Consider the following 72,089-nt stretch of genomic DNA (forward strand, 5'->3'; position numbering starts at 1 on the left):
TGTTAGCGTTGTCGGTGAGACCGACTATACCATCTCGGTGGGACCGAAGTGCAACAGCAAAGGTAGAGTCGTGTTTTGGTAATTTTGACCAGTTTCACTCGGTGATTCTGATATGAAGTGATTTCATCACAGAAACTTGGCAAGGACATCTTGGTGGGACCAAGAGCCATTTCGGGCAGACCAAAATGTTAGGGTTTTGGCTGTGGCAATAGAAGGGTCATCTTGGTGGGTCCAAAATGGATTGTATAGGTGGGACCGAAATGATGATTTAGGGTTTTGGATAGATGTGTTTTGGGAAAGTGACTGACGGTTTTTGGAGCAACATCACTGAGCACTTTGAGCAACAACCTCATCAACAATACCTCACCCCCTTTTAATAGTATTGGCTTTCCTAAGGGACTCAATGAGATCTTGGATCACTAAACCAAAAATCTAGAGTCTAGGGGTAGCCAATTCTTGTTCTCCACATTTTGAGGGGTCCACATCCATTAGTCCATGCCATGCCAATCATTGATCTTTTCTGAAATCTATCATTAATGTGCATTAGATCAATGACATATATGTTGTTATTAATTACCAAAACCACCTGGGGAATAGTTGCACTTTCAGATGTTCTACTTTTAATTTGTTTAGAATGTTTGGGTGTTTTATTATAACTTTTACGAACCACAGTTGTAACCTTAGAGTGATCCTTAATTCTAACACAGAAATGAGGCTTTTCAATATAATCAGTGGTATAACAGGATTAGCAGAATAAGCTTGTATTTCAGTTTTAGAAATAATAGGTTCTTCACAAATATCTTTAATGGGTTCATGATATTTAAACCAGTTCTCTTTAGGAAGATCAATATGAGCATCAAAAGATTACAGGAATTAACTACTATCTTAGAATCAAGTCACTATTTTGCGTTAAGCTCATGAAAAACATATGTTTCTACAAAAGACTTAAAACGATTGTATTCAAGCTTTATACTGAATCTTTACCTTTGCCGACTGAGGGAGTCCTGGAATAGGGGGTCCTCGGACAGCGGGACTATATACTTTGGCCGGACTGTTGGACTATGAAGATACAAGACTGAAGACTTCGTCCCGTGTCTGGGTGGGACTCTCCTTTGCGTGGAAGGCAAGCTTGGCAATCCGGATATGTAGATCTCCTTCTCTGTAACCGACTCTGTGTAACCCTAGCCGCCTCTGGTGTCTATATAAACCGGAGGGTTTAGTCCGCAGGACGACAACAATCATAATCATAGGCTAGCTTCTAGGGTTTAGCCTCTACGATCTCGTGGTAGATCAAGATCAATCAAGCAGGAAGTAGGGTATTACCTCCATCGAGAGGGCCCGAACCTGGGTAAAAATTGTGTCCCCCACCTCCTGTTACCATTAGCCTTAGACGCACAGTTTGGGACCCCCTACCCGAGATCCGCCAGTTTTGACACCGACATTGGTGCTTTCATTGAGAGTTCCACTGTGCCATCACGATAAGGCTTGATGGCTCCTTCAATCATCTGCAACGATGCGATCCAGGGTGAAGTTTTTCTCCCTGGACAGATCTTCGTATTTGGCGGCTTCGTATTGCGGGCCAACTCGCTTGGCCATCTGGAGCAGATCGATAGCTACGCCCCTGGCCATCAGGTTAGGTTTGGAAACTTGAACTATACTGCAGACATCCGCAGAGACTTGATCTTCGACGGATGCCCATGTCAGGTGCGCCGAACAGCCGCGATGAGCATGACTTAGATCTTCCATCGGACGGTGTTCGATAGATCACACCTATGGCTGCCCCGGCCCTTAATCTGGAGCAGATCGTGCCATCCAAGGATGGGTGGATGGACCCCGCCCCAGAGGCCGCACACTCATCGACGATAGAGCCAAACACAGACTTCGCCACCAAAGAGGTCTGTGTTATTGGACCCTCGAACTCGTCTTCGATCATAGGTTTCGAACCACACGCATCCGTGCCTATCGACTCTGATTGGGCACCGATCATGGAGTTTACCTCCGCTGATATCTTTCAGCACTCACCCTTGGGCGACATGCTAAATTCATTGAAATCTCTCTCTGTCAGGATACTCTTGGCCGAACTATGTCCGGCTCGAGTGGGAAGCAGACGACGAAGGAATTCATTCCCCACCCACCACCCACTTAATAGCCACTGTCGATGACTTAACCGACATGCTTGACTTCGACTCTGAAGACATCGACGATATGGACAACGATGTTGGAGATGAACAGGAACCACCGCGCACAGGGCGCTGGACAGCCACCTCATCATACGATATATACATAGTGGATACACCCAAAGAAAACAACAGCGAGGAACGGAAGGATGCAACGGAGGATAATCCCCTCGAGCAGAAACCAAAGCGACAACGTAGGCGCCGCCCTAAATCCCGCCACAGTAAAAACAACGATAATAGCGCAAGAAAGAATAACACCCCGGTCGACTCCAAAGGAAACGATGACCCATGGACCCAGCGATGGAGCAGGATGAGCCAAGGGACGGTGAATATAGTCCGGAGCCGATGTCCGATGACGGTGATCCCGAGGGTAAAACTCATCAACCTGTCTCCGGAGAGGAGAATACTCCGGACAACGATGCACTCATCATCTCGGGAAAACACTTGGAACAAGAGAACCTCCATAAAAGGCTTATCACCACAGCGAGAATCTTGAAGAAGCAGAAGCAAAGGCTTAAGGCCGCGCAGGATACGCTCAACCGCAGATGGAACAAAGTGCTCGACACTGAAGAAAAATACGGTAGCGATCGCCACACAAAGAGCTACCCAAAGCTCAAGCTACTGCCCGAATTGGATGACGAGGCCATAGAGCCCATACCGCAAAAAAATAATACGGCCGACCCATCGGACCGACCACCTCATGGCCGCGACAGGGCGGCCAATGATGCCACACACAAGTCAGAACACGATTTACGTGAGCTCCTGGACAAAAAAGCCGGTATGGCCAGGTCCATCTATGGATCTAGGAAGCATGCTCCGGCGCAGGATCACAGCCACCAAAATGATCATATTGATCGAATACCAGCTTGAACACAACAACCGTTGACAGCATGCCATGACACATCCAAATACAGGGGTGCCGCGCACCCCCTATGCTTCACTGATGAGGTGCTGGATCATGAATTTTTAGAGGGATTTAAACCCGTGAATATAGAGGCATACGGCAGAACAACAGACCCTGGGGTCTGGATTGAGGACTTTATCCTTCACATCCATATGGATCATGGAGATGATCTCCATGCCATTAAATATGTGCCCCTCAAGTTGAAAGGACCAGCTCGACATTGGTTGAAAAGCCTCCCCGAAAACTCAATTCGAAGTTGGGAGGAACTTGAGGATGCTTTCAGGGCCAATTTTCAAGGGACCTATGTCCGACCTCCAGATGCAGATGATTTAAGTCACATAATCCAACAACCCAGAGAGTCAGCCCGCAAGCTTTGGAACAGATTTCTCACAAAGAAGAATCAAATCATCGGTTGCCCGGATGCCGAAGCCTTAGCGGCTTTCAAGCACAGTATCCGAGACGAATGGCTCGCCAGACACCTCGGCCAAGAAAAGTCGAGGACAATGGCAGCCCTAACAAGCCTTATGACCCGCTTCTGCGCGGGCAAGGACTGCTGGTTGGCACGCAGTGGCACCAGCGACCCAGGCACATTCGAAGTCAGGGACGGCAATGGGAATCCGCGACTCAATAAAAACAAGCGTCGAAATAATGAAGACAGCCCAGACAACACGGCGGTCAACACCGGATTCAGGGGCTCTCGACCCGGTTAATGGAAAAAATCCATTTAAAGGCAGCAGAGATGGACCGTCCAGTCTAAACAAGATTCTAGACAGATTATGTCAAATTCATGGCACCCCCGAAAAACCTACAAATCACACCAACAGAGAATGCTGGGTCTTCAAGCAGGCCGACAAACTAAATGCCGAACACAAGGGGAGGGAGACACCAAGTGAAGACGACGATGAGCCTCGCCAGCCGAACACTGGGGGACAGAAAAAATTTCCACCACATGTCAAAACAGTGAACACGATTTACGCAACTCACATACCAAAGAGGAGACGCAAACGCGCGCTCTGAGACGTATACGCTGTAGAGCCCATCGCCCCCAAGTTCAACCCTTGGTCAGCCTGCCCGATCACTTTCAATCGCAGGGATCATCCGACTAGTATCCAGCATGGAGGATCGGCTGCCTTGGTGCTTGACCCAATAATTGACGGATACCATCTCACCCGAGTCCTCATGGATGGCGACAGTACACTGTCCGCAAAATGGGGATAGACCCGTCAAGAATCAGCCAAAGCAGTACCACCTTTAAAGGAGTAATTCCAGGCATAAAGCCCCCCTGCACGGGCTCTCTAGTACTAGAAGTTGTATTCGGTTCTCCCAACAACTTCCGAAGTGAAGAATTAATCTTCGACATCGCTCCATTCCGAAGCGGCTATCACGCACTACTCGGAAGAATGTCCTTCACTCGTTTAATGCAGTACCACACTACGCTTATCTTAAACTTAAGATGCCCGGTCCACGAGGCATCATTACAGTTAGCGGAAATACATAGCGTTCCTTACGTGCGGAAGAATATGTGGCGGCTCTAGCAGCCAAACACTGAACGGCCGCTCCAAACCAGAATAAATGACCGGTTGTCAAGACCGCAGACACGGTTAGATGAGTCCGGTGCACCACTAGTCATAGCGGCCCAGATAAACCCGAGCTTGGGTCGATGGATGTACCCCCATAGATGGTGCTAGGGGCTGCCCGCATGTAAAAAGGTCCATAGTTCAGCTCGACCCTATTAATACAATAATATATTACATTTTTATGGTTCATTAAGAATAACCATCTTTTCGCATGAAGTCTTTCACCTGGGTTTTTCTTTTTTCTTACAGATGATCATCGTGCTACACCCTTCCAGGATACAGCACAACAGATACAAAGGCGCAGACGTGCAGCAGGGCCCCGCTCAAAGGTTTCTCTTTAGATTAAGACTCTGTGTAAACCTTTTTTTAATGTCTCTTGTTGCTTCACACCCTCCGGGCACTCAACGCAACCGAGAGGGATGCTGGCATTACTGGCATTTCGTCACGCCAGACCTATGCATGTGTCTGGAGATTTAGGGCTCATTATCGAGGGCGTTACTCAGCCAAGTATATGTTGTAAAGTCCGAATACCTTAGGGAGTGTTCGGCGTCGCGAGTTTGGCCTTATATGCATCAGCTCCGAATCATGTCTTTGGTTAATAGTTGGGTTTGCCCGGCTCCCGTGTTTTGCTACCTTACGTTCCGCTCTATCGGCTAAGGTGGCACCGGGAGAACTACTGTGATTGTGCCCTGGTTCACCTGGATGAGCACCTCAATAGAGAAAGCCGAAAACTGACTGTCATGATAAAGCGCGAGACTGGGCAACCACTCGATGACTCAGCGGAATCTTCGCGATTCCTCCACATTAACAAAGGACTGGTTTCCCGGTCATGTACGTACGCGCACTAAATTCGGATGGACTCGAAAGTACCAGGGGATATATAGTAGCCCCACCGTCAAACTCCTATGGCTAAGTGAAAGTGTTAAAGCTATATAGTCCGATTGCCCTGTGTCACAGCCCTAGAATTTGTTTGTCATTAATTGCATTAAGGCATTCATGCATCATGTTTAAAATTCATGAAACTTGAAATGGGGATGACAAACCCTAGCACTAAATAAAATGTAATTAGGATCAAAATAAAAATATTTTCAATAAACCCAGAATGCCCTTTAGAAAAGTTCATTATTTTTGTTAAAGGTGAAAACCCCTGCCATCAATGATGCACATATTTCTAGGCCATTCTGGATTTTTGAATTAAATCCTGTTGTATTCGACCTTGGGCATTTAAATACTATAAATAATTTAAATGTTCAAATAAATGTTGGAAATTGTTAAGGGTTACTGAAATAATTCAGAAAGCACCCATAATTGTTTCCAGGATTTTATAAAATGATTTGATATTTTAAATCAAATCAAAACAAACTACAGAAAATAGAAAACAGAATTAAATAGAAATAAGAGAGAGAGAGAGCAGAAGATCTTACCTGGCGCTCACCTGGTAGCCCACCTGGCCCAGCAGCACGGCCCAGCCCGCCACCGCTACCCCCCCTGTCGTCTTCCTCCCCTCGCACCGAAGCAACTCGGTGGCGGGCGCCGACGCCGCCCTGGCCACCTCCTGCTTGCCACTGAGGCGCCCCGACGCGTCTAGATGGCGCCACTCACCTCCCTGCCTCTCTCCCTCACTCTCCCGCGCTCTCACCCCTTTTCCTGGATCTCTCCCTCTCTCGCCCGACCGCTGCCGCCGCCGCCGTCCACTACCACCGCAGCCACCGCCGTCGTTTCGCCCTACTAGAGAGTCCATAGGCTCCACCTAGTCCCCTGCTACCTCTCCATTGAGACACGCGTCGTCGGATGCCCTGCTGCCTCGCCAGCGACCCGTCTTCTCCACGCACGGCCGCCGGACACCGTCTGTCGATTCGCCGTCTTCGCCGCCTCCCCGAGCTCGCCGTCTGCTCCAACCGACCCCCCGTGAGCTCCTCCACCGTTTCCCCCTCTTCCCCGCTTCTTTTGATCGCCGTAGGCATCGCCCCTGGATGCCCGTAGCACGCCGCCGCCCGAGCTCGTCGTCGACGTAGCTCCGGTGACCATTTGGTCACCCCAGCGAGCCTAACGTGTTCGCATCGTTCCGTAGAGCATTCCTAGCGCAAGCCCCCTCCCGTTTGCATGCCGCAGCAGCTAACCCATGGCCACCCGAACTCCGGCCGCCGCCTTGGAGCTCGCCGTCGTCAGCTCCGGCCTCCCCACGACCTAGCAACCACACCGTTCGACGCGCGGGAGCAAGGGCTCTCCAACGAGCCCAAGCACGGCCTCGCCCGTGCCCTGTAGCGTGTTTCCGACGGCCGCCACCGTCCCGGGCCTCGCCGGCGTCGAGACGCCGGTGGGGTTGACCCACTTGACCACGGCGGAATCCCCCCTGGGTCGATGACAGGTGGGGCTAGCCCCTGTTAATTAGTTTAGGTGTTAGATTAGTTAACACTAATTAAGTTAGTTAATTATTTAAGCCACTGACATGTGGGCCCAGCCCTCCTGACATTTTCGTTAGTATTAGTTTAACCCTAATCAACCCAGTTAACTAACCTGTGTCACTGACGTGTGGACCCCACACGTCAGGTTTGACCCGAGCCAGCCCAGTTGACTCTGCTGACGTCACAGTGACGTGGTGCTGACGCCATAATTCATTTCTGGATTTATATTATTCAGGAAATTCCAAAAAATTGTAAAAACTTCTAAAAATCATAGAAATTCAACCGTACCTCCAAATGAGATAAATTATATATGAAAAATTATCAGAAAAATTCAAGGAATCCATCTGTACCATTTTCATGCATGTTAGAACAACTTATAGCTGCTGTTTAGCACAAATCAATTAAATGGCATTTGAATTTCACATATGGAGTTTGGATTTGAACTTAGGGTTCAAACCTACTTCATTTAACTCATAGCTAGGTGCATTAGCTCAAACACATTCATATTGCCATGTCATAGCATGCATCATATTGTGCATTGCATTGATCGTGTTCCTTCTGTGTTTGCCGGTGTTGTTCCCCCTCGATAGACGTTGTACCGATGATGTGATCATTGACACTGATGAAGACTCAATGTTATCTTCAGAAGTGCCAGGCAAGCAAAACCCCCTTGTTCATTCCGATAAAATCCCACTCTCTCGCTCCTGCTCTCTTTTACTGCATTAGGACAACACCGATTCATCTGTTACTTGCTGCGGTAGCTGAACCCCTTTATCCTTTGCATGACCTGTCATTGCCACAGTAAATAGATGAAACCCACTAGCATGAGTAGGAGTTGTTTGAGCCCTGTTGTGCCTACTCATTCATGCTTGTTTGTCATGCCTGCTACTGCTTAGAGTTGAGTCAGGTCTGATTCATCGGGGATGAATCAGAGGTGTGTGAACATGTCCTACTGTGTGTGAGCTAAGTGTGTGAACACGATTTGGTAAAGGTAGCGGTGAGAGGCCATGTAGGAGTACATGGTGGGTTGTCTCATTGCAGCCGTCCTCAGGAACTGAGTTCTGTGTTTGTGATCCATGATTCAGCTACTACCACGCATTGGGCCCGAAACCAATGGACCCTCTCGGCTTCTTGATCACCCTTGTCCTCTGTCCAGGAGTTGCAAGTAGTTTCTGGTGTTTGTAGTATGCTGGAGGCCGTGCGGCAGCGCTGACCGTAGGGGTGGGCTGTGATGCGGTAGGCACGTGGCCGGGTAAACCGGGCGCCCGTTTGGTGTCACGGAACCCTGTTCACATCGTTTGGGGCTGTGAGCGAAACTCCGGCCGGATCTCCTCATGGATGGAACCCGAATAGGCGATAAACCTGGACTAGAGACTCGAGTGTTTAGGTAGGCCGTGGCCGACACCCACGTTGGGCTTCCGCTTGAAGGTTGCCGAGTACATGTCGTGTAAACGGCGGTAAGTGGTGAGAGCGTGTGTGAAGAAGTACACCCCTGCAGGGTTAACATCATCTATTCGAATAGCCGTGTCCGCGGAAAGGACTTCTGGGTTGCTTATATCAGTTCATAGACAAGTGAAAGTGGATACTCTAAAATACGCAAGATAAGCGTGAGTGCTATGGATGGCGTTCTCGTAGGGAGACGGGAGCGGATCCATAGTGGTGTATTGATATGGTGAATATGTGGACTCGTGTGCGCCACCTCAAAAGAGTTACTTGCAGTCGTAGTTAGGATAGCCACCGAGTCAAAGCTGGCTTGCTGCAGTTAAACCCCACCATCCCCTTTGTTGATAATGATGCATATGTAGTTAGTTCTGATGTAAGTCTTGCTGGGTACATTTGTACTCACGTTTGCCTATTTTATGTTTTTGCAGAGAGACTTCGGTCTCGCTAGTAGTTCCGCGTGGACTTCGACGTTTAGCTTGTTACCTCAGCTACGATCTTGTGCCCTCGGCAGGATCTGGTAGATAGTCAGGCTTCTCAGCCTTTTTCATTTATAGATGTCTGTACTCAGACATGATAGCTTCCGCTTGTGTTTTGACTTGTATGCTCTGAATGTTGGGTCATGAGACCCCTGTTTGTAATATCTCGCTCCTCGGAGCCTATTGAATAAATACTTGAGTCGTAGAGTCATGTTGTGATGCCATGTTGTATTTGCACATATCGAGCATATTGTGTGTATGTTATTGAAATGCTTGGTATGTGTGGGATCTGACTATCTAGTTGTTTATCCTTAGTAGCCTCTCTTACCGGGAAATGTCTCCTAGTGTTTCCACCGAGCCATGGTAGCTTGCTACTGCTCCGGAACACTTAGGCTGGCCGGCATGTGTCCTTCTTCGTTCCTGTGTCTGTCCCTTCGGGGAAATGTCACGCGATGAATACCGGAGTCCTGTTAGCCCGCTACAGCCCGGTTCACCGGAGTCCTGCTAGCCCAGTGCTACAGCCTGGATTCACTCGCTGATGACCGACACGTTCGATGCTGGGTCATGGATGCCTGTCCCTGTAAGTTTGTGCCACTTTGGGTTTACGACTAGCCATGTCAGCCCGGGCTCCTTATCATATGGATGCTAGCGACACTATCATATACGTGTGCCAAAAGGCGCAAACGGTCCCGGGCAAAGGTAAGGCGACACCCGTGGGAATACCGTGCGTGAGGCCGCAAAGTGATATGAGGTGTTACATGCTAGATCGATGTGGCATTGAGTCGGGGTCCTGACAGCGTTGGTATCAGAGCTTGACTGCCTGTAGGATTACCAAGCCAAACTGGTCGAAGTTGAGTCTAGAAATTCTTTAGTTATATAAGGGAATTGATTGTGGGATGGAACGTAAGGCTCTTTTTACTCCTTATACCTCATGGCCCTTCTGATCTGAGTCATCATCTTCTCTTCTACGGGGATTAAGAACTAGGCTATCTCTTCTTTCTATCAGGATCACGTGTTACTAATCCGTAGACTTATAAGATTGTTGGATTTAAGCTTGAGTTCAGTTCCTACTACTTCCGTATGTTAATTGTTGATCTCGGAACCTTGATATTGTGCTTCTGAGTGGTTATGCCACCATTTTGTAGATGTCTCAAATCTTTTTGAGCATTTACAGCCGTTATGCTGTCCGAGTCATCCCAGGTTTCTAAATAGTCTGATGCATTTGCAAAATCCTTTCCCTCTGGTTTCGATGTCCTTTATGCCAGCTCAATCACACTAATTGTTGAGTTGAGGTATTCTATTGCCTTGACATTTATGTTGGAATTATTATTATGACCCTAGGTGTCTCAGGGGATCATCTAGTGGTCTAGCCATGATTTGTGTCCTAGTGTGATGATTCTGGCCTTTATTCTCGAAAGCATTCCGTGATGCTACTTAGTAGTAGGTATTCTACTCCTGGGTTTTGAACCCGAGATTCACTCTACTTACCTCATGTTGATAGTGTTTGCTAGTTCCTTTAGGATATTAGTAACCTTTGCGATAGTTCTCGAGGTTCGTGGTACATCCTTCTTCCAATTACCATGAACCATTCTTGGCAGGAGTTCTTCTGAACCAAAAGATGACAACAAGAGTGCTCTCGATGAGTTCTCCATGCTATATTGTGACTCTGCCAGCTCAACCTTTCTGCATGGGTTATCCGGAAGAATTATGTTGAACTTGGTTCGACATACTAATCTATGCATCCACAACTCAGAAAGTTATATGTTCCTTTGAGTTGTCCCTCTTTAGTTGTCTACTGACCTTCGTCTATCAATTGATAGTCAAGAGTATGCGTGCGTTCGTTTATCGATGCCTATTACTCTTGTGGTCCGTCAAGCCATTCTATCGCGGAATGACTAGGAGAAACAAACTCCAGTACCTCATCCATATCCAGGATTGGGTCAAAGAAGTTGTGCTCCGCAGATCCAATTGCTAATCCAGCTTTTGTTCTGCTCTACCTTGGAGTATTACCATCTTTATATCGGGATTGTTATAGGAATTGCACACCATCCTATGAACTCTTGGTACAGTGATACTTCTTGCCATCATTGTTCATTCCTCGGTTCCTGTGTTATTGTAACCGGAATGCCGACAAATGAATCATGGTGTGTGAAATCAATACTGCTAGCAACTCTGTTGCTTGGTAGTTAAATGGACGATAACCTCATTCTTAGCGTGTTGATTATTGAATCGTCACCCTAAGATTGATTGTGCTACCTAGTCCTATTTCTGGTGCACTCCTCGACCAATGAGTTAGGATTATGTCAAGTCCTCACTCATTTGATCATATCGTCTTGCCCTGAAAAGCAAGATTGTTCTCGAGCTTAGTAACATATCGGTGGTTCGTGATTTTCGAATATCTTCTCGGAAGTATTACCAGGTTGTTCCCTGACTGTTATGTTGAGCTCGTGATCAAGTTGGTTTATCCTGTAAACCACCCTTTCTCCAAGAATCCGTGTTGGATACCCCTGAGCTAGTTGGTTAAGCTAGACAACAACTTGGAGAGTTGGAAGATAAAAGCTTGCCTGACTTAGTTCGTTCCAAAGGGATATCCTTGTGTAGTGTGTGTTGAAGAAAGATGATATCTTCATCGATTGGTCCCTGTGATCAGTTGCTGGACCTATTGTCTTATCAATCCTTTGATTGAGTGTGGGCTATCGTCAAATCAAATCAGTACCAACGATGCTCGTAATGTTGTCTTATTCGTGGTTGATCCCTCGAGCATACACCATTACATCTTTGGTCTGACCAATGTTATCACCGTGTTCACTTAACTATGGAATTCCTTTTAAAAGGAAACCTAGATGAATTGTTGTTGAGCCCATTGACAACATCCTTATCTCCTCCATGATTTTGTTGAACATTAAGCTAGTGTTGGAAACTTTTGAAAGCATTTGTTCATGCTAGCTCATGAAGCATATGTTTGGATGAAGGTAGTGACTTCCTTTAATTCATGTGCATCTGATGCAAGTTGCTGCCGTGGATTCAAGAAAGTCAATGTTGCTTTCTTTGGAATCATTCCAAATCAGTCATGCACACGTGCGAAGAATTCTGTGGTTTGAAGACTTGCAACCTTCAATCTATATGTGTCCCGAGCACACCAAGCCACTGATTGATTTGTTCAAGGAGAAGGAGTTCCTTCATAAGAGCTAATCCGGACTTATGTAGGGATTTCGATACCCTCGTTGATGGTTCCCCCTCCTGAACTCGGTAGTGTTTTATTATAAGACTACTTTGTGGTCATGCTTGTCTGGAACAACGTGTTCACATGTTTGTAGCAGAACCAGCTCATGTTTTGGAGCTTACTATCGTAGTTCATTTCCCGAGAATCTCGCAACGTCATCTCGTCGATTTGTGTTGCAAACTTTCGTTTTTCTTCCTAGACTCGATGAGTCTGGAATATCCTGACACCAACCAGATCTGAATCTCAAGCAGATGTGATGGTTGGAACATTTCCCAAGAACTATATATTGGTCTCTCGATAACCGGTAAGGTGGATGTCGTGGCCAACACACCCATCCGATAGACCTATTATTATAGTATCTTATTTGAGGAAGTTGGCCAACTTCCCATAAGGACTTCGTAGGATTTACTCCCTAGTTGTGCCTTATGATTTTTTGTCTTTCCGAAGTCCGACCTTTACTTGATGTTCTAGATACCAGACCATTTCTATGAATGGGTTACACTAGCACATCAAGGAGAACATTAGAAGCGGAGTGCTAAATGTCTCTCGGTCGATCATCCAGATTTTGTTCCTTGGCTTCGCCAAGGGTGAAATCTAAGAAAGTGTTATCTTCCTTTGCATCTGCATCATCCATCATCATTCATCGTGGTAGCAAGTTGTATTGCCAGGATCCTTGACACGGATATTGGTAAAACCCTGATGAATATGGAAATGCTCAAGTTCTTGAGAGCACGCACAAGCACTAGGTATTAACGCCGGCACTAACCGGGATTGCTCCTAGTCCCTTCGGTTATGCTATAACCACTCCAACAGTGGAATCACTCTCTATTGTTGAGCCTCTCCCCAGTTACTAGAATCATTCCCAGCATTTGCATTTTGTTCCCAGCTTGCACCGCCAATGTGCCATTCTACCATGGGTCCCGTCCATTTCCGGTGATAAGCAAAAATCATCCATTGCATTGTCTTCAACAAGGTAATCCACATCATCCAAGTCCGAGTATGCCATTCTACCGACCCCCTCCAAACGATCATTGTGAATTGCCTTAGGCTGGTATAAAGAGTTTCAATGATCTCTGAATCAAAAGTAATTCTTTTTGCCACTTAAGGTAATAATCTACGAAACACCCTCCTCCAAGATGTTTCGTCGTGGTATCATGGCAACTCAACTCCTCGCTACATTGACAATCGTTTACCACCTTCTTAGGTGTGGAATTGTTGTCTACCTAGTGAACCTTCGTCATCCGTTTCTTACCACCCCTCTTGATGTGTATCTCGTGTCTCAACCCGAGAGATGTTGCTATGTCTCATTCCGTGAGTTAATCCTGAGTTGTTCGACCTTTGAGAAGAACGATTCTTTTAGGGTATTTCCTTTCCTCTCGTTGTCATGTTAGTTGGAGTTCTCAAGGCAAGACTTCGAGACAATGATGGTGAACGAATCAACGTTCAACTGAAGTGCAACCTGGATCGTGAAGATTGTGCTAGTTGCGTTCCCCTTTCACCTTACCCTACGCTTGAATCTCGGGATGAGATTTTTGTTTAGTGGGCGTGAGTTTTCATAGCCCTAGAATTTGTTTGTCATTAGTTGCATTAAGGCATTCATGCATCATGTTTAAAATTCATGAAACTTGAAATGGGGATGACAAACCCTAGCACTAAATAAAATGCAATTAGGATCAAAATAAAAATATTTTCAATAAACCCAGAATGCCCTTTAGAAAAGTTCATTATTTTTGTTAAAGGTGAAAACCCCTGCCATCAATGATGCACATATTTCTAGGCCATTCTGGATTTTTGAATTAAATCCTATTGTATTCGACCTTGGGCATTTAAATACTATAAATAATTTAAATGTTCAAATAAATGTTGGAAATTGTTAAGGGTCACTGAAATAATTCAGGAAGCACCCATAATTGTTTCCAGGATTTTATAAAATGATTTGATATTTTAAATCAAATCAAAACAAACTACAGAAAATAGAAAACAGAATTAAATAGAAATAAGAGAGAGAGAGCAGAAGATCTTACCTGGCGCTCACCTGGTAGCCCACCTGGCCCAGCAGCACGGCCCAGCCCGCCACCGCTACCCCCCCCTGTCGTCTTCCTCCCCTCGCACCGAAGCAGCTCGGTGGCGGGCGCCGACGCCGCCCTGGCCACCTCCTGCTTGCCACCGAGGCGCCCCGACGCGTCTAGATGGCGCCACTCACCTCCCTGCCTCTCTCCCTCACTCTCCCGCGCTCTCACCCCCTTTCCCTGGATCTCTCCCTCTCTCGCCCGACCGCTGCCGCCGCCGCCGTCCACTACCACCGCAGCCACCGCCGTCGTTTCGCCCTACTAGAGAGTCCATCGGCTCCGCCTAGTCCCCTGCTACCTCTCCGTTGAGACACGCGCCGTCGGATGTCCTGCTGCCTCGCCAGCGACTCGTCTTCTCCACGCACGGCCGCGGGACACCGTCTGTCGATTCGCCATCTTCGCCGCCTCCCCGAGCTCGCCATCTGCTCCAACCGACCCCCCGTGAGCTCCTCCACCATTTCCCCCTCTTCCCCGCTTCTTTTGATCACCGTAGGCATCGCCCCTGGATGCCCGTAGCACGCCGCCGCCCGAGCTCGTCGTCGACGTAGCTCCGGTGACCATTTGGTCACCCCAGCAAGCCTAACGCGTTCGCAGCGTTCCGTAGAGCATTCCTAGCGCAAGCCCCCTCCCGTTTGCATGCCGCAGCAGCTAACCCGTGGCCACCCGAACTCCGGCCGCCGCCTTGGAGCTCGCCGTCGTCAGCTCCGGCCTCCCCACGACCCAGCAACCGCACCGTTCGACGTGCGGGAGCAAGGGCTCTCCAACGAGCCCAAGCACGGCCTCGCCCGTGCCCTGTAGCGTGTTTCCGACGGCCGCCACCGTCCCGGGCCTCGCCGGCGTCGAGACGCCGGTGGGGTTGACCCACTTGACCACGGCGGAACCCCCCCTGGGTCGATGAAAGGTGGGGCCAGCCCCTGTTAATTAGTTTAGGTGTTAGATTAGTTAACACTAATTAAGTTAGTTAATTATTTAAGCCACTGACATGTGGGCCCAGCCCTGCTGACATTTTCGTTAGTATTAGTTTAACCCTAATCAACCCAGTTAACTAACCTGTGTCACTAACGTGTGGACCCCACACGTCAGGTTTGACCCGAGCCAGCCCAGTTGACTCTGCTGACGTCACAGTGACGTGGTGCTGACGCCATAATTCATTTCTGGATTTATATTATTCAGGAAATTCTAGAAAATTGTAAAAACTTCTAAAAATCATAGAAATTCAACCGTACCTCCAAATGAGATAAATTATATATGAAAAATTATCAGAAAAATTCAAGGAATCCATCTGTACCATTTTCATGCATGTTAGAACAACTTATAGCTGCTGTTTAGCACAAATCAATTAAATGGCATTTGAATTTCACATATGGAGTTTGGATTTGAACTTAGGGTTCAAACCTACTTCATTTAACTCATAGCTAGGTGCATTAGCTCAAACACATTCATATTGCCATGTCATAGCATGCATCATATTGTGCATTGCATTGATCGTGTTCCTTCTGTGTTTGCCGGTATTGTTCCCCTCTCGATAGACGTGATACCGATGATGTGATCGTTGACACTGATGAAGACTCAATGTTATCTTCAGAAGTGCCAGGCAAGCAAAACCCCCTTGTTCATTCCGATAAAATCCCACTCTCTCGCTCCTGCTCTCTTTTACTGCATTAGGACAACACCGATTCATCTGTTACTTGCTGCGGTAGCTGAACCCCTTTATCCTTTGCATGACCTGTCATTGCCACAGTAAATAGATGAAACCCACTAGCATGAGTAGGAGTTGTTTGAGCCCTGTTGTGCCTACTCATTCATGCTTGTTTGTCATGCCTGCTACTGCTTAGAGTTGAGTCAGGTCTGATTCATCGGGGATGAATCAGAGGTGTGTGAACATGTCCTACTGTGTGTGAGCTAAGTGTGTGAATACGATTTGGTAAAGGTAGCGGTGAGAGGCCATGTAGGAGTACATGGTGGGTTGTCTCATTGCAGCCGTCCTCAGGAACTGAGTTCTGTGTTTGTGATCCATGATTCAGCTACTACCACGCATTGGGCCCGAAACCAATGGACCCTCTCAGCTTCTTGATCACCCTTGTCCTCTGTCCAGGAGTTGCAAGTAGTTTCTGGTGTTTGTAGTATGCTGGAGGCCGTGCGCAGCGCTGACCGTAGGGGTGGGCTGTGATGCGGTAGGCACGTGGCCGGGTAAACCGGGCGCCCGTTTGGTGTCACGGAACCCTGTTCACATCGTTTGGGGCTGTGAGCGAAACTCCGGCCGGATCTCCTCATGGATGGAACCCGAATAGGCGATAAACCTGGACTAGAGACTCGAGTGTTTAGGTAGGCCGTGGCCGACACCCACGTTGGGCTTCCGCTTGAAGGTTGCCGAGTACATGTCGTGTAAATGGCGGTAAGTGGTGAGAGCGTGTGTGAAGAAGTACACCCCTGCAGGGTTAACATCATCTATTCGAATAGCCGTGTCCGCGGATAAGGACTTCTGGGTTGCTTATATCAGTTCATAGACAAGTGAAAGTGGATACTCTAAAATACGCAAGATAAGCGTGAGTGCTATGGATGGCGTTCTCGTAGGGAGACGGGAGCGGATCCATAGTGGTGTATTGATATGGTGAATATGTGGACTCGTGTGCGCCACCTCAAAAGAGTTACTTGCAGTCGTAGATTAGGATAGCCACCGAGTCAAAGCTGGCTTGCTGCAGTTAAACCCCACCATCCCCTTTGTTGATAATGATGCATATGTAGTTAGTTCTGATGTAAGTCTTGCTGGGTACATTTGTACTCACGTTTGCCTATTTTATGTTTTTGCAGAGAGACTTCGGTCTCGCTAGTAGTTCCGCGTGGACTTCGACGTTTAGCTTGTTACCTCAGCTACGATCTTGTGCCTCGGCAGGATCTGGTAGATAGTCAGGCTTCTCAGCCTTTTTCATTTATAGATGTCTGTACTCAGACATGGTAGCTTCCGCTTGTGCTTTGATTTGTATGCTCTGATTGTTGGGTCATGAGACCCCTGTTTGTAATATCTCGCTCCTCGGAGCCTATTGATTATAAATACTTGAGTTGTAGAGTCATGTTGTGATGCCATGTTGTATTTGCACATATCGAGCATATTGTGTGTATGTTATTGAAATGCTTGGTATGTGTGGGATCTGACTATCTAGTTGTTTATCCTTAGTAGCCTCTCTTACCGGGAAATGTCTCCTAGTGTTTCCACCGAGCCATGGTAGCTTGCTACTGCTCCGGAACACCTAGGCTGGCCGGCATGTGTCCTTTTTCGTTCCTGTGTCTGTCCCTTTGGGGAAATGTCACGCGATGAATACCGGAGTCCTGTTAGCCCGCTACAGCCCGGTTCACCGGAGTCCTGCTAGCCCAGTGCTACAGCCTGGATTCACTCGCTGATGACCGACACGTTCGATGCTGGGTCATGGATGCATGTCCCTGTAAGTTTGTGCCACTTTGGGTTTACGACTAGCCATGTCAGCCCGGGCTCCTTATCATATGGATGCTAGCGACACTATCATATACGTGTGCCAAAAGGCGCAAACGGTCCCAAGCGAAGGTAAGGCAACACCCGTGGAAATACCGTGCGTGAGGCCGCAAAGTGATATGAGGTGTTACATGCTAGGTCGATGTGGCATTGAGTCGGGGTCCTGACACCCTGTTTGCCGCGCTATCACCTCCTTAATGGACCAAGACGTTGGATCAAGTGTGCTTACGCGCTTTTCCGAACACCCCCGCATTACATGCGTGGGGGCTGAAGCCGACGACTGCAAACTTTCAGGTTATATACATACATGAACGGCCGCACAGGAGGCACTATAATACTTTTGGGAAAAAGTATAAACACAGCCTTTATAATCAAAATAGCATTGTCTTTACAATTCAGATACATGTCACTCGAACATGGTACTCTTTGAGAACTGAGCCTCTATTAAATGGGCACCTTCTAGGACTTCTTCAAAATAGTGCTCGGCCGGGTCCTGGCCTCCGGCTGGACCCCGGGTTGCAATAGTGGTGGCCTCCATCCCTTCCCAATATGTTTTAACACGGGCAAGAGCCATCCGTGCACCCTCTATGCAAGCCAACCTCTTTACAGCGTCGATATGCGGCACAGCACGAAGGAATCGTTGCACTAAGCCAAAATAACTGTCCGGCCTTGGTCCCTTCGGCCAAAGATGATCCATGACAGACCTCATGGCAAGCCCGAACAACCTATGGAGCTCGGCCCACTCGGCCATTTGTTTATTTAACAGCAGCGGACGCTTTGGAGCATTGAACTGTGACCAGAACAACCTTTCACCTCATGATCTTTCGGATCTTTGAAATATTCAGTCGCATCAGCAACACTCTTTGCCAAGTCCAAGTACGCATCCTCAGCACTCCATAATTGATCCAGAGGGGCATACTTCAGATCTCTGAACTTCGTCCGCAACAGAAAGGGCTTCCCAGCCGTGATATCTCAGGCTTGACGAAGCTCCTCCCTTGCCGCTCTGATCTCAGAGGGAGTTTCCTTGGCTACTTCCAAGGCCTTCTATAGGTCAGCAGCTTTCGCTTGGCTTTCTTTTTCAAGGAGCTCATATCGGATGGCGGCATCTTTCAGCTCAACAGCCATCTTGGCTATTCTATCTTCACTCTGGCGATGAGCAGCCTGTTTGGCTCTTAACTCCTCGGCCGCCTTTAGGGTGGCCGCATCACTTCTCCTGGCTTGATCCTTGGCTTGGGCAAGTTCCGCCCGAAGGGTCTCCATGGCGGCAGCTCCACCTGCAGTCACCACATATTATAGATACTAGCATGAAGCTCCTCCTAATATTTGCCGACAATCCGAAAATACATACCCTGTTCCTCGTCAAGCCGCTTGTTCACAAGCGCAATGTCAGCATCCGCCACGTCAAGCTGCCGCCTCAGTTCGGCAAAATCAGCAGTTCGGTCAACCGCCGGACCCTCAGCCGCCTGCACATGAATGCAACGCGATCATTACCTGGGACTATGATCCTCTGTTCGCCGCATCTGGATGGCAACCAGAGTCTCAGGGGCTACTATCTATACAGGGCACACCTAGCGCGTGTGGTACCATTAAAAATACATAGATTACTTTGCGTACCTCAAAGCCTCTTAGCAGGCTCGTAAAAGCTTCATTCATCCCGCTTTTGGCGGATGAAATCCTCTCAAGCACCGTACCCATTAAGGTACGATGCGCCTCTGAGATAGTCGCTTGCTCCAGAAGACCCATCAGTGTGTCCGGTTGTGCACCAGACAATCCCGGACTCTTTCTGTTGCTCTCCTTAGGAGCCGGATACTCCGTACTTCGGGCGGCCAAAGAATTACCTTCTGGCCTTTGCGGATCAGGAGAAATCCTCCGTGAAGACACCTCGGGGTCATTCGCCCCATGAGGCGGGGAGGCAGGAGGAGGCGTTTCGCTCTCCATCATCTCCGGAAGAAGATCCCCCGAAGACGAACTCTGCTGAGAGGGGCTACGAGCCGGATTGCAAGATATATGTCTTGGTTATTATTCTCAGAGATAAAGCAGGATATATTTACCAAAGTACTTTTGTTCACTTACAGCTCGGTTGAGGGCTAGCCCCCTTGCGGGTGTTGTGCGGTAAGGACGCCCTATGGGACAGGGGCCCCTGGCGAAGGTTTCTTCCCTCGTTTGGAAACCTGCACTTCCAAGTCTTCGGAGGCGGCCCTTTTCTTCCTGTGGGGAGAGGGGATTCTCGATTCACCTCCCCGATTATCCTCCTTCGTGGAGACATTAATTCCCCCGGTTTGGATGTGTAATGTATGAAGCCCGCTTTCCGCTTCTCTATTCCTCCCTTCATCTTCTCCTGATGGCACTTGATAGGGTGCACGCTCAAGCATCCTGGCTAGTACAGGATCCGGCGAGCCTTCGGGAAGGGGGGCCAAACACCTAATCCTCTCCGCCTTTCTTATCCAGTCCTGGTCAAGAGCAATTTTTCAGAATGATGTTGTGACAAATATAAAGACGACATGTTCGGTCGCAGAATTACTTACTTGGGTGTCTGGACAGTTGCAGTTGAGACCCGCATCCTCGGTGGTGTCTGGACACTTTATTCGTGATCCAAAGAACAATCCATACATCTCTTCGAGCGTCACGCCAAAGAATTGTTGAATAGTTCGCGGTCCTTCCGGATTGAACTCCCACATACGGAGAGATCGACGTTGGCATGGCAGGACCCGACAAACTAGCACTACTTGCATTACCTTGACAAGATTGACATCCCTCTTGAGGAGATCTCGGATGCGGCTTTGCAATGTCAGCACATCATTAACTGGCCCCCAGTCCAGCCCCTTGTTGACCCATGATGCCAGTTGAGGCGGAGGGCCCGAGCGGAAGGCAGGGGCGGCCGCCCGCTCTGTAACTCGGGGAACTGTGATGTAAAACCACTCCCGCTGCCATAAGTCGGACACCTCCGGGAAGGAACCCTACGGCCATAGGGCGTCGGCACCTTTGCTTATTATAGCACCTCTGCACTCTGTGTGTCGCCCATCGATCATCTTTGGCTTCACATTGAAGGTCTTGAGCCCTAAGACGAAGTGTGGGGTGATGCGGAGGAAGGCCTCACACACGACGATAAACGACGAGATGTGAAGGATGGAATCTAGAGATAGATCATGGAAATCAAGCCCGTAATAGAACACGAGCCCTCTAACGAAGGGATCAAGACTAAAGCCTAGCCCTCGGAGGAAGTGGGAAACAAATATGACACTCTCGTTGGGTTCGGGAGTGGGGATGACCTGCCCTTGAGCAGGCAGCCTATGCGGGATTTCGGCGGTCAGATACCTGGCCTCCCTAAGCTTCTTGATGTGAGGAAGCCATCCACCGAACTTGAAGATTGGATCCGGACATGGTGGAAGGTTTGAAGCGCTTAGCCTGAGCCTCGGGTGTTGGAACTCAAGGTGGGGGAAGGGAAGGATCGAGCGTGGGAAAAAAAGGACCGGCCTTGGGCCCTTTATAAAGAGGGTGAATATCAAGCGTCCTCCGCGTGGCCGTTTGGAACTTTCCTAAAATCAAGGTGTCATACTAACAAGCACGGTTGGGTTACCCACACCCGTTTTAAAGAGAATCCCGTGATAAGGGGAACACAATCTCTGCTTCGACAAGACGTGCCAATAAAACCACCTTGTAACACGTGTAGTGGCAGACTGGGAAAAACGGTTCGAATAATGACCGGGCCGTGGTGTGATGTCACGCTATGAAGAGTTTTCAGCATTTTAGATTTGTAGAATATTGTGCTCTCTACAGTGGTATGTGGAAATTATTTTGCAGATCCTCATATTCAAGATCTTGTATGGAATATTCGGAGAAGGAACCCGCCTTGCAATGCCGAAGACAATCTGCGCGCCGGACTCATCGTCATTGAAGCCTGGTTTAGGGGATACTGAGGGAGTCCTGGAATAGGGGGTCCTCGGACAGCCGGACTATATACTTTGGCCGGACTGTTGGACTATGAATATATAAGATTGAAGACTTCGTCCCGTGTCCGGGTGGGACTCTCCTTTGCGTGGAAGGCAAGCTTGGCAATCTGGATATGTAGATCTTCTTCTTTGTAACCGACTCTATGTAACCCTAGCCCCCTCCATTGTCTATATAAACCGGAGGGTTTAGTCCGTAGGACGACAACAATCATAATCATAGGCTAGCTTCTAGGGTTTAGCCTCTATGATATCGTGGTAGATCAACTCTTGTAATACTCATATCATCAAGATCAATCAAGCAGGAAGTAGGGTATTACCTCCATCGAGAGGGCCCGAACCTGGGTAAACATTGTGTCCCCTGCCTCCTGTTACCATTAGCCTTAGACGCACAGTTCGGGACCCCCTACCAGAGATCCGCCGGTTTTGACATCGACACCGACCTCCCAATATTCAGATTGTGTTTAATTCTTTCCATAAGATCCCATTTGAATTCATTTGTCTGTTCGAGAAAGAACTAGCAGAAGAAGAATGAAGCATTTCTTTATCGCGAAGAGAAAGCCTAGCATAAAAGTTTTGAACAATAATATCTATTTAGTGCTCATGATTGGGGAATCTGAGCATTAATTCCTCAAGTCTCCCCCAAGCATGAGCGATTCTTTATCCTTCACATGACCAAAAGTTATATATGTAATTTCGATCACAGTGAACCAGGTGCATATGATAAAATTTCTAATGGAATTCTAGCTTCGTTTAGTTCCAATCCGTGAATTAGAATCATCCAATAGACTATACAATGGCAATGTTTTTCCTCCGAAGATAAACGATAACTTCTTTTTAACTACATCCCTTGATAATCCTACAAGCTTAAATAATGCACATAGCTCATCCATAAAAAATAAGTGCATATCAGGATGAATGGTTCCATCTCCTACATAGGGATTAACTCGCAATCTTTCCATAATACCAAGAGGAATTTCATAATAAATATTTTTCAGTGGGTGGAGGATTCTCTCTTAACAATTGTGGTCGAGCTGACGATACCCCGAACAAGCCCTCAAAGGATTGTTTTCCATAGTAATAGGTGTAGATAAAATTCAGCATGTAGAATAAATGTTTCCTTACCAAATTCCACTTAGCAAGAGTGCTACACTCCCTGACAATGGCACTAGAAAAGAGTTTTGATTACCCACAAGTATAGGGGATCAATCATAGCCTTTCGATAAGTAAGAGTCTCGAACCCAAGGAGGAGCAGAAGAAATTGATGGGCGGTTTCAGCAAGGTATTCTCTGCAAGTGATGTAAGATAGTTTGATAGCGAGATATTGGTACTCGCTTCGTAAAGAAAGGGGATCAATCACTAAAGTAGTGATCTAAACGCTCTTATATTTCTTTACCAAGGGAGTAACAAGTAACAAGTAACAAAAGTAGCAAGGTGTATCAAGTGGGCCAATCCTTAATAGTGCTATGGACAAGCCGGTGATAGTTCTTATAGTGATTAAAATGCTCTTGAGGACACATGGGAATATGGTTGAGTTACTTGCACCACAATTCATTGATTTCACGTTCATTGCCTTGATAAGTGTTATGTGGGTGGATCGGAGCTAAGGTACTGTTCTTACATGGACAAACACCTACTTATTATTATACCCTCCATGCAAGCATCCACAAATACAAAGAGAAGTAATTAAGATTAATCTAACCATAACATTAAACATGTGGATCCAAAACAGCGCCTCACGAAACAATTCATAAATTGGGGTTTAGGCTCCAGTCACTCTCATAACCCATCATCTACAAACTAATTCCATGATGCCTTCCCCTAGGCCTAAATATGGTGAAGTGTCATGCAGTCGACGTTCACATGACACCGCTAGAGGAAGAACAACACAAAATAATATCAAAACATTGAACGGTGATCAACTTCACATGATTACTAATAACAAGACTTGTCCTCAAGAACAAATATAACTACTCACAAACTCATAATATTGAGCATGTTCAGTAGGTATAAATATGCAATCAACAATCTGAACATAATGATCTTCCACCAAGTAAACCAACTAGCATCAACTACAAGATGTAATCAACACTACTAGCACTCACAGGTACTAATATGAGGTTTGATACAAAGATTGAACGCAAGGGATGATCTAGGGTTTATAGATGATATGGTGATGGTGAAGATGTTGATGAAGACGAAGCCTCCCATCATGAGAGGAGCTTCAATTTCCCCCTCCCAAAGGGAAGTTTCCTTGGCAGAACCGCTCCACCGGAGAGAAAAAGTGCTCCGCCTTTATTTCTGCCTTGAGACGGTGACGGAAGGTCCTGAAAGTCTTCTCTTTATTTTTTTCTAGGGTAAATGGCTTCATATAGGGGGAGAACGTCGGGAGTGGACCTTTGTGGGCCCCACAAGCTTGGATGGCACGGCCTGGGGGGTGGCCGCGCCCCCTGGGCTTGTGGGCCCACTATTGCACTTCCTTGTTACTTTTTTCCAATATTTTTTATATATTCCAAAATAAATCTTCGTAAAATTTCACTTCATTTTGAGCTCTAGAGAATTGCTATCTCTACAATAGCTTTTTCAGGCCAGAACTCCAGCTGCCAGTAATCCCTCTTTTTTGATGTATTTTGCATTTTAAGAGAGAAATGGCGTCATAAATGCGTCATAATAAGAAATATTGTTTCAAAATAAGAGAAATAATAATAGAAAATCGTGATGCAAAATGGACGTATCAGCCACCGTGTCTTGAAGCATCATGCACGCCCCCATTACTGTCCTTTACCGAAAAAGCCCCATCAATATTCAGCTTGAACCATCCTTCTGGTGGGGGTTCCCAAAGCTCCGCTGGTAGCTTGTGGGTGTGGCGTTGGCCCTCACCAGGACCGGGTGCCGCGACAGAGTGACACATCGGGTCCTCAAGGCTCCTCTTCCCTTAATCATGTCTTCGTGTGTGTTGCTGGATGCACAAAAGTAAAGAGATATAGCCATGCAAGAACCCGCGCGATGCTTTCATCGGTGGTAGGGCCTTACCACCATAACTCTAATGGGTAGTGGACTTTTCCACATGTTTGGGCTGTCTAAGAGCATGTACAATGAGGGCGCTTAGACAGGCGCACCAGAATTTTGATCCTTGTCGATTGGCGATTGCAACGTCTAATCCCAGTATTACACATGGCATCGACACAAAAAGTTGAATCAAGGTGATTTAGGGATTTATCTAGTAGGATATGATAGCCTTTTCCCTTGGAGATGGAAAATCCGTCCACTCGGTGACGGTGTCCTCGACTAGGGGGTACCAACCTAGTCGGCCCATAGTTCTCATGTCGGGCCTGAGGACCCTCATTCTCATAGTGGAGGACTCCGGAAGCCTCATACCTTGACGTGATCAAGACAACCTCTGCCGAAGACTTGACGTGTACTCCAAGGAGATCTCCGGTCGCCGCCATATGCATCCCTAGATCTACAACCGACTATGTAACCCTAGGTACCCCTTTGGCCTGTATATAAGCCAAGGGGTTTAGCCTGTAGAAGGGGATGACTCATCATCTCATTCACCTAGTCTTAGGGTTAGAACACAACTTACAATCTCGAGGTAGATCAAGATTGTACTCGATACACAACCATCAATGCAATCAAAGCAAAACGTAGGGTATTACCTCTTAGAGAGGGTCCAAACCTGGATAAATACCGTGTCCCCTGTCTCCGGTTACCATCGATCCGAGATCCGCAGCTCGGGACCTCCTACCCCGAGGTCTGCCGGTTTTACCACCGACACCCGGTTTTATTATTTTGCAAATTCTTAGCGCTTCATGAATTTTGGGACTGCGACATGAGAAGCGAAGGCCGTGGGACATCTGTAATTAGAGCCTGAATTTGTGCCTTGCATTGAAGCTCATTTTTTATTTTTTTAATAATTATCTTTTTGCATATTTTCAGTTTAAGCGTTGACTTAAATGCTCGGCATTAGAGATGCCCTAAATGGCTCTATTAGGTCTCCTCACAGCATACATGAGGAGGATATCCAACATACACGAAAAGAACAAGTACATGGTGCATGGGAAGAGAGCTTATCAAGAATCATTAAACACTAGACTAGATAACAGTATAGTACTTGGAAACCTAAGCGCAACTCCAACATGCCGACCCATTTTGTCCGCGTGCGTCCATTTGATTCGCGGTGGACAGAAAAGTCGTCCCAACGCGCCGACCCAAATGGACGTGCGTCCTATTTTCGTCCACCTGCCGACCCATTCCTGGCCCATTTTTAGCCTCATTTGAGTCAACGCGGACATGAGACAGACGCGCGTGACGCGCGCCAACTACTCCCCCTGGCCCGCCAGTCGGTGGCAGCCTCCACCATTTCCCTCCACTTTCCCCAGAACCCTCTGATGTGGCTTGAAATTACGTCGGTATTTCCCCAAAGAAGAAGGGATGATGTAGTACAACTACGGTAGTTATTTCCCTTAGTTGTGAAACCAAGGTTATCAATCTAGTAGGAGAACCAAGCAATAGTATGTAAACGGTACCTGCACACAAAGAACAAATACTTGCAACTCGACGCATAAGAGAGGTTTGATACGTCTCCAATGTATCTATACTTTTTGATTTTTCCATGCTATTATATTATCTATTTTGTATGTTTTATATGCATCAATATGCTATTTTATATTATTTTTGGGACTAACCTATTAACCTAGTGCCCAGTGCCAGTTTTTGTTTTTTCCTTGTTTTTGACTTCTACAGAAAAGGAACATCAAATGGAGTCTAAACGGAATAAAACTTTACGGTGATTTTTCTTGGACCAGAAGAAACCTACAAGACTTGGACGACCACAAGCCGCAGGGGCGTGCCCCCAAGGCTTGTGGGCCCCTTGTAGCCCTTCCAACCCTAATCTCAGCACTATAAATCCTCAAATATCCCCCCTACACCAAAGGGCACACCAAAAATACTTTCCTTCACCGCAAGCTTTTGTTCCCATGAGATCCCATCTCGGGGCCTTTTCCTACACTCCGCTGGAGGGGATTCAATCACGGAGGGCCTCTACACCAACCTTGCTTCCCTTTCGATGAAGCGCGAGTAGTTTACTTCAGACCTACGGGTCCATAGCTAGTAGCTAGATGGCTTCTTCTCTCTCTTTGCTCTTCAATACAATGTTCTCCTCGATGTTCTAGGAGATCTATTCGATGTAATCTTCTTTACAGTGTGTTTGTTGAGATCTAATGAATTGTGGATTTATGATCAGATTATAGAGTCCTCTCTAAACTCTTCTATGCATGATTGACATAGCTTAGTAATTCTCTTCGATCTATCGATTTGGTTTGGCCAACTAGATTGGTTTTTCTTGCAATGGGAGAAGTGCTTTGTGATGAGTTCAATCTTGCGTTGTCCTCTCCCAATGACAGAAGGGGCAGCGAGGCACGTATTATATTGTTGCCATTAAGGATAAAAAGATGAGGTTTATATCATATTGCTCGAGTTTATCCCTCTACATCATGTCATCTTGCTTAAGGCATTACTCTGTTCTTATGAACTTAATACTCTAGATGCAGGCAGGAGTCAGTCGATGTGTGGAGTAATAGTAGTAGATGCAGAATCATTTTGGTCTACTTTATCTTGGACATGATGCCTATATTCATGATCATTGCCTCAGATACCGTCATAAACTTTGCGGTTTTCTATCGATTTCTCAATAGTAGTTTGTTTACCCATCCTATGCTTTATTCAAGAGCAAAGCCTCTAGTGAAACCTATGGCCCCCGGGTCTATTTTCCATCATATATTTTCAGATTGATAAACCAAAACCCCCAAAAATACCTTGCTGAAATTTATTTATATTTACTTTATATTTCCTTTTCATTTATCTTTTATGCCTATCTCTATTAGATCTCACTCTTGCAAGTGACTGTGAAGGGATTGACAACCCCGTTTTAGCCTTGTGTGCAAGTGTTTGTTAGTTTGTGCAGGTGCATATATTGGAGATTTACTTGTACATCCTACTGGATTGATACCTTGGTTCTTAACTGAGGGAAATACTTACCTTTACTTTGCTGCATCACCCTTTCCTCTTAAAGGTAAAAATGAACGCAAGCTCAAGAAGTAGCAGGGTTGTCAATCCCTCCACGGTAAAAAGATAGATTAAATTGTATAATACTGGATAAATAGATCTCGCAAGAACACAAAATAAAAGAAGCAAATAAGAAGTGCAGCAAGGTATTTTTGGGTTTTTGGAAATATAGATCTGAAAACAATATGATTAAAGATAGACCAGGGGCCGTAGATTTCACTAGTGGCTTCTCTCGAGAAAATAGCATACGGTGGGTAAACAAACTGTTGGGCAATTGATAAAAGATCAAATAATTATGACGATATCCAAGGCAGTGATCATGAATATAGGAATCACATCCAAGATTAGTAGACCGACTCCTGCCTGCATCTACTACTATTACTCACACATCGACCGCTATCCAACATGCATCTAGTGTATTAAGTTCATGGGGAAACGGAGTAATGCAATAAAAACGACGACTTGATGTAGACAAGATCTATTCATGTAGGAATAGACCCCATATTTTTATCCTTAATAGAAATGATCAATACGTGCCTCGCTACCCATTCTACCACTGGGTGAGGACACCGCAAGATCGAACCCATCACAAAGCACCTCTTCCCATTGCAAGAAAAATAAATCTAGTTGGCCAAGCCCAACCAAAGTTTCGGAGAATAAATACGAGGCTATAAATAATCATGTATATAAGAGATCAAACAAGACTCAAATAATATTCATGGATATAGATCTGATCATAAACTCAAACTTCATCGGATCCCAACAAACACAACGCAAAAAGTCATTACATCAAATAGATCTCCAAGAACAACAAGGAGAACATTGTATTGAGAATCAAAAAGAGAGAAGAAACCATCTAGCTACTGCCTACGGACCAGTAGGTCTATGGTGAACTACTCACGCATCATCAGAGGAGCACCAATGAGGATGATGAACCCCTCCACGATTGTGTTCCCCTCCGGCAAAGTGCCGGGATAGGGCTCTAGATTGGATCTCGTGGTTCTAGAACTTGCGGCGGCTGGAATTGTGTTTCGTCGACTTCCCTTGGGTTCCTGGAATATTTGGGTATTTATAGAGCTGAGAGGCAGTGCAGGAGACTCCCATGGGCCCCACAACCCATCAGGGTGTGCCTGGGCCTCCTGGCGCACCCTGGTGTCTTATGGGCCCCATGGGCCTCCCCTCTGGGCTTCATTGGCTCCCAAGTTGTCTTCTCGTCCAAAAAATCTCCCAAAAGTTTCACTGCGTTTGGACTCCATTTGGTACTGATACTCTGCAAAGTAAAAAACAAGCAAAAAACAACAACTGGCACTGGGCACTATGTCATTAGGTTAGTCCCAAAAAATGATATAAAATTGCTATAAAATGATTGTAAAACATCCAAGAATGATAATATAACAGCATGGAACAATCAAAAGTTATAGATACGTTCGAGACGTATCAGCATCCCCAAGTTTAATTCCTGCTCGTCCTCGAGTAGGTAAATGATAAAAACAGAATTTTTGATGTGGAATGCTGCATGATATGTCTCCGTCGTATCTATAATTTTTTATTGTTCCATGCCAATATTCTACAACTTTTACATACTTTTGGCAGCAATTTATATGGTTTTCTTGGACTAACATATTGATCCAGTGCCCGATGCCAGTTCCTGTTTGTTGCATGTTTTTTGTTTCGTAGAAAATCCATATCAAACGAAGTCCAAACACGATAAAAACTTACGGATATTTTTTTGGAATATATGTGATTTTTGGGAAAAGAATCAACGCGAGACGATACCCGAGGGGGCCACAAGGCAGGGGGTGCGCCCAGGGGGTAGGGCGTGCCCTGGGCCCTTGTGGCCACCTCGTAAGGCGGTTGGTGCCCTTCTTTCGCCGCAAGAAAGCTAATATCTGGATAAAAATCATGTTAAAATTTCAGCTAATCGGAGTTATGGATCTTCGGGAATTTAAGAAATGGTGGAAGGCCAGAATCTGGGAGTGCAGAAATAGAAGGAAACAAAGAGAGAGAGAGAGAGAGAGAGAGAGAGAGAGAGAGATCCAATCTCGGAGGGGCTCTCGCCCCACCGCCGCCATGGAGGCCATGGACCAGAGGGAAAACCCTTCTCCCATCTAGGGGGAAGGTCAAGGAAGAAGAAGAAGGAGGGGGGATGTCTCCCCCTCTCTCTCGATGGCGCTAGAACACCGCCGGGGCCATCATCATGACGGCGATCTACACCAACAACTTCGCCACCGTCATCACCAACTCTCTCCCCCTCTATGCAGCGGTGTAATACCTTTCTCCCCGCTGTAATCTCTACTTAAACATGGTGCTCAACGCTATAAATTATTTCCCAATGATGTATGGCTATCCTATGATGTTTGAGTAGATCCATTTTGTCCTATGGGTTAATTGATAATCATGATTGGTTTGAGTTGCATGTTTTATTATTGGTGATGTCCTATGGTGCTCTCCGTGTCGCGCAAGCATGAGGGATCCCTGCTGTAGGGTTTGCAATATGTTCATGGTTTGTGTATTGTCTGCATTGTGTGAGTGATAGAAACACAAACACGGATAATTAAGTGGGTTATTGCATATGGGAATAAAGAGGACTTGATACTTTAATGCTATGGTTGGGGTTTACCTTAATGATCTTTAGTACTTACGAATGTTTGCTAGAGTTACAATCATAAGTGCATATGATCCAAGGAGAGGACGTATGTTAGCTTTGCCTCTCCCTCATATAAAATTGCAATAATGATTACTGGCCTAGTTATCGATAGCCTAGGGACAAATAACTTTCTTGTGACAAAAAGCTCTCTACAAAAACTAACTTAGTTGCTTCTTCATCTAAACAGCCCCTAGATTTTATTTATGTGCTCTTTATTATCTTGCAAACCTATTCTATCACACCTACAAAGTACTTCTAGTTTCATACTTATTCTAAGTAAAGTGAACTTTAAGCATGTGTAGAGTTGTATCGGTGGTCGATAGAACTTGAGGGAATATTTGTTCTACCTTTAACTCCTCGTTGGGTTCGACACTCTTACTTATTGAAAGAGGCTACAACTGATCCCCTATACTTGTGGGTTATCACTGCCTCACATGTTCATCACATATTCTTTTCTTTTGTAGCATGTACATTTGGAAGCAGTAGTCTATATTTGACATGAAGACTTCAATACTCAAGCATATCAACAAGCAATATGTCTTTCAAAATATCAATACTAAAGAAAGTTATCCCTAGCCCATCATGCTCAATCATTGATCCATTCACGAAACACACCCGAATATTAGCTACATCCAATGCACAAGTATGATCATAGTGCTCCCTAGTTGGTGCTTTATAAGAGAAGATGGATACTCAAAAAATAAAAAAATGCATAAAGTAAATAGATAGGCCATTCGCAGAGGGAAGCAGAGATTTGTAGAGGCGCCATTGAGAGATAAAAATTCTGAGAGGCATGCTTTTCCTGTCAACGAAAATGACCGAGTAGTTCCCAATACTTTCCATGCTATATATATCATAGGCGGTTCCCAAACATAAAATAAACTTTATTCCTTTTTTCACCATTCTTTCACAATCCAAGGCTAGCCGTATCCACGGGTGTCTTCCATACCAACACTTCCCAAGGAATTTATTATTTGACAACATAAAGTAAATTTCTTTTTCATTTCGGGACTGGGCATCCCTATTACCACCATACTCTCGTGCAATGACAAGTGAATAAACACTCATCTTGAGAATAACACATCTAGCATGAAAAAATATTGGCCACCCCCTACTGCTTCATGCATGAGTGGTACGGGCACACAAAAAGGAGATTCATTTTGAAAATTAGAGTTGGCACATATAAATTTACTTTGTGTGAGGGCGTGAGGAGAATACGGTGGCCCTAGTGGCTTCTTCGGGGGCATTGTGTGTTGGAAATATGCCCTAGAGGCAATAATAAAAGTATTATTATATTTCAATGTTCATGATAAATGTCTTTTATTCATGCTATAACTGTATTATCCGGAAATCATAATACACGTGTGAATACTTAGACCACAATATGTCCCTGGTGAGCCTCTAGTTTACTAGCTCGTTGTGATCAACAGATAGTCATGGTTTCCTGACTATGGACATTGGATGTCATTGATAACGGGATCACATCATTAGGAGAATGATGTGATGGACAAGACCCAATCCTAAGCATAGCATAAAAGATCGTGTAGTTCGTTTTGCTAGAGCTTTGCCAGTGTCAAGTATCTCTTCCTTCGACCATGAGATCGTGTAACTCCCGGATACCGTAAGAGTGCCTTGGGTGTATCAAACGTCACAACGTAACTGGGTGACTATAAAGGTGCATTACAGGTATCTCCGGAAGTATCTGTTGGGTTGACACGGATCGAGACTGGGATTTGTCACTCCGTATGACGGAGAGGTATCTCTGGGCCCACTCGGTAATGCATCATCATAATGAGCTCAATGTGACCAAGGTGTTGGACACGGGATCATGCATTACGGTACGAGTAAAGTGACTTGCCGGTAACGAGACTGAACAAGGTATTGGGATACCGACGATCGAGTCTCGGGCAAGTAACGTACCGATTGACAAAGGGAATTGCATACAGGGTTTGATCGAATCCTCGACATCGTGGTTCATCCGATGACAACATCGAGGAACATGTGGGAGCCATCATGGGTATCCAGATCCCGCTGTTGGTTATTGACTGAGAGCGTCTCGGTCATGTCTGCATGTCTCCCGAACCCGTAGGGTCTACACACTTAAGGTTCGGTGACGCTAGGGTTATTAGGAAGACTAGTATGTGACTACCGAATGTTGTTCGGAGTCCCGGATGGGATCCTGGACGTCACGAGGAGATCCGGAAGGGTCCGGAGGTAAAGATTTATATATGGGAAGTTGTCAAACGGACACCGGGAAGTTTCGGGGTCATACCGGTATTGTACCGGGGCCACCGGAAGGGTTCCGGGGGTCCACCGGGAGGGGCCACCCCTCCTGGGGGGCCACATGGGCTGCGTGGGGCAGGGAGCCAGCCCCTGGTGGGCTGGCCGCACCCCCTCCCTTGGGCCCATGCGCCTAGGGTTGAGGGGGGGAACCCTAGAGGGGGCGCCCCCTTGGCTTGGGGGGCAAGCCACCCTCTCCCCTCTCCCCTAGGCCGCCGCACCCCCCCTAGATGGGTTCTAGGGGGCCGGCCCCCTTCTCCCTTCCCCCTATAAATAGAGGGGTGAGGGGAGGGCAGCCGCACCACCCTCCAAGGCGCAGCCCTCCCCTCCCCAACACCTCTCCTCCTCCGTTGTGTGCTTGGCGAAGCCCTGTCGGAGTACTGCCTCTCCACCATCACCACGCCGTCGTGCTGCCGGTGGAGCTGTCTTCCTCAACCTCTCCTTCCCCCTTGCTGGATCAAGAAGGAGGAGACGTCTCCCGTCCCGTACGTGTGTTGAACGCGGAGGAGCTGTCCGTTCAGCACTTGGTCATCGGTGATTTGAATCACGTCGAGTACGACTACATCATCACCTTGCAAGCTTCCGCACGTGATCTACAAGTGGTATGTAGATGCAAACTCTCTCCCTTGACTCGTTGCTTAGATGAACTCATAGATGGATCTTGGTGAAACCGTAGGAAAAATTTTAATTTTCTGCAACGTTCCCCAACAGTGGCATCATGAGCTAGGTCTATACGTAGTTCTCTTTGCACGAGTAGAACACAATTTTGTTGTGGGCGTGGATTTTGTCATCTTACTTGCCTCTACTAGTCTTTTCTTGCTCAACGGTATTGTGGGATGAAGTGGCCCGGACCAACCTTACACGTACGCTTACGTGAGACCGGTTCCACCAACTGACATGCACTAGTTGCATAAGGTGGCTGGCGGGTGTCTGTCTCTCCCACTTTAGTTGGAGCGGAATCGATGAACAAGGCCCTTATGAAGGGTAAATAGAAGTTGACAAAATCACGTTGTGGTGATTCGTAGGTAAGAAAACGTTCTTGCTAGAACCCAATTGCAGCCACGTAAAAGATGCAACAACAATTAGAGGACGTCTAACTTGTTTTTGCAGCGATTGATCATGTGATGTGATATGGCCAGAAGTTGTGATGAATGATGAATTGTGATGTATGAGATCATGTTCTTTGTAATAGGATTCACGACTTGCATGTCGATGAGTATGACAACCGGCAGGAGCCATAGGAGTTGTCTTTATTTTTTGTATGACCTGCGTGTCATTGAATAACGCCATGTAAACTACTTTACTTTATTGCTAAACGTTAGTCATAGAAGTAGAAGTAGTCGTTGGCGTGACAACTTCATGAAGACACGATGATGGAGATCATGATGATGGAGATCATGGTGTCAAGCCGGTGACAAGATGATCATGGAGCCCCGAAGATGAAGATCAATGGAGCTATATGATATTGGCCATATCATGTCACAACTATATAATTGCATGTGATGTTTATTATGTTTATGCATCTTGTTTACTTAGGACGACGGTAGTAAATAAGATGATCCCTTACAAAAATTTCAAGAAGTGTTCTCCCCTAACTATGCACCGTTGCTACAGTTCGTCGCTTCTAAGCACCACGTGATGATCGGGTGTGATGGATTCTTACGTTCACATACAACGGGTGTAAGACAGTTTTACACAGCGAAAACACTTAGGGTTAACTTGACGAGCCTAGCATGTGCAGACATGGCCTCGGAACACGGAGACCGAAAGGTCGAACACGAGTCGTATGGAAGATACGATCAACATGAGAATGTTCACCGACGATGACTAGTCTGTCTCACGTGATGATCGGACACGGGCTAGTCGACTCGGATCGTGTAACACTTAGATGACTAGAGGGATGTCTAATCTAAGTGGGAGTTCATAATTTGATTAGAACTTTATTATCATGAACTTAGTCTAAAACCTTTGCAAATATGTCTTGTAGATCAATGGCCAACGCTAATGTCAACATGAACTTCAACGCGTTCCTAGAGAAAACCAAGCTGAAAGATGATGGCAGCAACTATACGGACTGGGTCCGGAACCTGAGGATCATCCTCATAGCTGCCAGGAAACAATATGTCCTAGAAGGACCACTAGGTGACGCTCCCGTCCCAGAGAACCAAGACATTATGAATGCTTGGCAGTCTCGTGCTGATGATTACTCCCTCGTTCAGTGTGGCATGCTTTACAGCTTAGAACCGGGGCTCCAAAAGCGTTTTGAGCACCACGGAGCATATGAGATGTTCGAAGAGCTGAAACTAGTTTTTCAAGCTCATGCCCGGGTCGAGAGATATGATGTCTCCGACAAGTTCTACAGTTGTAAGATGGAGGAAAATAGTTCTGTCAGTGAGCACATCCTGAAGATGTCTGGGTTGCACAACCGTATGACCCAGCTGAACATTAACCTCCCAGATGAGGCGGTCATTGACAGAATCCTCCAGTCGCTCCCATCAAGCTACAAGAGCTTTGTTATGAACTACAACATGCAGGGGATGGAAAAGACCATTCCTGAAGTGTTCTCGATGCTGAAGTCAGCAGAGGCTGAAATCAAGAAAGAACATCAAGTGTTGATGGTCAATAAGACCACTAAGTTCAAGAAGGGCAAGGGTAAGAAGAACTTCAAGAAGGACGGCAAAGATGTTGCCGCGCCTGGTAAGCCAGTTACCGGGAAGAAGTCAAAGAATGGACCTAAGCCTGAGACTGAGTGCTTTTATTGCAAGGGGAAGGGTCACTGGAAGCGGAACTGCCCCAAATACTTAGCGGATAAGAAGGCCGGCAACACCAAAGGTATATTTGATATACATGTGATTGATGTGTACCTTACCAGTACTCGTAGTAACTCCTGGGTATTTGATACCGGTGCCGTTGCTCATATTTGTAACTCACAGCAGGAGCTGCGGAATAAACGGAGACTGGCGAAGGACGAGGTGACGACGCGCGTCGGGAATGGTTCCAGAGTCGATGTGATCGCCGTCGGCACGCTGCCTCTACATTTACCTACGGGATTAGTTTTGAACCTTAATAATTGTTATTTAGTGCCAAGTTTGAGCATGAACATTGTATCTGGATCTCGTTTAATACGAGATGGCTACTCATTTAAGTCTGAGAATAATGGTTGTTCGATTTATATGAGAGATATGTTTTATGGTCATGCTCCGATGGTCAATGGTTTATTCTTAATGAATCTCGAGCGTAATATTACACATGTTCATAGTGTAGATGCCAAAAGATTTAAAGTTGATAATGATAGTCCCACATACTTGTGGCACTGCCGCCTTGGTCACATTGGTGTCAAGCGCATGAAGAAGCTCCATGCCGATGGACTTTTAGAGTCTCTTGATTATGAATCGTTTGACACATGCGAACCATGCCTTTTGGGCAAAATGACCAAGACTCCGTTCTCCGGAACAATGGAGCGAGCAATCAACTTGTTGGAAATCATACATACCGATGTGTGCGGTCCAATGAGCGTTGAGGCTCGCGGAGGATATCGTTATGTTCTCACTCTCACTGATGACTTGAGTAGATATGGGTATGTCTACTTAATGAAACACAAGTCTGAGACCTTTGAAAAGTTCAAGGAATTTCAGAATGAGGTAGAGAATCAACGTGACCGAAAGATAAAATTCTTACGATCAGATCGTGGAGGAGAATACTTAAGTCACGAATTTGGTACACACTTAAGGAAATGTGGAATCGTTTCACAGCTCACGCCGCCTGGAACACCTCAGAGAAACGGTGTGTCCGAACGTCGTAATCGCACCCTATTGGATATGGTGCGGTCTATGATGTCTCTTACCGATTTACCGCTATCATTTTGGGGATACGCTCTAGAGACAGCTACATTCACTTTAAATAGGGCACCGTCTAAATCCGTTGAGACGACACCGTATGAATTATGGTTTGGAAAGAAACCTAAGCTGTCGTTTCTAAAAGTTTGGGGATGCGATGCTTATGTCAAGAAACTTCAACCTGAAAAGCTCGAACCCAAGTCGGAAAAATGCGTATTCATAGGATACCCTAAGGAAACTATCGGGTATACCTTCTACTTAAGATCCGAAGGCAAGATCTTTGTTGCCAAGAACGGATGCTTTCTGGAAAAAGAGTTTCTCTCGAAAGAAGTAAGTGGGAGGAAAGTAGAACTCGATGAAGTACTACCTCTCGAACGGGAAAGTGGTGCAGCTCAGGAAAATGTTCCTGTGATGCCCACACCAACTGAAGAGGAAACCAATGATGATGATCAAGGTACTTCGGATCAAGTTGCTACTGAACTTCGTAGGTCCACAAGGACACGTTCCGCACCAGAGTGGTACGGCAACCCCGTCCTGGAAATCATGTTGTTAGACAACAGTGAACCTTCGAACTATGAAGAAGCGATGGCGGGCCCAGATTCCAACAAATGGCTTGAAGCCATGAAATCCGAGATAGAATCCATGTATGAAAACAAAGTATGGACTTTGACAGACTTGCCCGATGATCGGCGAGCGATAGAAAACAAATGGATCTTTAAGAAGAAGACAGACGCGGATGGTAATGTCACCACCTATAAGGCTCGACTTGTCGCTAAGGGTTATCGACAAGTTCAAGGGATTGACTACGACGAGACTTTCTCTCCCGTAGCGAAGCTGAAGTCCGTCCGAATCATGTTAGCAATTGCCGCATATTATGATTATGAGATATGGCAAATGGACGTCAAAACGGCATTCCTTAACGGGCATCTTAAGGAAGAACTGTATATGATGCAGCCGGAAGGTTTTGTCGATCCTAAGAACGCTAACAAAGTATGCAAGCTCCAGCGATCCATTTATGGACTGGTGCAAGCATCTCGGAGTTGGAACATTCGCTTTGATGAGATGATCAAAGCGTTTGGGTTTATGCAGACTTATGGAGAAGCCTGCGTTTACAAGAAAGTGAGTGGGAGCTCTGTAGCATTTCTCATATTATATGTAGATGACATACTCTTGATGGGAAATAATATAGAATTTCTGGACAGCATTAAGGCCTACTTGAATAAGTGTTTTTCAATGAAGGACCTTGGAGAAGCTGCTTATATATTAGGCATCAAGATCTATAGAGATAGATCGAGACGCCTCATAGGTCTTTCACAAAGCACATACCTTGATAAGATTTTGAAGAGGTTCAAAATGGATCAGTCCAAGAAGGGGTTCTTGCCTATGTTACAAGGTGTGAGATTGAGCTCGGCTCAGTCACCGACCACGGCAAAAGATAAAGAAGAGATGAGTGTCATCCCCTATGCTTCAGCCATAGGATCTATTATGTATGCCATGCTGTGTACCAGACCCGATGTAAACCTTGCCGTAAGTTTGGTAGCAAGATACCAAAGTAATCCCGGCAAGGAACACTGGACAGCGGTCAAGAATATCCTGAAGTACCTGAAAAGGACGAAGGACATGTTTCTCGTTTATGGAAGAGACGAAGAGCTCGTCGTAAAGGGTTACGTCGACGCTAGCTTCGACTCAGATCTGGATGACTCTAAGTCACAAACCGGATACGTGTATATGTTGAATGGTGGAGCAGTAAGCTGGTGCAGCTGCAAGCAGAGCGTCGTGGCGGGATCTACGTGTGAAGCGGAGTACATTGCAGCCTCGGAGGCAGCGCATGAAGCGATTTGGGTGAAGGAGTTCATCACCGACCTAGGAGTCATACCCAATGCGTCGGGGCCGATCAAACTCTTCTGTGACAACACTGGAGCTATTGCCCTCGCCAAGGAGCCCAGGTTTCACAAGAAGACCAGGCACATCAAGCGTCGTTTCAACTCCATCCGTGAAAATGTTCAAGATGGAGACATAGAGATTTGCAAAGTGCACACGGATCTGAATGTCGCAGATCCACTGACTAAACCTCTCTCGCGTGCAAAACATGATCAACACCAGAACTCTATGGGTGTTCGATTCATCACAATGTAACTAGATTGGTGACTCTAGTGCAAGTGGGAGACTGTTGGAAATATGCCCTAGAGGCAATAATAAAAGTATTATTATATTTCAATGTTCATGATAAATGTCTTTTATTCATGCTATAACTGTATTATCCGGAAATCATAATACACGTGTGAATACTTAGACCACAATATGTCCCTGGTGAGCCTCTAGTTGACTAGCTCGTTGTGATCAACAGATAGTCATGGTTTCCTGACTATGGACATTGGATGTCATTGATAACGGGATCACATCATTAGGAGAATGATGTGATGGACAAGACCCAATCCTAAGCATAGCATAAAAGATCGTGTAGTTCGTTTTGCTAGAGCTTTGCCAGTGTCAAGTATCTCTTCCTTCGACCATGAGATCGTGTAACTCCCGGATACCGTAAGAGTGCCTTGGGTGTATCAAACGTCACAACGTAACTGGGTGACTATAAAGGTGCATTACAGGTATCTCCGAAAGTATCTGTTGGGTTGACACGGATCGAGACTGGGATTTGTCACTCCGTATGACGGAGAGGTATCTCTGGGCCCACTCGGTAATGCATCATCATAATGAGCTCAATGTGACCAAGGTGTTGGACACGGGATCATGCATTACGGTACGAGTAAAGTGACTTGCCGGTAACGAGACTGAACAAGGTATTGGGATACCGACGATCGAGTCTCGGGCAAGTAACGTACCGATTGACAAAGGGAATTGCATACAGGGTTTGATCGAATCCTTGACATCGTGGTTCATCCGATGACAACATCGAGGAACATGTGGGAGCCATCATGGGTATCCAGATCCCGCTGTTGGTTATTGACTGAGAGCGTCTCGGTCATGTCTGCATGTCTCCCGAACCCGTAGGGTCTACACACTTAAGGTTCGGTGACGCTAGGGTTATTAGGAAGACTAGTATGTGACTACCGAATGTTGTTCGGAGTCCCGGATGGGATCCTGGACGTCACGAGGAGATCCGGAAGGGTCCGGAGGTAAAGATTTATATATGGGAAGTTGTCAAACGGACACCGAGAAGTTTCGGGGTCATACCGGTATTGTACCGGGGCCACCGGAAGGGTTCCGGGGGTCCACCGGGAGGGGCCACCCCTCCAGGGGGGCCACATGGGCTGCGTGGGGCAGGGAGCCAGCCCCTGGTGGGCTGGCCGCACCCCCTCCCTTGGGCCCATGCGCCTAGGGTTGAGGGGGGGGGGAACCCTAGAGGGGGCGCCCCCTTGGCTTGGGGGGCAAGCCACCCTCTCCCCTCTCCCCTAGGCCGCCGCACCCCCCCTAGATGGGTTCTAGGGGGCCGGCCCCCTTCTCCCTTCCCCCTATAAATAGAGGGGTGAGGGGAGGGCAGCCGCACCACCCTCCAAGGCGCAGCCCTCCCCTCCCCAACACCTCTCCTCCTCCGTTGTGTGCTTGGCGAAGCCCTGTCGGAGTACTGCCTCTCCACCATCACCACGCCGTCGTGCTGCCGATGGAGCTGTCTTCCTCAACCTCTCCTTCCCCCTTGCTGGATCAAGAAGGAGGAGACGTCTCCCGTCCCGTACGTGTGTTGAACGCGGAGGAGCTGTCCGTTCAGCACTTGGTCATCGGTGATTCGAATCACGTCGAGTACGACTACATCATCACCTTGCAAGCTTCCGCACGCGATCTACAAGTGGTATGTAGATGCAAACTCTCTCCCTTGACTCGTTGCTTAGATGAACTCATAGATGGATCTTGGTGAAACCGTAGGAAAAATTTTAATTTTCTGCAACGTTCCCCAACATTGTGCCACCACACCGCACCAACGGAGACGTACTTCCCTTCAAAAGGAAGGAACTTCGGTAACACATCCTCATCTTCACCGGCTCCACTCTTAGTTATCTCGTACCTTTACTTGTGCAAGCTTATATTGTGTTGCATATCTTGCTTGCTTGTGTGCTTGTTGTTGTTGCATCATATAGGTTACTCACCTAGTTGCATATCTAGACAACCTACTTTGATGTAAAATTTAAATTGGTAAAGAAAACCTAAAAATTCTTAGTTGCCTATCCCCCCCCTCTAGTCAACTATATCGATCCTTTCAACTTGTCAGTGCTTTTTCAGACTCTGATTGGGTAGGATGTCTGGATGACAGGCGTTCCACTGGTGGATTTGTAGTGTTCTTTGGTCCAAACTTAATCTCCTGGTGTGCCAGGAAACAGGCTATTGTCTCTAGGTCTAGCACAGAGGCTGAGTACAAAGCTTTGGCTAATGCTACAGCTGAAATTATATGGGTGCAGTCTATTCTGAAAGAACTTGGTGTAGAAAGTAAACAAGCTCCATGTCTGTGGTGTGATAATCTGGGTGCTACTTATTTATCTGCTAATCCAGTCTTTCATGCGAGGACCAAACATATTCAAATTGATTTCCACTTTGTATGAGAACAAGTGGCTTAGAAACAACTTTAGATTCAGTTTGTGCATTCCCAAGATCAGATTGTAGATGGATTCACAAAGGCATTACGTACCAGAGCTTTGAGGATTTCAAGCATAATCTCAACTTGATGAAGTTGTGATTAAGGGGGAGTGTTAAACATCTTGTATGTAGCCCTTAGCATGACAACCTAGAGGGGATTACTTGCACGCATTTTATAGGGAGGTGCGCCCCTATCCTATAAACAAGTACGGCGTCCCCTCACGATGAGGTAAGACGCTTTCGCCTAACGCACAATCTCCATGCAGGTCCTTCAACGATGGAATGTCGTGTCAATGACGGCATCGCCAGGCTGAATTAATGAAGGTCGGACCTAGAGTTTTCATCCCTGAAACTCGTCCCTACACTAAAATGTGTAGCCATATGCCATCTTGGGCCATGTCGAGCACCCCAAACCTCTACGCCCGAGCAAGACATACAATCACCAGACTATGCTACCGTGAACCTCCAATATGGAGGCTAAAACCCACCAACCTTGCGCCCGAGACGGTTAGCAGCCTGGGTCGCGTCGTTTAGATAAATATTATCGATGCACAAGCAACCACGCCAATCGCAGATTGCCTCCATACAGGGACTGGTAAGATGTGTTGTTGTCTCGTCAAGAAACAGGAACAAATAAAATTCATGGTTATCGTGCACGGAACTAAAACACTACGGTGCAAATCAAGTTTCTCAAATCCTAAGTACTCGAGGAAGCCCTTCGAAAAAGGACAAGAGAGATTTATCATAGCCTGTCACCAAAGTACCCGAAAGTGAAATGGGGAGCCAATTGGGACCTAGCACAAGTATGAAAAAATCAGTGCACAAAATTCTAGACTTAAACTTTCCCATAGAGAAAACACCCAGCGGAGATGTGTGCGCACACATCTGTCCCAAAAAAACTAAAGGATCTTGCTCCTAAAATGGGATGTGGTATGATCGCCTGAGCGATTTCCTTCATCGGAAGGGCTACATGAGCAATGAAGATTGTCCATGTGTTTTTATACGGCAATCAGATGGATTCTGTATAGTCTCGGTGTACATGGACAATTTAAACATAATCGGTACACTTGAAGATATTGAGGAAGGGAGTTCCTTCGGAATTCAAGATGAAGGATTTGGTTAAAACCAAGTTATGTCTAGGTTTGCAACTTAAACATTCCCCTGATCGGATTCTAGTGCACCAGTTTGAGAAGGCGTATCCTTCTAAGACCCCGAAGATCGGGAGATCTTTATAAAAAAACAAGGACCCATTCAGGCCTAAGGAAGAGGGGAGCAAATTCTGTGACCTGGATTTTTCCTACGGTCCTACCTAAGTGCGGTTGGAACACTCATGTACCTCGCAAATTATACATGGATGGACATCACATTCACCGTCAATTTGCTTGCTAAGTACAATTCTGTGCCTACCAAGAGACAATGAAAAGGCATCAAGGACATCTTTCGTTACCTGGAAGGGACCAAAGATCTTGGTCTATTTTATAGAAGGATTCAAGATGTATCGCTTATAGGCTATGCCGATGTTGCGTACTTGTGAGACCCGCTGCAGGACCTTGAGAAGAGGTGTCTAGAGGGGGGGTGATTAGACACTAAGTACCAAAGTTGCAGTTTTTAACTTCTTTAAGTTTAAGTGGAGTTTAGGCACAAGTTTAACATTCACAATACATAACAAGCAAGCATGCAAAGAGTATATGAGCAGCGAAAAGTAAAGCATGCAACTTGCAAGAATGTAGAGGGAAGGGTTTTAGAGGATTTAAACGCAATTGGAGACACGGATGTTTTTGTCGTGGTTCCGATAGGTGGTGCTATCGTACATCCACGTTGATGGAGACTTCAACCCACGAAGGGTAACGATTGCGCGAGTCCACGGAGGGCTCCACCCACGAAGGGTCCACGAAGAAGCAACCTTGTCTATCCCACCATGGTCGTCGCCCACGAAGGACTTGCCTCACTAGCGGTAGATCTTCACGAAGTAGGCGATCTCCTTGCCCTTACAAACTCCTTGGTTCAACTCCACAATCTTGTCAGAGGCTCCCAAGTGACACCTAGCCAATCTAGGAGACACCACTCTCCAAGAAGTAACAAATGGTGCGTTGATGATGAACTCCTTGCTCTTGTGCTTCAAATGATAGTCTCCCCAACACTCAACTCTCTCTCATAGGATTTGGATCTGGTGGAAAGAAGATTTGAGTGAAAAGCAACTTGGGGAAGGTTAGAGATCAAGATTCATATGGTAGGAATGGAATATCTTGGCCTCAACACATGAGTAGGTAGTTCTCTCTCAGAAATAGGATGCTGGAAGTGTAGGTTCCTTCTGATGGCTCTCTCCATGAATGAAGAGGAGGTGGAGGGGTATATATAGCCTCCCCACAAAATCTAACCGTTACACACAACTTGCCAAACTCGATGGGACCAAATTGATAAACTCGGTCGGACCGATTCAGCAAATCTAGTGACCGTTAGGATTTTTGGTGGTACCGAATTGCAACTCAGTGGGACCGATATGGTTAGAGTTAGGGCATAACATAATCTCGGTGAGACCGATTACACAAACTCGGTGAAACCAATTTTGGTAATTAGCTAACCAGAGAGTTGGTCAGGCAAACTCGGTGGGACCGATTACTCAAACTCGGTGGAACCGATTTTGGTAATAAGTTAACCAGAGAGTTTGCATTGTAATCTGGGTAGTACCGATTGCTCAAACTCGATGAGACCAATTTTGGTAATGGACATACACAGAGAGATTACAATCCCATCTCGGTGAAACCGAGATCCCTATCGGTGAGACCAATTTGCCTAGGGTTTGTGGCAGTGGCTATGTCATCTGAACTCGGTGGCGCCGGATAGAAAGAATCGGTGTGGCCGAGTTTAACTTTAGGTTTAGGACATATGTGTGGAAGTGGGAAAGTAGTTGAGGGTTTTGAAACATATCACTAAGCACTATGGAGTAAGAAACTCATTAAGCAACACCTCATCCCTCATTGATAGTATTGGTTTTTCCTATTGACTCAATGTGATCTTGGATCACTAAAATGTAAAATGAAGAGTCTTGAGCTTGAAGCTTGAGCCAATCTTTTGTCCTTAGCATCTTGAAGGAGTTCCCACATCCTTTGGTTCATGCCACTTCATTGTTGAACTTATCTGAAACATACTAGATAAAAGTGTTAGTCCAACAAGAGATATGTTGACATTAATTACCAAAACCACCTAGGGAGCACTTGTGCTTTCACCCGCATACTTCTAAGTCACATACTAGATATGTTTTCCTTTGTGGTGGAACTACATTTTCTGAAAATCAGCCAAGCAAAATTTTGTATCGACTTCCACCAATCACTCAAAAATCATAACACTATACGAAGCATCACGAGAGTGTGTACGGATTTGACAAATGATCGGCCACATAAACATGTAGGTTGAACACCATACAAACCCCTACAATTATCTATGAAGATAATGTTGCTTATGTTGTTATGTGAAGAATAACCTTGCAAGGCATATTAATCTTAAGTTCGTCTATGCACATGAGCTGCAGAAAGTGAACGAGGTGAGAATTTTGCATACTAAGTCTTGTAAGAATAATGCTAATTTGTTCACTCAACCATTATCGGTATCATCCTTCGAGAGATGTGTGTGTGTGAAACCGGTATGATAAGACTTACGAAGATGCAAAGTTCAAGGGGAGAAACTTCACAAACTCATCATTAAAATCATGGTAGATCTGGGAGATGGTTAAACAGACAAAAAAAAAGTCTACGGAACTTGAGATTTGATGAGCTATGTACAATAAATAACTGTTAGCTGAAGTGCAGAGGACAACTGTAAGTTGTAAGCGCTGTACAGTTACAAACATTCAACAGATTGGCCACAGCTACATTACACCCTCTTTTGAGCGTAAAGTAATAGCTGGCAGCCATCGTCAGCTACTGCCACTACGCTTGATTTGGCACCAACAGCAACACATGAAACTCGAGAACCTGATTGTACAAGTTGTTAAGATGAGCATGTTACAGGCAGCCTTGTAGCATTGAACAGATATAAATCATTTAATCAACAAAAACGGCTGAGGACAGGCATAAGTACATTTTAGCTACTGAGCTCCCTGCACACTGAACTATGTTTGCCAATACTATTAGAAGCTTAAGCCCAGTTCTTTTGACAGAATCTGGGGATTCTCCCAGAATCCAACCCTTACCCAGCTTCTCCCAGAATCTTTAAGCGCCATTTGTTTTACAATCCTATCTAGTTAGGGTCTAATTAGACAGGATTGTAACACAAATGGGGCTCAAAGATTCTGGCAGAAGCTGGGTAGGGGTCGGATTCTGGGAGAATCCCCAGATTCTGGCAAAAGAACTGGGCCTTAGTTATTTATGTGGAACCAGAAGAGGATGGCAATGAAACATATACTCCCTCCGTCCCATAATATAAGAGCGTTTTTGACACTACTAGTGTCAAAAACGCTCTTATATTATGGGACGGAGAGAGTATTAAATAGTATGTAAAGATTATTGTCCCACTCATCTATACAAACAGATTAATGTTCCCCTCAAAAAAAAACAGATTAATGTATGTTTCGCATTCCAACTAGTAAGAAACCTTTTAGACAGGTCCAACTAGTTGGCTAGTGGATGTATATAATCCCACTATCTGGGTTCAAGTCACATGAATTTGGGTTCCAGTTTATGTCATCAGGGCTTCCCGAAGATTTTTCCTTCAAAAAACTAATAGCAGCATACTTTTAAGAAGATATAGTCTCACGTCACTTACAGTTGAAGCACTGTGTGCTGGTAAGTTTTCTCCCAGAAGATAATTCCCACATATACAAGAAACCTCCACGTGTTCCAACAAATCCATGGTTACCACAGGCATCTACAGAAGTAGCCCTGAGAAGCAAAATGTGCATCATGAGACATTGAGGATAATTCAGGGTATGCACCTAGGAAACAGTACTCCTGTTGGCCTGCCTTGGCCTGTACAAAATCTAGGCTGGCAACTCTCTATGGGCTGAGTACAAGTAATACATTGTATGCCATTGAACACTGAGATCAAAGATTAATGATTCATCAAGATATACTCTTCTTTGCGGTTTAACCCTTTCTTTTTGAGAAACTAGTCAATAACTCTGTTAATTAGTTTCCTCATGGTATTAAGCTCTATATAGTTGTTAGGTCACAATGGGCGATGATGCTGAAATAGGTATGACTATCATGTCACTTGAGCGCGGCACCAGATTACATCTATGAACTTTGCCAGTATTTCTGTAATACTCCCTCCGTCCCAAAATAAGTGACTCAACTTTGTACTAACTTTACTACAAAGTTGAGTCACTTATTTTGAGACGGAGGGAGTATTATTTAATGCATTTTATGTGATTTTCACCAAGGGAGCACATGAGCAACCCCGGATAAAGATATATCATATATATCCATGCTTGGATACCCTAGGGAGCCTTCAAACGGAAGATGGTACCTATTCAAACCCGTAGACAAGATAGAGTGCAGTAATCAAAACATAGCATTCTATACTGTACATGGAGAAGTGAGCATACCTTGAATCAAAAACATTTCCCATTAAAACTTTATTGTTTGCCAGCAAAGCTAGCCTCCATCGAGCATTGTGTTCTTTTGCTCGAAGGTCGTGTTGGTACTCAGCTACTGAAGCAGAAGATACCATAATCCAAACCGCTATATCTTTTCCTGATAACATCAGATTGGATTCATGGTCATCTTTTTCCGACATGTCACTCACTGTGATCTCTTGTAACCTTCTCTCTATGTCATCAACTGAAGCATGAATAACATCCTCCTGTAAACTACAGAAGCCTAGAGGAAGAATCTGGAAGACGATGTCCCCTGGAGATGCAAAAGTTGACAAAAGTGTTCGCTTGGAGATGTCCCTAAGAAAATTATTGGCTACCTCAAATCAGGTGTTCACTAAGAGAATACATATAAAAGTAGTAGACCAACAAAACCACCATACATAAAGTAAATCAAAATTCAGATAGGAATATGCACTGACTGACATCACACGCAAACATTGATAACGAGCATCCATTCACTACAGTGGTGGAGCTACACACGAACAAAACAATGCATGGCCCGCCCGGCCCTAGACCAATAAATATATAATTTTGGGATCCCTGTAGCCTAACCCGTCTGGCCCGCCCAACATTTTAACTGTAGCTCCGCCAGTGATTCACTAGCAGTCTTTTACACACAGAAAGCATATGAGCTGAAAAAGAAGTGTTATGCTTATGCAGTAGATCTGGATTTTTCATCAACTTTAACACATAGGTTTTATAAGTCTTTCTAGGATGTTAGTTTGCAAAATAGCATTTTCCACTTTGAGATGAGCCCTCCGCAGTGAATACTGTGGACTTCAAAGCACACATTAGTGTTGATTCACCTATAAGGGAAAAAACTTCCATAATCCTGGCCATCTCCTCCTAATCTACTTCTATAGCTCGTTGCTGGTTCCTACAGTTGCTGAACTCTCCAATATCTGATTTGTCTTTCTCTTGAAAGTGGGAGGCTTTCTAATGAGACGTAACGTTTTTTAATATATTAATACCAGTTGTTTTGTTTGTAAAAGTAGAGTGTAATATTGTATTTAGACTCATTGAACCTTGAATTTGGCCCTCACTTGGCAACTGGTTCTTTAGTGTCTCACATAGAAGATACTGATGAAAGTTCATGCAAGAATAGTTGCATAGCGCAGCATCCAAAACCCATAGCAACAAAATTAAGATAACGATGTCTATGCTAGAAAATCCAAGGCGCAGTCGATCATACGAGGACAAACACAAGCACGAGCAACGACATTGAGGTTTCTTAACGAGGTTCACCGAACATCGGCTACGTCCCTGGGCATGACTATGGGAGCTCCTCCCCATGTACTAAATCACATGGTACAATGACGGCAAGCCCACCGAGGCCATCAGACAGCCACGTCCGGTCCAGCTACCCCTGCCACGGGCGTCCAGACCGCCCCTTTCATGATCTCTGTCTAGCCTACCAGCTTTTGTCTAGTCTATTTTGGCGACCCTGCGGTGGCTTATAATAGGCCCATGTTACACGGTTCGACTCAAGTACATAATCCTCTGCTAATTACAAGTCCAACTATAGCCTAACTCGTACTCATATACTCAACACATGTCCAACAGTCAAGAGGGAAGGATCCTAACTTACCACAAACAAAAGCCACCTGCGCCATCATGACCAATAATGAGAGAGCTGCTTGTTGGCATTTTTCTAAGCTCCAGTATTGAGGGACCCACATTACCTGAACTAGAAATGACATACTCCTCAGAGATCACACTGTAAAACAGACACAATAGTGCAATAGTTGACATACATCCAGAGTTAGTACAGCAATCTTCAAGTCTAGTATATCTTAAGTCAGAAAGAGACGTCCTGTGGATGCAATGCATCTCTAATAGGAATGTCTAGGAAAAGGTAACATCAACATGAACTTAGTAACAACTAACGCATTGCAAATATACTGAAAGTGTCGCAAGTATAAAAATACTTTGCAGGTATGAAAAAGTGCAGCTGAGAGCTGACAAAACATGTATTCATTTACTAGGCTACAAGGCAGAAACAGAAACACCAATGTCTTTGCTGTGCGTTCAGAACTACCTAGGTCTCTTTAGCCATCAGGCAGCAAAAAATAAACTATCTAGTTTGTGCATTGAACCTATGTTCTCGGGTTTGTGTTCATCGTTCTGTTATTCTTCTGGTAACAGAACCTGACGTGGTTGTCACAAAGTACGCTTATAAAAAACCTCGGCATAGATGTTTTTTCTCTTTAAGTAGAAATTTCAGATAATATTAGGGTGCGCCATATTGGAACATTAGAGTTGTATTTCACAACTTTGGAGCACAAACACTTTCAAAGGGAAATATACAACAGAACAATTTCAATTTATCATCAAATAGAATGAATTGTCTGTCAGTAAAGGAAGAATGGAACATAAAAAGAGCCAATCAGATCTTTAGGCAACTTGTTTCTTGATGTCATACAGAACTTGATAAAATATTTCAGCATAATTGGTTGTTTATAAATGTCTTGAAAGTTTTAACTAGTTAATAGGAATTTGGTGTGTTTATGTCTAGAAAGATCTAGCACAAGTTCCTTATCATTTCAGAACGTTCATTTTCTTAGTACAGTAGTACTTTAGTAGAGTACAATAGATAATTACATAGCCGCTTATATAACAATGAAGTAGCCACAACTCTAATAGTATGGTGAGATATTATATACATATATTAGGAGCCCTATAACTGAAAACAGAATTGTAGTTGTTAATGAATGCCAATGTTTTTCTTATACATGACTAATTTGCAACCAAATAAGTTGTGTAGTTTTCTTTGTTTTATGATGAATGCACGAATGTGTATCTTTCTTTTATTATGAATGTAAGAAACTCCATCTCAGAGTGAACATGATGCCTCCAACTTTCATATAACAAAAATAGGTTGATACGCATTAATCAGATAACTAAGCTTACAACAATATAACAAGGCAAACCTTTGTATAATAAAGAATAATGTGGCAGTCATTTGAACATTTAACAACACAAATAACACTGGAAATGTGTCACACCATGCAGGCCGTAAAATTTGGGAGAAAGGAAGCATTTTAATGCTTATAAGCAATTGTACCTCCATCCAGCTACCATCATCCATACATGCAAGTTTCTGCTGTCTTCAGCTGCTACAACATAATTTGGCTCAGATATCGAAAAGCAAGACACTGTCCCAGAAGGCATCAATTTGGTCAACAGCGAGATGTAGCCGAAGTTAACAGATACAATCTTCAGAGAATTGTCGCCGCACTGATCCACTTTGCACAAGGAGCATGAACAATCAATGCTTTGCATCCTGTCAATAAGTTATGTGATTAGCATCAATACAAGGGTACATCAAACATTTCCGGCATGGCACAAAAGGATAAGAAACTGCCCATCAGGGGGATAACCTCCTTTTCGAAAAAAAACAGCACAAAAGGATAAGATTACAACCTGCAACATGGTATCCGTATACCGCTAAGGAGGACAAGAAACTGCCCATCAGGTGTAAACTGTATCCCAGATCTTCCAAATGTAGACTGAAGCAAAAAAAAGTATCAAACAAATGAATATTATGTCTTAACTGACAAAAATTCTATACATAGGAAGCTCTTACATTCCCTGTAGAAGCCTGCTCCAATGAGGGTAGTAGAAGGGTAGTGTAACCAACAAAATTAGGTGGTTTCTCATGGTGATCATTAGGAGTGATGTCATACACGTAGAGAAATCTCTTACAGCTCTCTGAAGATCCACAGAGTACATAAATATTTAAACTGCTACTGTCTTTGGTGTTCAGCATGATAGACAAGACGGGCATCGGGTGCAGGTAGCAGCCCATAAGTTCTAGATGATGATCTGATCCTTTTGATGATGTTTCTGGGTGTTTGGATAGTAGACCATTCACATGATTAATGTTTGAACGTGCATGAGAAACATCGTGCCTATTGCCCATGTTATTGTCACCTGCCCCGTCTGTGGATATTGAAAAGCCATTGTTGATAACTTCTTTTGGGTCCTTCAACCGCTGCTGGCGCTGCGCTGCTTCAACATTGCCGTTACCATGATTGTAGTGCACGGGGTGGGAACTATCATCCATGCCAAACTCTTCCTCTAGACAAGCAAGGAGCGAATCAGACAAAATATACTGACCTTTCTCATGATCATATACCACATCAGGAATATCTTTTCTACTGTGTACCTCAACCTGACACTCAGAAAATTCAGCATGATTTTCCCTTCTGCTATTTAGCAACTTTAAGTTCTCATTAGGTTCCCTAGAGCATGCATCATCAAACTCATGGTGAGCAGCCGTAGGTTTGGATTTGCTGTCACCCCCAACCTGTCCATCATCCTCAAAACTATCTGCGACGACAGCTTTCATGTCGTCTGATTTAGAGATTTGTTCACCATTCATGGAATCATAATTAGGGCCGATGTCTTTAACCGCCTCACACAGAGGTTCCTCGTGTACATGTGCTTGAGAGCCATTCATGTTCCCTTCACCAACACTTGTAGGCAAAGTGGCACCTGCTGAAGGCAAGAAACTGTTCAGAAGAACCATATATTTCTTACACACTGGGAAAAAGTTATCGGTCAAATGCTGTGAAACTTGGGGGTTATTTCTGTAAGCTGCTTGGCCAAAGAAAGTTTCGCTTTTCCAAAAGGGGTATTTCTTGATTATGATGAATCAAATTTCTACAGAAGATATACTTCTTTTTATAAAATGGGTCAATGGAAAATATATTTTCTACAGAATGAACAAAAATTACCTTTGCAACCATCAGCAGAGGGATTTTGAGCTGCAACACTTCTCGCTAAAACTGCATCTTCTTTCTTTTTTTGCTTAACCTTCCTTCTTCTGTAAGTTTTCTCCAGAAGGGGGATAGCTTGGGGAAGCAAAAATGTCATCATAGACCTGGCTACTTCCTTCTCTGCTGCTTCCAGGTCAGACTTTTCAGAGCCTAAATAAGAACTGGAAGATAGACCATCTTCCTGAGATGAATTTGGAACATAGTCTCCCAACTTATCATTAACCAGAGTGCATTTTGAATCACAGGGTATTTCCTCCAGCAATGGAGGCATGCATATTGGAGTAGAGACAACAGACAACTGTGAGTTGCTTACAGGATCTCCCTTGAACATTGAAAAGTAAATGTCGTTATCAAATACTAAACTAGAGTCAAAATTCAGAGCTGCTAAAAGAATACTCAGGTAGACATCTAACCAGCAGCTAAAACATGACAGAGTTTAAGAACGTGATAATCAACATTTAAGTCCTTAATATCCTGGCTAGGGTACAGAATAATTTCTTCGTTGTAAAACCAAGATATATTTGTTCATAACCATAGCATTAGCAAAGAAATGAGTCAGAGCGATATAAAGGCACATATTCCCGTCCAGGCTATAAGTATAACAGCTATGATCCAAAATTTGCCCTTCATTATTTTCATAAAAGGGTTATTGCCAGATGGCTATTCAGTGCGCAAAGCTCTCTTAACTCCTTAAGATCAAATTGAAAAATATATGGCTTTCTAGAGCGCAATTCTAATTCCTGAAGCTAGAAAGAATTATTTTCATAAAAGGGATATTGCCAGATGGCTATTCAGTGCGCAAAGCTCTGTAACTCCTTAAGATCAAATTAAAAAATATATGGCTTTCTAGAGTGCAATTCTAATTCCTGAAGCTAGAAAGAATTACCTCAAAGTCGGCTAATGCTAACCATTCAACATCATACTCTTGAAATAAAGTTTTCTGAAACAACAGAAAATTCAAACAAACTATGTGACACTAGTGGTCTATTTTTCTTTCTCGGTCAGTTCCTCTAACATTCGAACTCTATGGGATGAATAGCAGAGCTCCATCCATCCATTTCAGCGGATAATGTACGACATTTACTTTGTTGATGTAAAAGAGATTAAGTATATGATCTAGGTGGAGTATAGATAAAAAGTTAAAAGCAAGCACCATATCTGATGGTGGACCACATCCTATGCAACAAACGATAGTTTCATCCACGGTAAGCTGTGATTTTTTTTTTTGGAAGGGTTTGCCCGGGTAGTTTATTTTGCAGTTGAACCAACAAATATAATGTCAAAAGTAGTCAAACATTAAGTATACTGCAAGGGGAAAATCCTAAAAAAATCAACATACCTTGTTGAAACTTTGACGAGCAGATTTATCCAACTCTACTGCGCTGTTATCAGCTGAAGTCAACATATCCTGGTTGTGGGCTCTCTTAGCGGTACCTTCCTCCTGGATCGGGTTCATACTTCTTTTAGCAGTTACAACAGTCTTGTCCAAACAAACATGCTGCTCTTCATGATCATCAGAAACATCAGCTGCAACCGTATCAGTTGACGGTGAAGCAGCACCATAAATTTTTGGAGAAGGCATGTCTATTCCAAATCCAGTCGAATCTACTAGAAGCTGACGAAGCAGTCTCTGAACAGATGCATTTTTGAACCCAAAAAGCTGCACAAGACAACAGCAAAAACAAACATTTATAATCTGGCTATGATAAACAGTGTTGAAGGCACGCAGTTATGGTCTATTGAAAAGTGTAACAAGAATCAAAAATAGCAATGGTCATGGTCTGCTTTATATTGATTCACTGCAGGTTGCTGACTCCTGTTGGAACAACTATCTGGATTCAAATGATATAACACTGTGAACGTGACAGGGCCCTGGAGCTATAGTACTCAATTGCTAGCACCAAAGTGTTTGTTTGTCTGTCTACATAGTTCCCTTCTTGTCATACATCAAGAAATAGGTTCCACTTGTAGTCATACCAGTAGATTCTGATGTGAGTGATGGCAAACCATCTATAACTTGTTAAACGTCTATGTGGTTCTACAGAAAGTGTACAGGGGGATGGGCAATGCCCTCGGCCATGAGCTTCCTGGGAAAAGCGAACTAGGAAGGAACATTTTCATTGCAATGCACAGGTTCAGGTAACTAAATAAATGGATATGAAGAGCATGCCTCGACGCCGTCAATCTTCTGAGGGAAGCTCCCCACCCTCTGCCAGTCCCTGACTTTGGCCCCTGTCTTCTTATGGAAGTTCTTCCAAGCTATGTCCGGTGTCTGCCCTGTCGCGCAATCTCCCTCGGTGGATGTGACCTGCATGCAGATTGAGCCCATCACTTTTGATTTCATTTACAGTGGGTCAACATCCAGGTAGCAGAAGGTGGTAATCAGTGGTAGTAGTACAGAAGATTGTGTTTGTTTGTGTGAACCTGGAATACAGGCCCTCTGGGTCCTTGCTGGATCTCCATGGCGTACGATATCCCGGAGAAATGGCGGACGGCGTGATAGCCCACCGGGTACGGGTGGCGATCCTTGCCCTTGGGTGAGCAAACAAGGAAAGGTGAGGTGTTAGGGAGTACACCGACCATGGATTCCACATGTAAATCCAACTGACGAGACCTAAGAGAGCAAAGGTGAAGACGATGCCTCGATTGGGAATAGGACGCGAACCCTAGGGGAGGGAGGGAGAGGGAGGGAGAGCAAACCCTTGAGCAGCTCCAGTACTTGCGCTCCCATTCGCCGCCGCGGTAAAGCGCACCCGCCGACACCATCTCGATGAAGTGGTCCCCATCGGCCTCCTTCGCCGCCATCTCCTCTCGTCTTCTCCGCTTCACCCAGGAAAAAAAATGGCAGAGGGAGAGAGCGCGGGCGATGCGGTTAGTTTTGGTGGGGAATTTTGCGAAAAAATGGCGGCAGGAGCAAAAGAAAAAGAAAAAGGAATCGACTCCGCTGGGGATCGAACCCAGAATCTCTGGTTTCGTAGACCAGCGCCTTATCCATTGGGCCACGGAGTCCTCGTTGCTTAATTCTCGTTTCAGGTATACTAGTATTTTGTAAGAATAGGTCGACACTAGGCATGGCAATCATAGACCCCAGTCATATATTTCTCCATGAACATTCATGTTGTAGTAGGTTTGAGAAATATTATGAATATCTCTCATGATACTTGTGTAAAGGCAGAATATTTCTCCATAAAAGCAAAGAGACAACCTTTATGGCTAGTTATACTTCTAGGTGCCCCGAATCATGTGGAGGCATGCCCGATCCGATCGGCACGACGACAATGGTTGCGGCGCGGGCTGCGGGCGCGATGGCCAGCCCTATTCGGGTGGCCGCGGCGCTACAGTCGGTGGCAGCGCGCCATCTGCCTTTGGATCGGCGGCGTGGAGGGCCTGGTGGTCGCGTCGGCAGCACCTCCGGTCAGATATGTTCTGGCCGCTGCAGCCAACGGTGGTAGTCATCTCTTTTGTCAGAGGTGGTCGGCCTGCGGCCGAGTGGACGGATGTCGAGATTCACCATTTAATCCCGGTTACGAGTCGGAGAGACATAGTTGCCGGTGAAAACCGAGCCGTTGGCGGGCGATGGCGGCGTTTTGCGTCGTTACCTTGATGAAGGGATTGCCGTGTAGCTGTTGTCGACCACTCGTGCTGCTTCAGGGAAAACCCTAGAATCTGGTCTTCCAAATCGGACGATGGCGGTACTATAGTGTCGTTTCTCTCTTAGGAGCATCGTTTGTGGAGCAGCGCTAGAAGACAAAGGCAGGAGATGGAGCGCCTTCGTCTTGCATGGAGCTTCGGTGGAGTTGTCAAGTCGCCTGGCGGACAGGTGCTACGCTAAGTCATGCCTGGTTGGCAGGTGCTACGCACGACAGATCTTCTAGAGTCTTCACGTCTGGACGGACGAGCGCAGGGCGATGGCGTCGTTGGGCGCCATGGTGGCATCGACTGATGTCCAGACTGACAAGGATGATGCAGCTCTCTCTCCTGAAGATCGGTCGGTGGTCCAATGATGATGGTGGCTTCTAAAACGTGCGCATTTGGTGTGCGCTTTAGGTAGGCTGCACCCTGATACGTCCATTTTGCATCATGCTTTTATATTGATATTTATTGCATTATGGGCTGTTGTTACACTTTATGTCACAATACTTATGCCTATTCTTTCTTATTTTACAAGGTTTACATGAAGAGGGAGAATTCCGGCAGCTGGGATTCTGGGCTGGAAAAGGAGCAAATATTAGAGACCTATTCTGCACAACTTCAAAAGTCCTGAAACTCCACGAAAGCCATTTTTTAAATTAATAATAAATATTGAGCGGAAAAATACTAGAGGGGGGCCACCCTCTGTCCACGAGGGTGGGGGCGCGCCCTACCCCCCTGGGCGTGCCCCCTGCCTCGTGGGCCCCCTGGCAGCCTTCCGGTGACCATCTTCTGCTATATGAAGGCTTTTACCCTGGAAAAAATCATAAGCAAGCTTTCGAGACGAAACACCGACGCCACGAGGCGGAACCTTGGCGGAACCAATCTAGGGCTCCAGCAGAGCTGTTCTGCCAGGGAAACATCCCTCCGGGAGGGGGAAATCATCACCATCGTCATCATCATCGATCCTCTCATCGAGAGGGGGTCAACCTCCATCAACATATTCACCAGCACCATCTTCTCTCAAACCCTAGTTCATCTCTTGTATTCAATCTTTGTCCCAAAACCTCAGATTGGTACTTGTGTGTTACTAGTAGTGTTGATTACTCCTTGTAGTTGATGCTAGTTGGTTTATTCGGTGGAAGATCATATGTTCAGATCCTATATGCATATTAATACCCCTCTGATTATGAACATAAATATGATTTGTGAGTAGTTACGTTTGTTCCTGAGGACATGGGAGAAGTCTTGCTATTAGTAGTCATGTGAATTTGGTATTCGTTCGATATTTTGATGAGATGTATGTTGTCTCTCCTCTAGTGGTGTTATGTGAACGTCGACTACATGACACTTCACCATTATTTGGGCCTAGAGGAAGGCATTGGGAAGTAATAAGTAGATGATGGGTTGCTAGAGTGGCAGAAGCTTAAACCCTAGTTTATGCGTTGCTTCGTAAGGGGCTTATTTGGATCCATATGTTTCATGCTATGGTTAGGTTTACCTTAATACTTATTTTGTACTTGCGGATGCTTGCAATAGGGGTTAATCATAAGTGGGATGCTTGTCCAAGAAAGGGCGGTACCCAAGCACCGGTCCACCCACATATCAAATTATCATAGTACCGAACGCGAATCATATGAGCGTGATGAAAACTAGCTTGTCGATAATTCCCATGTGTCCTCGAGAGCGCTTTTCTCTATATAAGAACTTGTCCAGGGTTGTCCTTTGCTACAAAAAGGATTGGGCCACCTTGCTGCACCTTATTTACTTTCATTGCTTGTTACCCATTACAAATTACCTTATCACAAAACTATCTGTTACCGATAATTTCAGTGCTTGCAGGGAATACCTTACTGAAAACCGCTTGTCATTTCCTTCTACTCCTCGTTGGGTTCGACACTCTTACTTATCGAAAGGACTAGATAGATTCCCTACACTTGTGGGTCGTCAAGACTCTTTTCTGGCGCCGTTGTCGGGGAGTGAAGTGCCTTTGGTAAGTGGAACTTGGTAAGGAAAAATTATATAGTGTGCTGAAATTTATTATCACTTGTTACTATGGAAACTAATCCTTCGAGGGGCTTGTTTGGGGTATCTTCACCCCGACCAATAGAGCAAAGAGTTGCTCCTCGACCTACTGAACCTACTGAAAATGTTTACTTTGAAGTTCCTTCGGGTATGATAGAGAAACTGCTAGCTAATCCTTTTACAGGAGATGGAACATTGCATCCCAATTTATACTTAATCTATGTGGATGAAGTTTGTGGATTATTTAAGCTTGCAGGTATGCCCGATGATGTTGTCAAGAAGAAGGTCTTTCCTTCATCTTTGAAGGGAGATGCATTGACATGGTATAGGCTATGTGATGATATGGGATCATGGGACTACAAACGATTGAAATTGGAATTTCATCAGAAATTTTATCCTATGCATCTTGTTCATCATGATCGTAATTATATATATAATTTTTGGCCTCGCGAAGGAGAAAGCATCGCTCAAGCTTGGGGGAGGCTTAAGTCAATGTTATATTCATGCCCCAATCATGAGCTCTCAAGAGAAATGATTATTCAAAAAAATTATGCTCGGCTTTCTCTCAATAATCGCTCCATGCTCGATACTTCTTGTGATGGGTCTTTTATGATGAAGACTATTGAATTCAGATGGGATATATTGGAAATAATTTAGCACAACTCTGAAGATTGGGATCTCGACGAAGGTAAGGAGTCAAGTATGACACCTAAGTTTGATTGTGTTAAATCTTTTATGGATAATGATGCTTTTCGTGATTTAGCACTAAATATGGACTTGACTCTGAGATAGTAGCTTCTTTCTGTGAATCATTTGCTACTCATGTTGACCTTCCTAAGGAGAAGTGGTTTAAATATAATCCTCCCACTGAAGTAAAAGTAGTTGCACCTATTAAAGTTGAAGAAAAGACTATCACTTATAATGATCCTATTGTTCCCACTACTTATGTTGAGAAACCACATTTCTCTGTTAGGATAAAGGATCATGCTAAAGCTTCAACTGTGGTTCGTAAGAGTAATACTAGAACACCTACACCACCTGAGCAAATTAAAGTTGAACCTAGTATTGCTATGGTTAAAGATCTCTTGGCTGATAATATTGATGGGCATGTTATTTACTTCTGTGATGAAGCTGCTAGAATTGCTAGACCCGATACTAAGAATAAACATAGACCTGTTGTAGGCATGCCTGTTATTTCTGTTAAAATAGGAGATCATTGTTATCATGGCCTATGTGATATGGGTGCTAGTGCTAGTGCAATACCTCATTCCTTATACAAAGAAATTATGCATGATATTGCACCTGCTGAGATAGAAGAAATAGATGTTACAATTAAGCTTGCTAATAGAGATACTATTTCACCAGTTGGGATTGTTAGAGATGTTAAAGTCTTGTGTGGGAAAGTTAAATATCCTGCTGATTTTCTTGTTCTTGGTTCCCCACAAGATGACTTTTGTCCCATCATATTTGGTAGACCCTTCTTGAATACTGTTAATGTTAAGATAGATTGCGAAAAGGATGTTGTTACTATTGGTTTGGGAGATATGTCTCATGAGCTTAACTTCGCTAAATTTCGTAGACAACCCAATGATAAAGATTTGCCTAGTAAGGATGAAATTATTGATCTTGCTTCTATTGTCGTACCTCCTAATGATCCTTTAGAACAATATTTGCTAGACCATGAAAATGGTATATTCATGAATGAAAGAAGGGAAATAGATGAAGTATTCTTTAAACGTGGACCTATTTTGAAACACAACTTGCCTGCTGAAATCTAGGGGATCCTCCTCCACCCAAGGGTGATCCCGTGTTTGAGCTTAAACCATTACCTGATACTCTTAAATATGCTTATCTTGATGAAAAGAAGATATATCATGTTATTATTAGTGCTAACCTGTCAGAGTAGGAAGAGGAGAGATTATTGAAAACTCTGAAGAAGCACCGTGCTGCTATTGGATATACTCTTGATGATCTTAAGGGCATTAGTCCCACTCTATGCCAACACAAAATAAAATTGGAGAAAGACGCCAAACCAGTTATTGATCACCAACGACGATTAAATCCTAAGATGGAAGAAGTGGTAAGAAAGGATATACTAAAGCTCCTGGAGGCAGGTATAATTTATCCTGTTGCTAATAGTCAGTGGGTAAGTCATGTCTGTTGCGTCCCTAAGAAGGGAGGTATTACTGTCGTTCCTAACGATAAAGATGAATTGATCCCGCAAAGAATTGTTACAGGTTATAGGATGGTAATTGATTTCCACAAATTAAATAAAGCTACTAAAAAGGATCATTACCCTTTACCTTTTATTGATCAAATGCTAGAAAGATTATCCAAACATACACATTTTTGTTTTCTAGATGGTTACTCTGGTTTCTCTCAAATACCTGTGTCAGTAGAGGACCAAGAAAAGACCACTTTTACTTGCCCTTTCGGTACTTTTGCTTATAGACGTATGCCTTTTGGTTTATGTAATGCACCTGCTACCTTTCAAAGATGCATGATGGCTATATTCTCTGACTTTTGTGAAAAGATTGTTGAGGTCTTCATGGATGATTTCTCCATTTATGGATCCTCTTTTGATGATTGCTTGAGCAACCTTGAACGAGTTTTGCAGAGATGCGAAGATACTAGTCTTGTCCTGCATTGGGAGAAGTGCCACTTTATGGTTAATGAAGGCATTGTCTTGGGGCATAAAATTTCTGAAAGAGGTATTGAAGTTGATAAAGCTAAAGTTGATGCTATTGAAAAGATGTCGTGTCCCACGGACATTAAAGGTATAAGAAGTTTCCTTGGTCATGCAGGTTTTTATAGGAGGTTCATTAAGGACTTCTCTAAAATTTCTAGGCCTCTCACTAATCTATTACAAAAAGATATTCCTTTTGTACTCGATGATGATTGTGTAGAAGCATTTGAAATACTTAAGAAAGCCTTGATTTCTGCACCTATTGTTCAACCACCTGATTGGAATTTACCCTTGAAATTATGTGTGATGCTAGCGATTATGCCGTAGGTGCTGTTCTAGGACAAATAGTTGATAAGAAACTAAATGTTATTCAATATGCTAGTAAAACTCTAGACAGTGCCCAGAGAAATTATGCTACTACTAAAAAGAATTTTTAGCAGTTGTATTTGCTTGTGATAAGTTCAGACCTTATATTATTGATTCTAAAGTAACTGTTCACACTGATCATGTTGCTATTAAATACCTTATGGAAAAGAAAGATGCTAAACCTAGACTTATTAGATGGGTTCTCCTACTACAAGAATTTGAATTACATATTATTGACAGAAAGGGAGTTGAGAACCCCGTTGCAGACAACTTGTCTTAAGTTAGAGAATGTTCTTGATGGCCCACTACCTATTGATGATAGCTTTCCTGATGAACAATTAGCTGTCATAAATGCTTCTCGTACTGCTCCATGGTATGTTGATTATGATAATTACATTGTTGCTAAGTTTATACCACCTAGTTTAACATCCAGCAAAAGAAAAAGTTCTTCTATGATTTAAGGCATTACTTTTGGGATGACCCACACCTTTATAAAGAAGGAGTAGATGGTGTTATTAGACATTGTGTACCTGAGCATGAACAGGAACAGATCCTACGCAAGTGTCACTCCGAGGCATATGGAGGACACCACGCTGGAGATAGAACTGCACATAAGGTATTGCAATCCAGTTTTTATTGGCCTACTCTCTTCAAGGATGCTCGTAAGTTTGTCTTGTCTTCTGATGAATGTCAAAGAATTGGTAATATTAGTAGACGTCAAGAAATGCCTATGAATTATTCTCTTGTTATTGAACCATTTAATGTTTGGGGCTTTGATTATATGGGACCGTTTCCTTCCTCTAATGGGTATACACATATTTTAGTTGTTGTTGATTACGTTACTAAGTAGGTAGAAGCTATTCCAACTAGTAGTGCTGATCATAACACCTCTATTAAGATGCTTAAAGAAGTTGTTTTTCCGAGGTTTGGTGTCTCTAGATACTTAATGACTGATGGTGGTTCACATTTTATTCATGGTGCTTTTCGTAAAATGCTTGCTAAGTATGATGTTAATCATAGAATTGCATCTCCATATCACCCACAGTCCAGTGGTCAAGTAGAACTGAGTAATAGAGAGCTTAAATTAATTTTGCAAAAGACTGTTAATAAATCTAGAAAGAATTGGTCCAAGAAACTTGATGATGCATTATGGGCTTATAGAAATGCATATAAAAATCCTATGAGTATGTCTCCATATAAAATGGTCTATGGAAAAGCATGTCACTTACCTCTCGAACTAGAACATAAGGCGTATTGGGCCATTAAAGAGCTCAATTATGATTTCAAACTTGCCGGTGAGAAGAGGTTATTTAACATTAGCTCACTTGATGAATGGAGGACACAAGCCTATGAGAATGCCAAACTGTTTAAAGAAAAAGTTAAAAGATGGCATGACAAAAGGATACAAAAGCGTGAGTTTAATGTAGGTGATTATGTGTTGCTATTCAACTTCGTTTGAGATTTTTTGCAGGAAAACTTCTCTCTAAATGGGAAGGTCCTTACGTCATCAAGGAGGTCTATCATTCCGGTGCCATAAAAAGCAACAACTTCGAAGGCACAAATCCGAAGGTGGTGAACGGTCAAAGAATCAAACATTATATCTCAGGTAATCCGATAAATGTTGAAACTAATGTTATTGAAACCGTAACCCCGGAGGAATACATAAGGGACACTTTCCAGAACGTCTCAGACTCCGAAAAGGAATAGGTATGTGGTACGGTAAGTAAACCGATTCCAAAACAGTTCTAATAGCAATTTTTCTCTATTTTGGAATATTTAAGAAAATAGGAAAACAAGAAGTAGTCCGGGAAGGACACGAGGCGTCCATGAGGGTGGAGGGCGCGCCCTACCCCCCATGGGCGCGCCCCCTGCCTCGTGGGCACCTCGTGTGCTCTCCGGACTCCGTTTTCTTGCACGATACTTCTTTTGGTCGGTAAAAAATCATTGTATAATCTCCCGAAGGTATTGACCACCGTATCACACAAATATCCTCTGTCTTTGTTTCGAGCTATTTTTCTGACATATCTAGATCACCATGACGTCTTCAAGCGCCCCCAAGGACAAGTTTTTCGAGAAGGTCATCAACCCATACCTCACAAAGGTGCTGCATCACCCTCAAACCATTGAGATGCATGAGGAGGTGCTGCATCACCCTCAAACCATTGAGATGCGTGAGGGGGTGCTGCACATCTGCGATGTTGAGGGACCAAGGAGGACCAGAATCGTGGAGACAAGGCTCGAAGCAATGGAACAACAAGTTTTCAAGTGCCAAGGGATGGTGGAACATGGACTCAATGCCAACAAGATGATGATCGCGGAGTTCACCAACAACCACAAGCTAGATGCCAAGAACATTGGCGAGACCTGATGAAGCCACGTACTTAGGGTAGGGTCATGGACCTGTCCAAGGTACCCTCCCCAAGGACATCTTTAGAAGAAACCACCTGTCAGTCGACCTAGAAGTATTCCACTCGACGGACTTGAAGACACTCGACTATGAGATCTAAGGTCAGTCGACCGCCAGGAGATCTAAAGTCAGTCTACACACAAACGGTCGGTCATTAAGTAGCTTTTATGGTCATCATAGCACTTTATGTGGGGCGTTACCAGTAACCCCCGACCTTAATGTACTTTAAACCCTACATAATTGAGGGCCGGAGGGGTCTGGCGAACTCTATATAAGCCACCCCCCTCCTCAGTGTCAAGGGTTCGCACCCCTGTAACTCATACGCATATAATCCAGTCGACCGCCTCCGGGCTCCGAGACGTAGGGCTATTACTTCCTCCGAGAAGGGCCTGAACTCGTAAATCTCTTGCGTATACAACTATCCTTAGCTAGGATCTTGCCTCTCCATTCCTACCCCCCTATTCTACTGTCAGACTTAGAACCACGATAGTTGGCGCCCACCTTGGGGCAGGTGTCTTAGCGACTTATTGGAGAAGTTGCAATTGTTCTGATCTCCTTCATCATGGTTTCAGGCGGAGTTTTGGTTGATGGCCGCGAGATCCGTCTCGGCGCGCTCACGTTCATCGCCGACGACTCCGCTTAGCTTCAGGAGGCTCCACTCGACATCGACGCGCTCCCTGTCCGCGGGGCGACGCACTTTCGCGCGTGCGTCCACGGCGTCCTCCTGCGGCAACCGTCGACCCAGTATCGGCCGACCCCTGTGTCGTCCTCCCTCACTGTCTCCTACCGGCGCAAGCGCTCCAGTCGGTCGAGGCTTCAGCGGTGGGTGAGGCACGCGGTGGCTCGCCAGTCGGCCACTCCCCAAGTCGCGGTGATCGAGCCCGACGAATCTCTCTACGGCTTGTTCGACCTGTCAACTGGCTCTGTAGAGACTGCATCCGAGTGCAACAACAGTGATCTAGCGGCGGAGGTCCTAATGGTCAATGGACCACGCAGTCCTCCCAGTTTTCCCTGCACCGACGGAGTCGATGGCGGAGGCGATCTGGCGCACGCCCACGAAGAATATCAGCCCGAGCCCCTCATGTCGCTACAAAGGGAAGAACTTCGCTGCCGGAACATGGATGCGCTGCATACTCCTATCGTTGGAGAAACCCCCGAGGCTCGTGCCTTAGAGGATGCACGTTTGGCCAACTTGGCTGAGCGCACTCGACTGGAGAACCTCCAGCGAGCACTCGACGAGCGTGCGCGGCAACGGGTTCCAGACTCCAGTCGACGTCAACTCTTTCCACCACCGACTCAGGTATATCAAACTCCGATTCAGAATCTAGTAGCTGTAGCCCGTATAGCAGAGTCGATTCAGCCTTCCCAGTCAGAGGCTGGCAGAGGCTTGCTACAGATCAGAGATTTACTCCGCACAGCAGGAGATCAAAATTCAGCTATATCGCAGTCGCGGAATAGGATTCACAGCAGATCCGTCGCTGCGAATACAGTCCAGTCGGCCCATAGCCCAAGATCGCCCCCGAGGCGTGAGGGACGTGGAGGCCGGCGTGATCAGTATGATGACCGATTCGATCGTGATGATCGACGTCGAGTGCCCACTCCTCCCCCAAGGGGTGGGTCGTACGCGCCTCGACAGCAGGATGACATACGCCATCACAGTGTTGCGAAGGATTCCAGTCGACTCTAGGGAACCAGGCTTTGATGCAAGATCCATTATCATTCAAGGTTTGGTCGACAGGAACAGAGCTCACCGAGAAGGCCATGACAGAGATGTGCCCACCAGCAGCAGAGTACACGTCTCAGGACCAAAGTGTTTTAGCAGAGCCATCAGGGCCGCGGTGATTCCTCCCAACTTCAGGCTGGCGACTGGAGTCAGTAAGTTCACTGGTGAGTCCAAGCCTGATACTTGGCTTGAGGACTACCGAGTGGCTGTTCAGATTGGTGGCGGCAACGATGAAGTGGCCATGAAACATCTGCCTCTTATGTTGGAGGGCTCAGCCAGAGCATGGTTGAATCAGTTAGCACCCAGCAGCATTTACACTTGGGAAGATCTTGCCCGAGTGTTTGTCAGGACATTTGAAGGAACTTGCAAGCGGCCAGTAGGGTTGACAGAGCTGCAGTCGTGTGTGCAAAAGTCGAATGAAACTCTAAGAGATTACATCCAGAGATGGATCACATTGCATCACACAGTAGAGAATGTATCTGATCACCAGGCAGTCTGTGCCTTCAAGGAAGGCGTTAAGAACAAAGAGCTGAGTCTGAAATTCGGTCGAACCGGTGACATGACTCTGAGTCGAATGATGGAGATTGCCACCAAGTATGCTAATGGTGAAGAAGAGGATCGGCTCCGGAGTGGCAAGTACAAGTCAGCTGCCCATGAAACCGGGGGAGGGAACTCCAGTTGGAAGCAGAAGCGGAAAGCCGAGCCAGCTGCTCCTGGAGAAGCCTTGGCCGTGACTCAAGGAAAATTTAAAGGGAAGCCCAAAGGGTCTTGGAACCCTAAGAAGGTGAAGGACAAGGAAGGGAATGACGTAATGGATTTGCCGTGCCACATCCACACGAAGAAAGATGAGGAGGGTAAATTCATTTATCCGAAACATACCACTCGACAGTGTCGGCTCTTGATCCAGCAATTCCAGGGAAAACAGTCCAAGGATAAGGAAAAGAAGTCGGACAAAGTTGAAGACAAAGAAGATAGTGATGATGGATATCCCCAGGTCAATTCCACCCTGATGATTTTTGCTGATGTTGAAAGCAAAAGTCGATTGAAAGTTATCAACCGTGAGGTGAATATGGTTGCTCCGGTGACACCCAGTTATCTGAAATGGTCTCAGACTGCCATCACATTCGACCAGTCCGATCATCCGACACACATAGCCACCCCTGGGAGGCAAGCTTTGGTGGTCGACCCAGTCGTCGAAGGCACTCGACTGACTAAAGTTTTGATGGATGGTGGCAGTGGCCTGAATATTTTGTATGCAGAGACGTTGAAAGGGATGGGCATTCCGATGTCCAGACTCAGTGCCAGCAACATGAGTTTCCATGGAGTAATTCCTGGGAAGAAGGCTGAGTCACTCGGCCAAATTGCTCTTGATGTGGTTTTCGGTGATTCCAAGAATTACCGCAAAGAAAAGTTGACGTTTGAAGTTGTGGATTTCCAGAGTGCTTATCACGCTATTTTGGGCAGGCCAGCTTATGCACGTTTCATGGCTCGACCATGTTATGTGTACCTCAAATTGAAAATGCCTGGTCCCAAAGGTGTGATCACCATTACTGGCAATCGGAAGAAGGCAGAAGGGTGCTTCCAGAAGGGCTCAAAGATCGCCGATGCTCAGATGGCAGTGGTAGAGCTGCAGGAATACCAGAAAACTGCAGATCCGAGTGACTTGTTGCGAGCCAAGAAGCCTGCTACGGAATCAGCGTTTCAGTCGTCCGGTGAGACCAAGCCGATTCACATTCACCCGACCGACCCCAGTGCTGCTCCGACCCATATTTCTACAACACTCGACTCCAAATAGGAAGAAGCGCTCATCCAGTTCCTCCGTGAGAACTGGGACATCTTCGCATGGAAGCCTTCAAACATGCCGGGTGTTCCCAGGGGGCTGGCTGAGCATCGTCTACGAGTCGACTCAAAAGTGAAACATGTCAAGGAGCATCTTCGATGGTCCGCCGTCCAGAAGAGAAAGGCCATTGGCGAAGAGGTGGCTCGGCTCTTAGCAGCAGAGTTTATCCGAGAGATTTATCACTCCGAGTGGCTCGCCAATGTTGTCATGGTCCCCAAGAAGGACAAGTCGCTTCGCATGTGCATTGACTTCAAACATATCAATCGGGCCTGCCCGAAAGATCATTTTCCTCTCCCCCGCATCGACCAAATAGTCGACTCGACTGCGGGATGTGAGCACCTGCCTTTTTTAGACGCCTATTCCGGTTACCATCAGATCCGTCTGTATGGACCCGACGAGATCAAAACAGCTTTCATCACTCCATTCGGAAGCTTCTGTTATGTCACCATGCCATTCGGCCTCAAGAATGCCGGAGCCACGTTCATGAGGATGATTCAGAAGTGTTTGCTCACTCAAATCAGTCGGAATGTGGAAGCATACATGGATGATATTGTGGTCAAATCACGGAAGGGTTCCGACCTGCTGACTGACCTTGCTGAAACATTTGCCAACCTCAGGAGGTATGATATCAAGCTTAATCCATCAAAGTGCACATTCGGAGTTCCTGGCGGAAAGTTACTCGGTTTTCTCGTTTCCGAACGAGGAATCGACGCCAACCCAGAAAAGTTGGTACTATACTCCGAATGAAACGCCCTGTGCGTGTGCACGATGTCCAGAAACTTACTGGATGCTTGGCCACTTTAAGTCGATTCATCTCTCGTCTCGGTGAAAAGGCATTGCCTCTTTACCGACTGATGAAGAAGTCAGACAAGTTCGAGTGGACTCCCGAAGCTGATGCAGCGTTTGCAGAGCTAAAAGCTCTGCTCTCCACCCAGCCGGTGCTTGCTGCCCCAATCAGCAAAGAGCCTTTGCTGCTTTACATTGCAGCCACAGGACAAGTCGTCAGTACAGTACTTACGGTCGAGCGGGAAGAAGAAGGAAAAGCCTTCAAAGTTCAGCGCCCAGTATATTATCTTTCTGAAGTGTTGACCCCATCAAAGCAAAGATACCCTCATTATCATAAGCTTGTATATGGGATTTATATGACCATGAAGAAGGTTGCTCATTACTTCTCTGACCATTCCATTACAGTCGTCAGCGACGCCCCATTGTCAGAGATTCTGCACAACAGAGATGCAACTGGTCGAGTGGCAAAATGGGCGACTGAACTCCTTCCCCTTGATATCAAGTTTGAGGCAAAGAAAGCCATCAAGTCCCAAGCAGTAGCAGATTTCATCGCCGAGTGGATTGAACAGCAACTGCCGACTCAAGTTCACTCGGAGCACTGGACCATGTTCTTTGATGGTTCTAAGATGCTGAATGGTTCCGGTGCTGGGGTAGTGTTGGTTTCCCCCCGAGGAGATAAGCTCAGATATGTGCTCCAGATCCACTTTGATTCCTCCAACAATGAAGCAGAATACGAAGCACTTTTGTATGGGTTGCGTATGGCCATTTCACTCGGCGTCCGTCGCCTCATGGTCTATGGCGACTCAGATTTGGTGGTCAATCAGGTGGTGAAGGAGTGGGACGTCAGAAGTCCAGCCATGACTGGTTACTGCAATGCGGTGAGAAAGCTAGAGAAGAATTTTGAGGGGTTAGAGCTCCATCACATACCCCGACTGAAAAATCAAGCGGCTGGTGATTTGGCAAAAATAGGTTCCAAGAGAGAATCTGTTCCCAGTAATGTGTTTTTGGAGCACATCCATACACCATCAGTTCAAGAGGATCCTTTCACCGAAGAAGCTCCACAGCCAAAAAGTGTCACAAATCCGACCGAAGTTGAAGACCCAGCTGTGGTCGACCTGATCATGGAAGTTTTGGTCATCACTCTCGACTGGACAGAGCCATACATCACGTATATCCTAAGGAAAGAGCTCCCAGAGAATGAAGAATAGGCTCGACAGATCATCCGTCGATCCAAAGCCTTTACCGTGATAAAGGGACAGTTGTATAGAGAAAGCGCGACTGGAGTCGGTCAGAAATGTATAACACCAGAAGAAGGTCGGATAATCCTTGACGATATCCACTCGGGGACCTGTGGTCATCATGCGTCCTCTCGGACCATTGTGGCTAAAGCATACCGAGCGGGATTTTACTGGCCAAGAGCAAATGAAATGGCAAAGGAAATAGTCGACAAGTGTGAAGGATGTCAGTTCTATTCCAATCTATCGCACAAACCCGCCTCAGCCTTGAAGACCATTCCAACTCATCTGGCCCTTCGCTATTTGGGGGTTGGATATGGTTGGACCACTGAGAACTGGCAGGAGCGGCTTCACTCACTTACTAGTGGCAGTCAACAAGTTTACTAAATGGATTGAAGCTAAGCCTATCAAGAATCTTGATGGTGGTACTGCTATCAGCTTCATCAGAGAGTTGACATTCAGATATGTAGTTCCGCACAACATCATCACTGATAATGGATCAAACTTTGATTCTGACGAATTCAAAGGTTTTTGCGCCTCTCAAGGCACCAGAGTCGACTACGCTTCAGTCGCTCACCCCCAGTCGAATGGACAAGCTGAACGGGCAAACGGTCTAATTCTCAAAGGACTGAAACCCCGACTGATGCGCGATCTCAAACACGCAGCAGGCGCATGGGTCGACGAACGTTCATCAGTTCTTTGGGGATTGAGGACCACTCCTAATCGGCCAACTGGGAGAACTCCATTCTTCCTGGTCTATGGAGCTGAAGCAGTTCTGCCGAGTGATGTGCTTCACAATGCACCCCGAGTCGAGCTCTACACTGAAGATGAGGCAGAACAAGCCCGGCAGGACGCAGTCGACCTTCTAGAAGAAGAAAGAGAGATGGCCATGATCCGATCGACTATCTATCAGCAGGACTTGCGTCGATTCCATGCCAGAAACGTGAAGAGTCGAGCTTTCCAGGAAGGAGACTTGGTCCTCCGAGTGGATCAACAGAAGCCACACAAGCTCGCTCCTACTTGGGAAGGTCCCTTCATCGTCACCAAGGTTCTCCACAATGGAGCGTACCGTCTTTACAATGTCGATCACCAGATTGACGAGCCACGAGCTTGGAACGCGGAGCTGCTCCGCCCCTTTTATACTTAAGTACTCACTCGGATGAGATGTAATAAAAGTACCTCTGTAGTTTGTTTATCAAAGACAAGAGTGTTATAATTTTCCCAGTGATTGTTGTTACTTTTGTTTACGTGAGAAACCCCCCAGTGGGTGGCTTAGCTGCGAATCCGTTTCGCCTAAGTTTGTAAAAAAAATCCCTACCGAGTGGTGAGTCAGCCTTCCACTCGGGGGCTTGGCTGCAAATCCGTTTCGCCTAAGTACTTAAAAATCCTACCGAGTGGTGAGCCAGCCTCCCACTCGGAGGCTTAGCTGCAGTCCCAGTACTCGCCTAAGTTTAAAAAATCCTACCGAGTGGTGAGCAAGCCTCGCACTCGGAGGCTTAGCTGCAGTCCCAGTACTCGCCTAAGTTTAAAAAATCCTACCGAGTGGTGAGCCAGCCTCCCACTCGGAGGCTTAGCTGCAGTCCCAGTACTCGCCTAAGTTTAAAAAATCCTACCGAGTGGTGAGCCGGCCTCCCACTCGGAGGCTTAGCTGCAGTCCCAATACTCGTCTAAGTTAAAAAATCCTACCGAGTGGTGAGCCAGCCTCCCACTCGGAGGCTTAGCTGCAGTCCCAGTACTCGCCTAAGTTTAAAAAATCCTACCGAGTGGTGAGCAATCCTCCCACTCGGGGGCTTAGCTGTAGTCCAGTACTCGCCTAAGTATTTGAAAATCCTACCGAGTGGAGAGCAGTCCTCCCACTCGGGGGCTTAGCTGCAGTCCAGTACTCGCCTAAGTATTTGAAAATCCTACCGAGTGGAGAGCAGTCCTCCCACTCGGGGGCTTAGCTGCAGTCCAGTACTCGCCTAAGTATTTGAAAATCCTACCGAGTGGAGAGCAGTCCTCCCACTCGGGGGCTTAGCTGCAGTCTAGTACTCGCCTAAGTATTTGAAAATTCCACTGAGTGGAGAGCAATCCTCCCACTCGGGGGCTTAGCTGCAGTCTAGTACTCGCCTAAGTATTTGAAAATCCTACCGAGTGGAGAGCACTCCTCCCACTCGGGGGCTTAGCTGCAGTCCAGTACTTGCCTAAGTATTTGAAAATCCTACCGAGTGGAGAGCACTCCTCCCACTCGGGGACTCAGCTGCGGTCCAGTGCTCGCCTAAGTACTTAATCCATTCCGATCTGTAAGGATGACGAGGTGCAGGTCGACTGCTATCTTCTCCTTCGGAGCTACGCCACAAATACAACGTGTGCTCTGCAAGGATGACGAGGTGCAGGTCGACTGCTACCTTCTCCTTCCGAGCTACGCCACAAATACAATGTGCGCTCTGCAAGGATGATGAGGTGCAGGTCGATTACTGCCTTCTCCTTTTGAGCTACGCCACAAATACAATGTGCGTTCCATCCTGATCCGCAAGGACGCAGGTCGACTGCAATCTGTGCTCCATCCCTACCTGCAAGAGCGATGAAGTGCAGGTCGACTGGACTTTCCACCTCAGAGCTGTGTCTCAAGCATTAAAGTATATTCCGAGTGAGGAACAAAGTTCGCTCGAAGGAAAATGCAAGCATATTCAACGATAAACAAAGTTTAGATAACGGATTCAGAAGTGTTCAGGCGTCAAGCCTGTAAAAGTTTATCAGTTACAAAACCACTCGGCATTCCGAGGCAAATTTAAGGTGAGGCATAAACGTTTTTCTTACTCCTCAGGTGGAGGATTGGAGGGCGTGACAAACTGGTCCAGGTCTATTCCATCAGCAATCCGAGTGGCAGTAGCAATGAAGGTTTCCATGAAAGATTGGAAGTCATGCTTCTTGGTATTGGCCACTTTGATGGACGCCAGCTTGTCCTCTCGCGCGTCCTTGTAGTGAACATGGACCAGGGATAGAGCAACGTCAACACCACACCTGGCAGAAGACTTTTTCCATTCTTGCACTCGACCTGGAACGTCATTTAGTCGAGTCATCAGAGACTCGAGGTCATTTTGAAGCGTCTCTCCTGGCCAGAGTCTCATGTCGATTCGCGACACCACAACCTTCAGTCGAGCAAGATAGTCAACAACTCCAGCAACACGAGACTCCAGTCAGAACACGTTCATAGCGGCCTCTTCCTTCACAGGAGAGTTAATGGGGTCCAAGTTTGTCTCGAGTCGACTGGTCTCCTCCTCGAAGCTTTGACAGAATTCTATAAACACAGTTTGAAGTTAAGCCAACAGTTCTACGATGAGTCGATGATAACGAGTCAGTTGGATAAAAGAGATTACCTTCAAGCATGAGGAATAACTTCTTGGTGAGCCCTTCTAGATAAGCCTCCAGATCGTTCTTCTTCCCCACCAGTTCGCTAGCCTTGTCACTCAGAGATATCTTGTCATTCTTCAGACGACTGACCTCCTTGTTGGCCGCGTCGAGAGCAGCTTTCAGATTGGTATTCTCCTCTTCAAGTTTTCCGACTGAAGCCATCTTTTCTTCCGCAAGCTTTGTCTTGTCCAAAGCTGCCTTCTGCGCCTCAGCAAGGTCATGGTCCTTCTTCTTTAGAGCCTCCTTCAGTTTATCTGCAAAGTGACAATGAGATCAGAATCAGGAATGGACAAAAAGATAAAGACAGTCGTCAAGATTCTCACCAAACATACCTTTTGCTTCATCCTTCGCCTTCGTAAAGTTCTCCTGAACAAGCTTCAAGTCAAGTTCGAGCTGGATATGTTTGTTCTCCAATTCAGTATAGCGAGCCACAAGCTCGCAAGATTTCTACGAAAGGACAGTCGACAAACATTAAAGATAGGTTGCTTCCGAGTGACTAAGAGAAA

The 72,089-nt window shown here is 45.5% G+C and overlaps 1 protein-coding gene and 1 non-coding gene across 5 annotated transcripts; both read right to left on the bottom strand.

Annotated features, from left to right (window-relative positions):
• Positions 1-44,786: 44,786 nt before the first annotated feature.
• Positions 44,787-54,426, bottom strand: LOC123111445 (uncharacterized). 4 transcript variants are annotated; one of them, XM_044532251.1, is made up of 12 exons: positions 54,193-54,426; positions 53,917-54,024; positions 53,663-53,800; positions 52,832-53,152; positions 51,451-51,814; positions 50,298-51,211; positions 50,135-50,220; positions 49,776-49,994; positions 48,300-48,428; positions 46,661-47,008; positions 45,880-45,995; positions 44,787-45,089 (listed from the first exon to the last, which is right to left on the bottom strand). In XM_044532251.1, exons 1-12 carry the CDS (start codon positions 54,295-54,297, stop codon positions 44,989-44,991), a joined length of 2,949 nt encoding a protein of 982 aa, XP_044388186.1. In that variant the 5' UTR covers positions 54,298-54,426; the 3' UTR covers positions 44,787-44,988. The 4 variants fall into 4 exon arrangements, with proteins under 4 accessions (XP_044388186.1, XP_044388185.1, XP_044388183.1 ...); XM_044532250.1 differs by having other exon boundaries at positions 48,300-48,398; positions 53,917-54,106; positions 54,193-54,406; XM_044532248.1 differs by having other exon boundaries at positions 53,917-54,106; positions 54,193-54,405.
• A 2-nt stretch (positions 54,427-54,428) lies between these two features.
• TRNAR-ACG (transfer RNA arginine (anticodon ACG)) lies at positions 54,429-54,501 on the bottom strand. The gene has a single exon. It is a non-coding gene; the product is annotated as a tRNA-Arg (tRNA).
• Positions 54,502-72,089: the final 17,588 nt, after the last annotated feature.

Source organism: Triticum aestivum, chromosome 5B, assembly GCF_018294505.1.
Source record: "Triticum aestivum cultivar Chinese Spring chromosome 5B, IWGSC CS RefSeq v2.1, whole genome shotgun sequence".
Classification (NCBI taxonomy): domain Eukaryota; kingdom Viridiplantae; phylum Streptophyta; class Magnoliopsida; order Poales; family Poaceae; genus Triticum; species Triticum aestivum.

Excerpts from the sequence above, each read along its gene's own strand:
- LOC123111445 (XM_044532248.1), bottom strand. The coding sequence starts at position 54,278 with ATGGGGACCACTTCATCGAGATGGTGTCGGCGGGTGCGCTTTACCGCG. Across the intron at positions 50,221-50,297 it reads AGCAGGCTTCTACAGGGAAT|TCTACATTTGGAAGATCTGG; the intron begins GTAAGAGCTTCC and ends TTTTTGCTTCAG. Across the intron at positions 45,090-45,879 it reads CAGCACACAGTGCTTCAACT|GTTCTCGAGTTTCATGTGTT; the intron begins GTAAGTGACGTG and ends TTGTACAATCAG.